Here is a 56,205-nt window from a genome sequence, read left to right on the forward strand (position 1 = left end):
AGATCTACTTTGAACTCCCTATCCCTAAAACTAATTGTGCAAGATTTATAAGCAAAATAAATAACAACTGTCTCTCCTACTTGTGTGTCAATCAACAGAATATCCTCTAAATGTTCCATTAGTATATCGGCGTGGCAAGCAAAAGAACTTGAAATAAAGGAATGTGTGGCACCCGAATCAAATAAAACTCTTGCTGTATGAGAAAATAGATTCAGAATACCTGTGACCATATCATTGGATACCAAAGCGTCGTGCTTCGTCATCGTGAAGATCCGGCCACCTCTAGACTTTCGCCCAAGCTGAGAGGAACCTGCCCCAACAACTCCTCTGCCTCGGCTAGCCGTAGTAGAAACCCCAAGAGGTTTAGTTCTAGAAGATGCTGCAGCAGCATAAATCGGGGCGATGGCGGCGCGTAGACAATCACGACAGATATGACCAGGCTGCCCACACTCGGAGCATAAACGTGGGTTGGGGCAATCTCGAAGATGATGCCCAAACTTCCCACACGTGAAACAGCTACGACTCTGCACTGGTGATCCACCAACAAATCCACTTCCTCTACCCCCAGAAAGTGGTCCAGTCACACTAATTTGAGACGCTGCTTGGCTAAGTCCTCCAAATCCTCGTGAATCATATCTGTTAGTAGATGAACCAGCACTAGAACTTCCCCGATAAGGATGGTAAGAAAGGTGACACTGTGACTACGAAAGCGGTAGGCTCTGGTTAGTAGAAAGAACTCTAGAACTCCCGCCTCGCCCAGACTGTGTCCCAGATCGCCGAGCTTCCATAGCCCTCTTCTCCTGAATCACCCCCTCAAGTGCCATAGCCCTCTCTACTATATCAGCATAAAGGATGAGGCATGCTACCTCCAAGCTCTGACATATAGCATAATTCAGCCCATGCTTGAAGCGTCGAGTTCTAGCAGCTTCATTTGGAACTTGATTGGGTACAAAACGGACTAAAGCATTAAATTTGACCTTGTATTCTACCACTGTCATAGGACCCTAACGTAAATGCAGAAATTCTTCTTCCATCTTTTCTTTCCTCCAGGCTGGAAAATGCTTTTGATCAAAAGCATCAAGAAATAACTCCCAAGTGATGACTGCGTCCCCTATCCTTGATTTTATCAGTCTCTTTGTAGCTTTCCACAATTGTTCTACCTCACCTCTAAACATAAAGGCAGCAAAGGCTACCTTCTGTTGATCATTACATCCTAGAGTATCCAACATTTTCTCTATATCCTAAAATATGTTCGACTATAATCATCTCTAGATAAAGTCATATAATCATGCTAGAGAGCAAAATATGCATGTACATAATATATAATATAACATAATTTGACAAAGGGGTCTAGAGGATAAAACTATTCACCACCACAGTAATTACCAACAACCACTTGTTCACGCTGCTATGACAACAATCAAGCCTCGATAGCTAAGTCCACGGGGTCTTGAACAGGGGGTCGGGATCTGAAATTATTTATAATAAATAATGTCAATCTTTCTATTAATTAAAATTAACCCGGCTAAAAGATAATTTCTTGTTGTAATCATGTACTCTTCATTTCTATATTTGTTTTGTTATTTATTAACCATAATTATATTATTTAATAGTGTATTTAAAATATAATTATCTGCCTATTATTCTCTTTGATAATTAAGAAAAATAAGCATTAAGTTACTGCAAATAATTACGCAAGAATATACGTGCATAACCCTAAAAATTACTATTACCTACCTAGGATTAAAATAGTAATTTATGTTGCAGATATTTTACTAGACATGATATAATTAGATTTATTTACTAACTATAATGTAATTAGATTTAACTCATATAAATTAAATACATTAGATTAACTAAACTAATGAAATAATTAATAACATAATCAAATATAATTTGAATAGTATAAAAAATATACATATATATAACTATGAACAGTGCTGGGCTCAGCCCAACAACATGAGCAGCAGCCCAACATAACCTTTATAATTCTCATCCATATTTTTACCAATATTGATTCTGCTGCTTATTTAAGAGTTTGAGCTAGCAAATCATAAGTACTCAAATATTCAAAAAAAAAACATTCAATCACATGTCTCTTTTTTTTTATAAAGATCCCAAGATCTATTCATTTAGATAAGGAAAGGTTACAATAGAAATCACAAGGTGGGTTCAACCACACCTTACTAACCTGATTCGCTAGGGCAAACCTAGCTAACCTATGGGCCACAAAGTTGTTTTTTCTACTTGTGTGACATATTCATAGTGATGGGAGCTCCTTCATACGTTCCAAGCATTCATTAACTATCGGAGCCAATTCCTAGGTTATCAATTGATCTCTGTGTTCATTTAGTATGTTAACCAGCACCTCGCAATCACTGAACAGCTAGACTTTGCTTGCCGGCATCTTAAGGTAGACTTCCTCAATTAGTAGACGCATAGCTAACATCTCACCATGCAAATTGTTATGGCAGTTACTGAGGAGAGAAGCTTTGCCCAAGTAGATATCTGCCGGGAACTCTAAAATCATTAGTCCTCCACCACCTTCATTTGAGCCCTTCCATGCTACGTCTGTCCATCCCATCAGATCACCATAGTGAATGTCAATCTCAGTTTTATCGAGAGGAGTTAGCGAGACTGAAAAGACCGATGGAGGCGAGGTGAGGGGAGGAGAATCCTTTCGAGTAAGTAAGAGCTCAGAGTATGATAGTATTCTGTGCGAGCAAGGTTTTTCCTCTCCAAAAATTAGATTGTTTCTGGCTCTCCAGATGCTCCAGAAAACATTGAAGCAAAGTGCAAGAGCTTTGTAATCCTTCAAATGATCAAAAGTTCTGACTATCCAGTCCTCCAAGTTGATGCCATCTGCGTCAGATCTTATACCACGTTTGCACGAGAACCATAGTACTCTGGCAAAGTTACATTGTAAAAGTAAGTGCTCAATGGACTCCGGCTCAGAGGAGCAAAATGGGCAGGTTGGGTCTATTTCCCTTCTTTTAAGGTGTAGAACTGATCTCACTGGTAAGGCACCCACCATCATTTTCCAAACAAAAAGCTTGACTCTAGGAATGCAATATTTGTTCTGCCAAATCAGTTTCTAGGTAACTTTGGCTTGGGTCAAAGATGAGGAGCTTTGCCAGCTACCGTTGGAGAGAGAACAGTAGGTTGATTTAGCAGTGAAGTTTTCTTTCGTCGTTGGTTTCCAAATGAGCATGTCCTCTTTATCCCTGGAGCTACCATTAGGATTTATTCTGTCGATAAGAGCAGCTTCCTCAAGGGCGAAAAAGGTCATTGATTAGAGGTAGATTCCATTGTCTACCGACAAGAAGATCTTTGATGATAAGCTACTAGAGAATGGTGGGATGAAGCTGACAGTCAGGAAGAGGGAGCCAAGGGTCTATCTTGGGGTGGATGGAGTCACCTCTACCAACCATCCATATGATATTTTTCCTGAACTCAGCTCTCAAACTGATGATGGCGGACCAGGACCAAGAACAACGCGGCATTTTCTTTGCTTCCCAGAATGAGCAGTGAGGGAAATATTTGGCTTTGATAGTTTGTACCCATAGAGTGTTAGGATCAGATAGGAGTCTCCATGTAAGTTTAAGTATGAGGCTTTTGTTGATTAGGTCCAGTCTTCTGAAGCCTAAGCCACCTAGCAAAGTAGGGCGGCATAACAGGTCCCATCTTCTTAGGTGGAAAGTCGTTGAGTCTTTGCCATGCGACCACTAGAAGCTTTTTATTTCAGATGTGATTTTGTTTAAAAGACCTTTTGGGAATAAGGTAGCTGCTATGAAGTAGGTCGGGATAGCCGATAATACAAATTTAACTAGAACAGTTCTTCCCGCTTGAGAAAGGAACTTGGATTTCTAGCCAGCTAGCTTTGATTGAACCTTTTGAAGCACAAAGTTTAGAGCTAGATTCTTATATCTATGGGTCCAGAGCGGATTCCCTAGGTGTTTGTCACCCATGAGGAGGCACCGAGCGCTTAACTTTTAAAGAAGTAGGGCACGGTTTGAACTTGAATTCTTTTGGTTGAACATGATTGCAGATTTATCAATATTTAACCCTTGGCTAGAAACAACTCCATATCTCTTAATGATATTACTAAGCACTTCAACCTCCACCGAGGTCGCTCTACCAAACAATAGTAGATCATCAGCAAACAGCAAATGGGTAAGAGTAGATGCACCACGAGCTGGTTTGATACCCTTATAAAAGTTGTTGCTGAGGGCTTCGGAGAGGAGAGAGGATAGTACGTTAGATCCAATAACAAATAGGAAAGGAGAGAGGGGGCATCCTTGTCTAAGCCCATGCTCTAGAAAGAATTTTGCACTGGAGTTTCCATTAAGAATAACTGTATATGATACCGAAGAGATGCAGGCCATAATAAGGTGAATGAAGTGAGAAGGAAATCCATGTAATGTATGGCATTTCTCGATGAAGCAATTCCATCTTGTTGAAAGCTTTGGATAGATCTGCTTTGAGGAGGAAAGACCTTATTTTGCTTTTTGAAGTTTTCAGAAAGGTGATGAATTCTTGAGCTAGAATATGGTTGATTAGTGGTAGATTCCATTGTCTACCGACAAGAAGATCTTTGACAATAAGCTCCCAGGGAATGGCGGGATGAAGCTGACAGTCAGGAAGAGGGAGCCAAGGGTCTATCTTGGGGTGGATGGAGTCACCTCTACCAACCATCCATATAACATTTTTCCTGAACTCAGCTCTCAAACTGATGATGGCAGACCAGGACCAAGAACAACGCGGCATTTTCTTTGCTTCCCAGAATTAGCAATGAGGGAAATATTTGGCTTTGAGCGTTTGTGCCCATAGAGTGTTAGGATCAAATAGGAGTCTCCATGTAAGTTTAAGTATGAGGCTTTTGTTGATTAGGTCCAGTCTTCTGAAGCCTAAGCCACCTAGCAAAGTAGGGCGGCATAATAGGTCCCATCTTCTTAGGTGGAAAGTCGTTGAGTCTTTGCCATGCGACCACTAGAAGCTTTTTATTTCAGATGTGATTATGTTTAAAAGACCTTTTGGGAATAAGGTAGCTGCCATGAAGTAGGTCGGGATGGCCGATAATACAGATTTAACTAGAACAGTTCTTCCCGCTTGCGAAAGGAACTTGGATTTCCAGCCAACTAGCTTTGATTGAACCTTTTGAAGCACAACGTTTAGAGCTAGATTCTTAGATCTTTGGGTCCAGAGCGGATTCCCTAGGTGTTTGTCACCCATGAGGAGGCACCGAGCGCTTAACTTTTGAAGAACTAGGGCACGGTTTGAACATGAAGTTTTTTGGCTGAACATGATTGCAGATTTATCAATATTTAACTCTTGGCAAGAAACAACTCCATATCTCTTAATGATATCACTAAGCACTTCAGCCTCCACCGAGGTCGCTCTACCGAACAATAGTAGATCATCAGCAAACAGCAAATGGGTAAGAGTAGATGCACCACGAGTTGGTTTGATACCCTTATAAAAGTTGTTGCTGAGGGCTTCGGAGAGGAGAGAGGATAGTACGTTAGATCAAATAACAAATAGGAAAGAAGAGAGGGGGCATCCTTGTCTAAGCCCACGCTCTAGAAAGAATTTTGCACTGGAGTTTCCATTGAGAATAACTGTATATGATACCGAGGAGATGCAGACCATAATAAGGTGAATGAAGTGAGAAGGAATCCATGTAATGTAAGGCATTTCTCGATGAAGCAATTCCATCTTGTCGAAAGCTTTGGATAGATCTGCTTTGAGGAGGAAAGACCCGTGCCGGATGAGAGCTTTCCCTCCCCGCCGAGATCGCCACCTCGTGCCAATTTTGCACCGTTGTTCTCCAGGGAGCCAACTTGGGGATTGTTTCACCACTAATGGAGAGAGGATCGAGAGTTCTTTGCACAGCATTAAGCTCAGCGAACTTTGGCTGGAGAAGTTCAATGAGTTTGTGCTTGAGGTGAGGGGGGTAGTCCTTCTTTATTTTTTCCCCTAGCGAGCTACGATGGATGCAAGTAGGACTCTCGTGACCGATCGTGCCACAGAAAAAATAATGACGAGGCAGTCTTTTATACCTTACTTTTATCTCAAAACAACCTCCATCTGGTATCGAGATAGAAAGAGAGCTGGTCAGAGGTTTCAGAATGCTGATCAAGACTCTCGTCCGGATGAATTTCGTCCATTTCGCTGGATCCGTTGCGCTTGATTCAACTGGTTCACCTATCTTTTCCACCAAGAGTGCAGCAATTTTCCTTGACATAAATTGAAATGGGATGCCATGGAACTAAACCCAGATCTCAGACTTGGAGAAGTCCCAAGCTGCAACCGGGAGGTTTGGCTGGTAGGGTGTAATGATGAATAGATCCCTATTAAACGACCATGGAGTGCCAAACCAGACCTTCCACTTGTCAATCTTGAGCTCAAAGGAGAGAAGAAAGGTGTTCTTTCCCACCTCAATAAATTCCAAAGAACCTTCCATATACCAAGCTTCGATGAGAGTATTCTTCAGTCCTATCAAACTAAATGACCTATCAGTTAGGAGTTTGCCAATCAGGCACAGCGATGGCTTCCTATTGATGGTGCAATCTTTAGGGAGAGGGATAGTGTCCTCCATCCTACTGTTTGAGAGAAGGGAAGCAAACTGCTTCAAGAGATCCTCATCTTCAGAGGCCATGGAGGGTACTAGTTGATGAAGGAGTAGAGAGTAAAGAGAATAAAGGAGAAGGAAATCCTACAGGGAGACCTAAAGAGGTAACCCTAGCAGAGAGAGAACTGGAGATGACTCCAGGAGAAAAAAGTGCTACTTCGTGAGTTGCGAATGTTCAATCACCTGTCTCTTATTATCAATATAACACAACCCAATTGCAATTTGTTCTTTCATAAAAATTATTCTTATATTATCTAATAATATTAAAAATTATGCACCACCAAGCAATTTAATAAAAATATTTGTCCTCTTAACTAAACCACCATTGGGCATTGGTAACACCTTTTTTGAATTTTATGTTCCAATAATTTCAAATTCTCAGGAGCATTTCCTAGCACTACTTGTTTGATTCCTTTCTTATCATTGGATAAAAGTTTTATCAATTCAAAATTATTTCCTAATTATTCGACCCTTCTGTTTCATCATGCCATTGAAAAGTTAATCATTGTTATTTTAGAAATTGGACATAATCAATTGGTGCATCCAGATGAATTTTAGTATTCATATTTCTCATGTTCTGTTTGTCTATTACTAAATATTACAATATGTTGATATTGTTTTTTCATCTTTAACTAGTGTGAAGAGATAACAATACAAAGATAGGGAATCGTGTATTCTACCAAATTATTATACTGTTTAAAAAAACTAGGAATAAATCGTCGAAATATAGTACTAAACATTTCTAAACTCTCTTCAAATTTTATCTCGTATATTCAGGTGAGAGTCAAATAGTTAAGTTTTTCATGTAGAATTTGATACGAGATTCCGTGATTTCTTTTCGAAGTGTTTGTTTCATTATCACAAATTTTCATTTGATCGATCTAATTAAAACAAAACCCAAGCAATAATAAGAGAGAAACGAGTTAGATTAAGAAGTACAAATTTTAGAATAAAAAAAATAAAAATAACTGAACTATAGATGTATCCCAGAACGGCAACCAAACGAGATCTGAAATGGTTCCAAACTGTAGTTTTAAAAGAATAAACCACAGAATCCCAAAAAAGAACATAATAGAGTTTTCAAACCAGGTGTTAAGAGTCGATAAAATAAGATTGTCACGACTTTTATGATCTAATTTATCCCAACTTGTACGGCCATGCATATAGATTATAGGCCAATCAAAAATTTGATGCATAGATTCACTTCACTGCCGACCTGTCATGGTTCACCACTTGATTGGTCAGACGATAAATATTATTACGAACAAAGGATTCTTTTTTTTTTTTTTTTTAATGATGTTACTTATCAAATCAGTTCGGCTACCAGAGTCAACAAGAGTAGTCGTAGGAAACTCGTCCTTGGCCACCCTTTTTGGACTGTAATAGAGAGACGGGGGCTTATATGAATCTACCACCGACGTCACATCTTTCAAAGCACAGACTGGGAGACATTAAAGGAAGGTAGAGGAGAACAAAACATTTGAACAATTCTTTTATTTAGAAATAAAGATTAAGGAAAGCTATGGAGAGCTGAAAATTTTAATTATCAATCATCCGAGAGAGTTTTAAGACCATTTGCTAAGTAATTCTCAACATACTCCACCTCATGCTTTGGAAGAACGAATCCAATCTCGATTCCTCCCGGATCTTCCCTGCTTTCCGCCAATGATATGGCGCCGGACTTCTCAATGGAAAGGATCTCGACCTTCTCCGGTCTCCCCCATCCGAAATCGACGTCGTAGACTCTAAACTTGGGTGACCCAGCAACAGACATGGGTGGCTCCTTCATAATTTGTTTGAATATTGTTGGCCATTCATGTGCCCTTTTCAAGCCAACGCTCAACCCTTCGATGGCTCTACCGATGGCCTCCGAGGCCACTCTGAGACCGTCTCGGCCCACGAGATCGCCGACGTCGATGGCCTCCAGTAAACAAGGACTTACGCAGTTCCCGAAGTACGCCGCCGGGATTGACGGCTCCATCCTTGCCCTGAAGTCCACCGCGAAGCCGAGGTGGGCTTTCTTCCTGAGCCCCGGAGAAAAATGCTCTCGGACTCGAACAAAGCCGACCCAGATATATGCTAATGTTACTACAAAGGTCGATAAATGGAAGCCCTTATTATTCTTCCCTTCGGCTTTGGAAAGAACTGCTTCTTTGAGTTTTTTTATGTGCGATTGAGTGAGAGTGAAGGAGGCGAGAAATAGATCGGCCGGAACAGCATCTGGCTCGGATAAGCTGGGGAGTTTATCTTGCATAATGCTCAAAATGAAATCGGCCATGATTGTGTACAATCCACGAGGATCGGGGATCAAGGATCTATCGAAGATTGGCATATTCGCCTCGGCAGCGGAACATCCCGTTCGGCAAGCCGAAGCCCAGGAGTGCATGAACCGGATGGAGCTCGAGCCGTCGCACGCCGCGTGGTGAACCGCGGTCCCGATGACGACGCCGTCGCCGGGGAAAACTGTCACCTGAATGGCCAGCAACGAAGAAGAACCGTCAAGCATCTGTAGCTGCGGAAGAAACGGTCTGAGATTAGAGATCTCGCGTGCATCGCTCCCGGAAAGGATGTCGAAGCCACCGTCTACGCACTCCGCCACGGTGAGCGAGATCGAGTCGCCGTCGGAGTAGCAAAGCTCAAACTTGAAGTCGTTCCCGGGGATTGGACGGAGAGTTCCGGCGAGGGGGAAGAAGGTCTGGAGTGTGGCGGAGAGAGAGGATTTGAGGGTAGGTAGGAAGGAGTGGATGAAATGGGAAGTGGGATGAGGGAAAGGGTAGAAGAAGAGGCGCTCGACTGGGCCGGCTCCTACCCAAAGCACATCAAAGAAAGTGAGAGGGAGAGAGGTTTGAGGTATTGATCCTTGTGATGGGGAGATTTGGGAAGTCTCTAGGAGTCTAAGTGGTGGAAGAGACGAGGAGAAGGCCATTGCTTCAGATTGCTCTCTCTTCTCTGTGTTGCTGTTATGATTTATGAATTAGTCGAGCAATTATTTATGGACCAGATTCTTTTCTCACTCCGAATACGTGAGACAATGGAATTTTTGCAGACATGTAATTTTGGCAATGAACGGAGGAGAATATAGATGACTCCTTCCTAAAAAAACATAAGCAATGTTATCCGCCAACCACCCCTCCCTCTTTTCCGCAGACATCTATTCAATGGGAAAGTAAAGAAAATCGTACCTCTAGATCGGTGTAGCGTAATGTTTTGTGATCGCTCAGTCAAATCGAAATAAAATTGAAAATTATTATTTTACACTTGTCAAATCAAAAACGGCGTTATAGAGTGTCAAAATATATAAATACAAAGCAACTAAAAATAATATTTAGGAACAGACAAAATCTTGAATATGAAAATTCTTAAGTCGGAAGTCTTCGATTGTATATCCTTTCGCATTAGTACAGCAGTCTCACAACCAAGGCACCATTTCCCTATCCCTATGCCGACCAAGCTTTGCTAATCAACTTGCTTTCCAAACCAGCATTATCAACATATTTTGAGTTGCCTCACGAAGAATTTCAGGCTAAGTCATTATTGTAGGCTTGGTGCATTAATTAATTACATGGTTGATGTCTGTGGATTCATACATAATAGGTCCTGAGACCTAGTTCATATATATATATATATATATATATATATATATATATACATAAATATAGTAAATAATATCGCCATTTGTAATATCGTGCTAAAATCTGCTTCACTCTTACTCTGGACTATATAGGATTATTGGGTACTTTCAGACTATACCTTTGGTTAACTCGGTGGAGTAATATATGTATGTGTATAATGCATCCTTTAGTCATGTGCTTGTGTGTGTAGTGCTTACATTCATAATATGACTCAAAGCCTCAGTTGCATCATAATTAACAACACAAAATACATAACATTGAAAAATACTAGGAGTGTTGTAAGTATACACAACATATAGCATGAACATAGACATAAACAAATAAAGCCTAATGTCCTAGATGTAGAGATTCCAAGATTTTTAAGATGCAGGGGTTCTATGTAATGCAGCGGTGAACTTGAAAGTTGCCTCCTAAAATGCTATCAATATTGACCTATGGCAGCGAATTTGATGAGTGTCATTATAGTTTATCGGCAACTAGCAACTAGCAACTACCAGTGTCGTGATGTACAATAACTGTTGTTGTTGAACTTCGGTGGCATACAATAACTGCCAGTATAGGTCTTTATAATAGTAGTTAACTTGTTATAGGTATGTGTTGCTGGTCATTTATTATTTGAAAATTGCCACACTAGGAGATAGAAATATTTCAATTTTTATTATTATTATCTTTTTAAAATCGTAGCTTCTACTTGCATAAAAAAATTTAGAACTAGAAAACAACCATCAATGTTACCAAAAAGGACACAAGCAATTAAACAACACAAATAACTTTCAATTCTTAAAAAATAATACATTGTTCATAGTATGTATTATATCCGTGTCAAAACCACACACGTCCTAAGAAAAAGCAATCCAATCTCATGATTAGCAGCCATCTTTCAACAAATAAAGTATACAGATATGAAATGAAAAGAAAGTTGTTCAGTTTTCCAGGACAAAGATACCATTTAAATCGATAGATATAGTATTAGATATTAGTCTTAGCTAACGCATTTGGACCTATGCATGCACAATATATATATATATATATATATATATATTTAGTTATTAAAAATACAAAACTCTTAGTATATAATATTAGATAAAAATACTTTAATCAGGATCGGAAATTTACGTGCCGACATAGTAGATAGGACATCGATCCACACTAACTCTACGAATTATTGAGCTTCATTTCTCTCACCTACCAAATCGGATGAGATTGCATTGAGTATGGACTTTTTATTTATAGGTAAGAGAGGGGGGTCTCCTTTATAATCACAACTATTTTTCTGTTAAAATTTTAAGTAAGAATATTCTCAATAGATTACGAAACTGTAATATACTCAAATCAATTACATTTAATAAATGTGGCATAGTAAGTCAATAAAGAGATAAGTGAATTAGTTAGTAGTTATCTTGTAATCTCGTATACTAGATGAGAATTACTAATCAAATATTATGCACCTGGATTTCTCAAATCTCACTTGAGGTGAGATCTACGTCAGAACATAATCCAAGTCCAACGTATAATTCAATAAACAAGAAATAAAGTAATAAACATAATACCAAATATAATGACCATGCAATGTTGTGAGTGACATCTCCAATTGTATTTAGTATTTCCGTAATATTTAATAAGATTCTCATCATATACTATAGGAAATTCAACATATACTTCCCAGAATTGCATTCCTATCTTCTCACCGCCAACCATAGTTAACAGTTTTGTTCTAAGAAGTAATCCCTATTCACCTTTTACTTCAAGAGCACCTCTCTCTATGCATTCACCTATCTCACGGCCAACCTTACTAGAGAAAGATATGTACCTTGGCATTCATTCCTATTTAATTTGCACATCCAAGATGCTTCCATCCATCAAAGCGACCAAAAGAAATCTAGCCAAGGGTCTAATCGGATTGAATTATGAGAAAATTATCAAGCCTATTTATCTTTTAATTGATTTATGTTTATGTAAGCTCTTAAGGCAAGTCTAATTAAGTCATATAAGCCACTAAGCTAAGTTAATTAAATAATATAAACTACTAAGACAAATTCAATTAAGTTATGTGTGATGCGATCTCCCCTTTTAGCCAAGGCTCGATCAATTCCGATTTTCAGATCTGGACAAGATCTTATGCGGAACTTTAGAAATAGATTCTAAAAGACTCTGCCGTTAAATAGATGTGAGATTTTGACCTGTTATAGCCCCGGAAAAAAGCTTTCTAACAAATCAAGTTTCAGGCGAACCGAATGTAGGGATCTCGAGATATCATCCGATTAGTGGATCTGTCTTAGAATCCATGGATGAAGACACGAGATCCTAGATGATGGTGGATGGTGGTGGACCAACGTTAATGGGGTGGCACCGGTGAAATAGTGGTGGTGGAAGAGTTATGGGTGATGGAAGGGTTAGGGCAAGTGTTGGATAGATTGGAAGAAGGGGGAGGAGTGAGCTGCCCATAAGGGACTAGGGTGGTTGGCCGATTGAGGGAGGTTAGAAGCGGCGTCGCCAGAGATCGAGAGAATAGGAGAGAAGAAGACGAAGGAGACAAGGCAAAAACTTAATTCATTAATAATGACTCCATGGTTGCCCTCCACATCCTTTAGAGGCTAACCAAACAATTCAAAAATAACCCTAAATAGTACATTTTCATCGACCATGTTCGAACACACCTGATCGCGTTCGAACGCACCTATTTCCCACTTCTCTGGATTTACGAATACGATGCAGGCGTTCGCAGTGCGTTCGAACACACATATTTCTCACTTCTCTGGATTTGCGAACGCGATGCAAACATTCGCAAGCGCGTTCGAATGCACAATTTATACTCTTTAGATGTGCGAATGTGATGCAAGCATTCACAACCGCGTTCGAACGCACTCCACCTGCGTTCGAACGTGACATATAGAGAACTTATATTTTTAAGAAATAAACACTAAAACAAGAAACAAAGACATCCCTAAAGTGTATCCATGTTCGAGACGACATCGGTGAAGTCTGAATCGTATCAATGTGAGCCTAAGGCAAGTCCTAGTTCAAATCATATAAGCCTTTAAGGCTAAGTCCGAGTAGAACTCATTGTACTCAACCTCTATATATAGAGGTGCTGGGCTTAATTCATCCAAGCATCCAAGTATCCAAGCATTGAGAATTAATTGAGTTTAGTCATTTTCTTATTCTTGTATTTATTGTTTTTATCATAGTAGTTAGATCATCTTTATTTTCCTAAAAGTATATCTAAGTTAGAAACTCAAATTCTATCTCCAACTTATAGTCACCGTCATCTCCAATAGCCACCCTACAATATAGCCATCCATCACTACCCTTGGCTGTCCGCCACCCTCAAACGACCACCTCAATATCGGATAGTTACTGTTTTACCTCGTTCTAACCTTTCTTCACTGTTTTATTTATAACTTTTCATCCCGACATCCGATTGATGTGAAACTAGAGCAATTAGAACCCTATTTTGTGAGACTGTAACTACCTAAATTTTTATAATTTTCTTACGTCCAAATAAGTTTAGATCTAGTCTATAATAATTGGTATCAAAGCCGACGTTCCTCGGACAATGGTTATCATGAGATCAAGAGGAACAAAGAAGGAGCGACCATGGAGGACCAAAACCTCATCTTCGTTCTTGTGAGAGTTTCTCCGGTTCCCCCTACACCATTGGTAGCCGCCAGCAACGAGCCACCAGCATCGGAACAACCGCCACCATTTGGGTCGAGGTCTTCTTCCCCGCACACGGTGGAAGTTAAGACCGAAAACCGTAGCTTTCCACCGGTAGCGATCTAGCCCCCACCAGCGCTAAACGCCATGTTCAGTCCCTTCCATGGGACCCCCGAACTCAAGCCCAGGCAGCTGTTCACACTAGCACCAGCCGAAAGACCATCAGCGACTATGGCTTATGCTATAGCAAACCCGCAGCTAGTGGCCCCAAGACCGGTGCTTCCATGACCACCGATGATATTTGTTGGCTTCCACAACTCGACTATCAGCCAGTGGTGGCTGCCGCAGCTGCCATTAATCGTCGAGTGGCCGAACTCGATAGCCACCATCGCGAGAAGCTAACCCTACATCAGGTGGCTCTATCGTGGCTTTTTGCGAACCGGTTCAACCACCTTGTGCGGACTAGTTTGGAACTTATGAACATGACCATGAGCACGACTACAAGCATGAGGATTAATAGTGGAATGACATAGTGGGCCCGCTCCATCAGATCGGCTTGCAAGGTATCGATCCCACGAGGACTTGTTTGAAAACTTAAATTGTTTAAAAATTTTAAAATTAATTTTAACCTAGTTGGAAAATGGGTTTAGGAGATTTATGGAGAAAGAAAACCTTCTTGCAAATTTCTTTTAATTAAGTATGAGAAATAAGGTCTTGGAATCCACTTATAGATAACACATTTCTATTAGATAATATAAATCTCTTCTTTTTCTACGATTCACCAAGAAATCAATCACTAGTGGATCGAAAAATTATCTTTGAATGAACAATTTAATTTTTATAAAAATTACGTTCTTCCTTCATTTTAAGAAAATATGGAGTAAGAATTTTAAATCATTAGATGTATCCTTTTAAGAAAAACAACTAATATCTAAATTCTAAACAACAAATTGAAAGTAGAAGAAATAAGAACCTATTTAGCAATTAAGAACACATAAGAGATTTAGAATAAAAGAAATATGTTCTCAACAAGTTTCATCCTCAACCTTAAGAAAATTAGAAATTCATTTAAATAGTTAATAACACAACTTGAATAAAAATAAACATGAGATTTAGCACTAGAGAGTTGCAGAATACTTCTTCAAAAAACAAAATCTAAATCCAAAAATAAGAGATTATGGTAAAAGAAAATCAGAATATGAACTTTGCTGACTTAGAAAGATTGAAAATTTCTTCTAATGCTGAATTTTAAACTACAACTACTCAAAAGAAAAACTTAACAGAAAATATACAAGAAAAGATATTTTTCTCTAGCTCTCAACCCCTTTATTTATAGACTTCTCCAAATTGGCTGAAAATCTACTGTGATTGTGTTTGAAATCTGCTAAATATGTGCATGAAATCTAGTGAAAATCTTCATAAAATATGTTAGAAATCTGCCGCAATAGGTAGGTAATTTGCTTAGTTGGAATTGCTGCTCAAATAAGAATTTGAAATTTTTTTACCACTGCAATTATTGCTAAAATTTTGCTTGAATTGGAGATGAAAATCTGCATGCATTAGGTGAAAATTTTTTACTAAAATTTTGCTACTTGATAGAGATTTGATTGCTGAAAATCTATTGCTTGATAAAAAAAAGAAGGAATTTTGACTTATTCTGATTTAGATAAGAAAAAAAGTGATTAGTAAATCATGATTTGATTTAAGTATGACTTGAAAGATGAGAGATAGATTCAGTTGGTTAGTAGTGACTAAGCATAATTTTGGTTTGAGCCCAAATTTGACCATTTTTACTGATTAAATGAGATTCAATTAATCAAAGGTCTACTACATATAACTAAAATACATTAATTAGTTAAAATAAAATATTAACATTTAATAATTTGGGCATAATAAATATTACAATTATGAATTTAACAAATTACCCCCAAACTAAGATTTTTGCTAGTCCTCGAGCAAAACAGAAGAACGAAGAATTTGGAAAGAAAAAAAAATTAATAAAAGAAAATTCTAACTCACTTTCGCAGGCATCGCGATTGCATTTAGCATATGCAACAAGCCTTTAAACCCCTAGCTTCCACTAGTGGACGAGTTGTGTCTCGTGAGGGTTTGTAGTGAATTTACCCATAAAATTTATTAAGTCAATCAAACAAAATAAAAGAAAGAAAATACAAAACTCAAGTAATTAAAAAATCTTGAAAAGAAAACAATAAAATCACCTAAAATTTTGCTCTTATTGATTATGTAACAACATTTAGCAAAATCAACTCACGAATACTGACAATTACATCCACTCAGATCAGCAAATCTCAAACTTTGCAATTACCCTCAAGACCTCATACTAAGAATATACACAGGTAAAAACTAGTAAATTTTCACAAAGGGGAGATAGCAAGAGTCAATCAATCTCAAAAATATAGGCAAGGTATCTAATTATCTTCTCATTTAGCATTAATATACATTCTAACCTTATTAAAACTATTCATTCTTCTAAACTCATAATAGAAAAGCATGCTGCAATTAAACACAAGGAGATAGATCTAGATGTGAATCACATTGGAACACCAGGGTATATATGTATAATATGCTTTATTACGATCTTAATTTTCTTATAAACTTAACTTGAAATTTCATGGTTGAGCAATGCTAGTGTTATCTTGCTTTCTAGATGGTCCTTGTAGCGAGGATTCTGCCAGTGGATTTAGCCACTAGGTGATGAGATACCCTCGGGCATCACACCTCGAACCAAAAAGGCAGTATACGACTAACAACCATGAATTAGAGATGGTAACTCTACCTTTTGACGCGAACACTTCCCGAGTGGTTACGTGAAGGCCCGGTTACTCAGTAGAGAGACTATTGCTCTAACATCAATTATACCTTTCTGTATTTCAGTCAACTTGATATATTTATCAATAGCATATTATACATTCAACCTACATGTGATCTGAAAATTTCTCCTAAATAATTAGCATGAAACTCTATGATGACAGATCGAGAATTACTAAGAATACCAGATATTTTATACTGATCCTCGCATTTATTTCAGAAACATAATAGTAACAAGATTATATTATGAGGATTGCATCACTAAAACACATGCCCCATTAGTTTTTTTTTAAATAAGTGTATAAAAATAGAATGAAGAAAATATGATTTATGCTTCGCTTAATCAAAACATCACTTCGTGTTTGATCCTCGCTTTCTAACCAAATTGTCTCTACTAAATACCACTACATATTCTAAGGAGCAAAAACATATAGAAAAATATCGGAAAACAAAGCATAATTACAAGTAACTGAAAAGAAAAGACCTAAAAAAAAAGATTTGAAATTTCACCCCCCAATCTAAATTCTACATTGTCCTCAATGTAAGAAAATAAAGCGAAAAAAAATGGTAGAATTTATCTGAGAAGGATAATTTATACTACAAGCTTCCTCCTATCAAATGCTGTAAATATAATAATAAAAATAAAAAGTCAAATAATAATGTACAAAAACAATCTTTAGCAGATATAGAGATCAGCCTTGATAATTAGGATCTTCTAGAAGTGCTTCTTCCACTTCTCGATTGCGCAATTCTAAAAATGGTTTTAGCCTTTGACCATTCACCTTAAATACCTCACCATTTTTAGGGTTTTCAATCTCGACAGCTCCATAAGGATAGACAGTGAGTATAGTAAAAGGGCCCGTCCACTTACTTCTCAATTTTCCAGGAAAAAGATGTAAATGTGAATTATAAAGTAAGACTTTTTGACCAAGACTAAATAATTTTCTCAAAATGTGTTTATCATGATATTGTTTCATTTTATCCTTGTAGCTTTTAGCACAGTCATAAGCATCATTTCTAATTTCCTCTAATTCATTCAATTGTAATTTTCTATGAGCACCTGCCTTATCAAAATCAAAATTCAGTTACTTAATCACCCAATAAGCTCGATGTTCTAGCTCTACAGGAAGGCGACAAGCCCTATCAAACATAATTCGATATGGGGACATCCCAATAGGAGTTTTAAATGCAGTTCGATATGCTCATAATGCATCACTGAGCCTTAATGACCAATCTTTCCTAGTGGGGTTAACCGTCTTCTCCACAATTTTTTTGATCTCTCTATTAGATATCTCAACCTGGCCGCTAGTTTGGGGGTAATAGGGAGTGGCAACCTTATGTATGACAAAATATTTAAGCATAAGTCTTTTAAAAACTTGATTGCAAAAATGTTTCCCCCCATCGCTTATAATGGCATGCGGCGTACCAAAACGAGCAAAAACATTGTCTTTCAAAAACTTGATTACAACTTTGTGATCATTTGTTCTACAAGCTTAGCCAGTAAATTATGTAAAGGTCGTGATATCTTACTGAAATCCTTAATAAATCGTCGGTAAAAACCCACATGGCCCAAAAATGATTAGATTTCCTTCATAGTCCGAGGTGATTGAAGGTTAGAAATTAAGTCAACTTTAGCCTTATCGACTTCGATTCCATCTTTAGAAATAATATGTCCTAGAACAATTCCTTTTTTCACCATAAAGTGACATTTTTCCCAATTAAGCACTAGGCTTTTCTCTTTGCACCTTTCTAAGACTAGAGACAGGTGGTACAAGCATTCATTAAATGATGATCCAAAGACAGAAAAATCATCCATAAAAACTTCCAAGAACCGTTCTACCATATCTGAGAATATGCTAATCATGCACCTTTGAAAGGCACCAGGAGTATTGCATAACCCAAAAGGCATGCGACGATAGGCAAATGTTCCAAAGGGGCAAGTAAATGTGGTCTTCTCTTGATCCTCAGATGCTATAGGAATTTGGTTATAGCCAGAATAACCATCTAAAAAACAATAATAGGCATGTCCGGCTAACCTTTCAAGTATCTGATCAATGAAAGGAAGGGGAAAATGATCCTTCCTAGTTACAAGATTAAGTTTTCGGTAGTCAATGCAAACACGCCACCTTGTTTGAACACGAGTAGGTACTAACTCATCATTCTTATTTTGCACTACTGTAATGCCAGACTTCTTAGGCACAATATGAATTGGACTCACCCATGCACTATCTGAAATTGGGTAAATAATACCCGCATCTAATAATTTTAGCACTTCAGCTCTAACAATATCCTTCATCATAGGATTTAACCTCCATTGCAGTTCACGAGATTTTTTTTGCATTTTCCTCTAAATGGATTCAATGCATAACCACATCAGGACTAATTCCCTTGATATCAGCTATGGTCCATCCTATAGCTTCCTTGTATTCTTTTAAGATACTCATAAGTTTTTCCTCCTGTTCTTTACCCAAATCAGATGCTATAATAACAGGAAGGTTTTCAGAAGAGCCTAAAAACACATACTTAAGAGTATCAGGTAGTGGTTTAAGATCTAACATTTGGAGGTTTTTGATGGACGGAGGAGTTGGGAGTGCAAATGGTGGAAGAAGTTCAATCTTGGGCTGCCATTTATTAAAATCCATAAGAGGTGTAGACTCTAACAATGCATTGACCTCTTCAAAAGAAGTTTCCCAATCAAAATCACCGTCAAAATGTAAAAGACACTTTTCTAAAGGATCCTCAACATTTGCCTGCTCATTTATGCTCTCTCATAGGCCTTCAATCATGTCAACCTCAAAAACATCATCAGTTTCAGGAGGTTGATGGCTAACATCAAAAACATTTAATTCAACAATCATATTGCCAAAAGACAGCTTCATAATCCCATTTTGGCAGTAAATGACTACATTAGCAGTGGCTAAGAATGGCCTTTCTAAGATCACAGGGATATGATTGCTCGGGTTTTGGACAGGTTCAGTATTAAGGATTATGAAATTCACAGAAAAAATGAACTTGTCTACCTTAATCAAAATATCTTCTATAATGCCACGAGGATATTTGACAGAACAATTGGCTAAAGACAATCTAATTTGAGTTGGCTTTAACTCTCCAAGACCTAATTGCTTGTAAATTGAATATGGCAAAAGATTAACATTTGCACCTAAATCCAAAAGGGCTTTATCAATGACATGTTTACCAATGACACACGAAATAGTAGGACAACCTGGATCTTTAAACTTAGGTGGAATGTTGTTTTGGATGATTGAGCTCACTTGCTTAGCTAGGAATGCTTTCTTTTGCACTTTTGATTTTCTTTTCTAAGTGCAAAGATCCTTCAAAAATTTGGCATAAGCAAGAATTTGCTTGATGGCATCAAGTAATGGAATGTTAATTTCAACTTGCTTAAATAATTCCATCATCTCACTAAAGTTTGTTCCTACTTTAGCCTGAGTTAGTCTTTGGGGAAATGGTGCTTTGGGAATAAAAGTCTGCTCAAATGAATTTCTAGACTTAGGTAGAGACTGACTTGGGTTGCTAGAGTCAAAGGTTATAGTTCTAAATGAACTATCATGATTATTTTGCGAGATATAGATTTCTTCACCCTCTGAGATAGATTTTTCATGATTTGGCACTTCAACCTTATTATTGACTAGTTTTCCAGACCTAAGGGTAAAGACTGATTGAACTTGTTCGTTGTGCACACCTGAGGTGGATGGTTGGCTAACCTCATATTGGCCCTTTGGGTTATGAATGAGTTGACTAGGAAATTTTCCTTATTCTCTTGCACTAACCTTAGATGCTAACTGACCCACTTGATGTTGAAGCTGAGAAATGGCTTGAGAATTTTGTATATTGGTAGCTTCTATTCTTAGCAAATTAGCACTAGTTCCAATGTAAATTTCTCTATCATCACTTCTAAGTTGGATGGTTGTTGCTGAGGTACTATAACCGATTGATTAAGAGAAGGGGCATAAGAGACAGGCTGAATAGGAGGACGAAATAAGTCAAACCTTGGAGGTTCTCCTTGGTTTATTTGAGACTGTTGTGGCCTCCAAGAAAAATTGGGGTGATTTCGCTAATTTGGATTGTATGTTTTAGAGTAAGGACTATTGAATGGCTTTCTAAATTGATTTAGGGTATTCACTTATTCATTGAACCCATCTTGGTACCCTGAGGAAGGGCAAACCATTGCCTTGTGCATAGGACTGGCACAAACACTACAAAATTCATATTGCACCTGATTTATAGGTTTCATAGTTTGACTTAACACAAGGGCATCAACTTTCCTATACAAACTATCCAGTCGTGCATTCATACTCACATCAGGTTGAACTTCATATATTCCTCTCTTAGATTGTGACGTCCCTCGACTTTCAATACTAAAGTATCATTGTTGGAAATTTTCAGCTATTCTTTCAAAAAGAGCCCAAGCTTCAGGTGTGCTCTTAGCCATGTATGACCCACCGCTCATGGACTTAACCAGATTACAATTTGTGTCGGTTAGACCATTGTAGAAATACTGGACTAACCACCATTTTTCAAAATTGTGATAAGGGCACTTAATTTGAAGATCATTAAACCTTTCCCATGACTCATGAAATTTCTCTTCCTCTTTCAGCTTGAAAGTGGAGATGGCCAATCTATATTGGTTTGTTTTAGGCATAGGGTAAAATTTGGACACAAATTTATAGTTCAAATCTCTCCAAGTGGTGATTGAGTTAGGCTCTAAGTGATTCAACCAAGCTCTTGCTTGGTCTTTCAATGAAAAAAGAAAGAGCCTTAGCCTAACAGATTCATCAGAAAAGTTTTGAAATTTGAATGTTGAATAAATATCCAAGAATTCATCAACATGAGAGTATGGATTCTCATTTTCCTTACCATAAAAGGTAGGAAGCAATTGAAGGATGGCAGATATTAATTCAAAATGAGTTGCATTAGTGTTAGGTAACATAATACATTTTGAAGGTTGGGTTCCATTAGGGGCAAATCGCTCTTGTAAAGTTATGATATCATCATGAACCGATTGATGGTTTTCAATCATTTCTTCCTGTTAGGTTTTTATTTGTTGGCAATTATGTACAAAATATTCTAAGTGTATTTTTTACATGTATATGAGCTTTACACAAGTCTAGAATATCTATGGTCTGAAGAATTGCAAGGTTATTGGAGAAAAGCTGTTGAGTTCACACCGCGTTCACAAACGCGTTCGAACGCGGTGCGTTCACAAACGAGTTCGAATGCGAAATCTGCGTTCACACAGATAGAGAGTCGCGTTCACAAACGCGTTCGAACGCGGGCACTGCGTTCACACAGACAGAGAGCCGCGTTCACAAACGCGTTCGAACGCAACCTAAAGAATTCAAGCTGTCGCGTTCGAACGCACTCGAGCCCGTTCGAACTTACCAACAAAGTTTAAAAATATTGGACTTTCATGAGTATGGATAAGATTCAGATTTGGCTCTATCTTGAAGATCATGAGTACGGATAAGACTCGGATTTGGCTCTATCTTGAAGATCATGAGTACGGATAAGACTCGGAGTTAGCTCTATCTTGAAGTTCATGAGTACGGATAAGACTCGGATTTGTCTCTATCTTGGAGATCATATATAGGGATAGTGTTGCCCTAACCTAGGGCAGTTGAAGAAATATTATTGAAGGAGACTTCTTGAGGCTACATCGATTCTTCAACTAACAATGTTCCACTCATCTACAAGAATTTAATCTTTCGTCTTAAGGGTGATCTAGACGAAAGATCAATCTCGAGGGCTACTGAGATTGGACTTCAATCACAAGAAGCAGTGAATCGTGGGTTCTAGCGATCAAGACTGAGAGAAACAAAGTCGTTTGGATCGACGGGGTGTTTTGTGAGTCAGTCTTGTAACTGCTACTATTATAGTGATTGGTTTTGATCCGAGTTTGGATCCGTGGTTTTTTCCCGTTTTGGGTTTTTCCACGTTAAAATCTTGGCGTTCATCTCTACTTTCATTTTTAATATTTCTTCCGACTTTTACTTAAGCGAACGAGAAATATCATTGCCTAGAGGTTAGATACATACGTGTGTCTAGGGATTTATTTTTTCAATTGGTATCAGAGCAGATTCTCTCACTCTTTGAGAGAGATCAGATAGACATGAATTTTCATAGAGATGGACAATCATCTATTAGACCTCTTATTCTAGATGGATCAAATTATGGATATTGGAAAGCTAGGATGAGAGCTTATTTGAAATCTATAGATGAGCGAGTATGGATGGCTATTGTGAACGGTTGGAGTCCACCAATGTACATGGTGAATGAAAAACTTATTGAGAAACCGATTGACTCATGGGATAGGTCAGACTATGACAAAGTCGGCTGGAATAGCAAAGCAATAAATGCTATTTTTAGTTGCGTTTCCTCGGAAGAATTTAGAAGAATTTCTACGTGTGAGATAGCAAAAGAAGCTTTGACGATATTAGAAACTACTCACGAAGGAACCATGGCTGTAAAACTTTCGAAACTTCAGAGGTTGACTACTAGTTTTGAAACCCTACGTATGGAAGAGAATGAGACATTTGATGAGTTCTATGCAAAGCTGAGTGATATAATCAACTCTAGAATTTCTGAAAGGGAAGAACAAACTTGACGAAATTCTAAAAGCTCAGATCTCTGGAAAAGACAGGTATGGTGTTGGATACACTGGTAATTCAAATAATAATAAAACTGTATTTGTTTCTGTAGGTATACAAAAGGAAGAATACCTGAAGCCATCAACCGCATTTACAAAGCAATCGTGGATGAACCCTTCTAAACAGAACTTGAATATACAAACTGGTGAATCTTCGACGGTACCAAAGGTAAACTCTAATCACTCTCCTCGACATAAGGTGAGTAGAAAAAGGTTTGTTCCGACATGCTATCATTACGGCATTCTAGGGCATATTCGACCACATTGCAAATTTTTGCAAAAACATAGAAGTGCTTTTATTTATGGGATGAAAACAAAGGCCATATGGATCAAGAAATCTGATTTGAAATGTTATGTTATGCATACTGCCTTGAAAGCCTTAAATTCTGAATTGTGGTATTTAGATAGTGGCTGTTCAAGACATATGTCGGGTGATAAGTCTTTATTTTCTAATCTCGAAAAACATGAAGGGGGAGTTGTGACATTCGGAGATGGTAACTCATCCAAGGTAATAGGTAAAGGAAAGGTAAGTACTCTAGGGATTCCTAGTCTCGAAAATGTTCTCTATGTTAATGGCTTGAAAGCAAATTTATTAAGCATCATTCAATTTTGTGATGAAGGTTATGAGGTAGAATTCTCTAAAAATGATTGTACTATTCTAGATCATGATGGTAATGTTATATGTTTTGGATCTAGAACATCTAATAATTGCTATATTGTTAGAACTTCACATAATCTGAAATGTAACAAGACAAAACAATAGCAATAGAACATGTTGAGACGGAGAAACAGTTGGGTGATTTGTTACAAAACCTTTTGATTTACAGAGATTTCAGTATCTTCGCACTTCTTTAGGGATTTGTGCTTTGGATTGATTTATGTTTTAGTTTGCGAGTTTCTTATTATTTTGTTTCATTTTTTTTAGGTTTTATTTTACTCTGAAATTTTCTTTGGTTTCAGTTTTAGATTTGTCGAGAGTTTTTGTTATAAAAAAAAATTGATGCACTCCTAGATTCAATAATATACTCTTGACATAAAAATATGATTTTTCTCTTGATTATGAGTTATTATAGTCAATTTTGTCATCTTGTAGTATATTGTTTCAATTTTGATTTTGTCACTCCCTCGACTTCTATAATAATAAAATTTTAATGCACTCATAATGTATGTGTATTCTTGTGTGAGCATGATATCATGAATATTTTTTTAAATAGTTCACTATTAACTTTGATTTGCATAGTTTGACCTCATACTTAGTTATCAAATATATTTTTATAAAAGATCAATGAAAAGGGCTACAATGAGTTAGTGTGAAAGCCGTCTTGTTTCGAGTCCAGTTTGACTCAGTACATTATATGCAAATTCAAAAAAAATGATAGATGTGAATTTCTTCTTGCACTTTATTTGATTTGTACTACAAGAAAAGGGCTACCTACTCATGTGTGAAAGCCATCATTGCACCTATTTTTTTTAAAAAAAATACAGGAAAAATTCCTGTTATGTTATAGAGAATAAGTCGAAAAGTGCAAAATTTCAATACTAAGTCGGTTTGACTACTATGTTGCATCATTGTTTATATAGGAAAGTTTGTTTAAGAAGATTGGTTCATGTTATCTATGCTCATCTTGCATATACGTATCGTTATGATCAATCAAGATTAATTTAATTTTGAATGATGCATTAGAATTGATTATAATATGCTTTTGATGACTTGATTGATCTGTGTATGACTTATTTCATTTGATTGTCATATTCTATGTCTTGAATATATTTTGAATTTCTAGAAGTGCATCTCCAAAATCTATTGATCTTGATTGATTTCGGGCAGTTTCAAGTTTTGATCACGTTAAAGTTAATATCTTGATGTTTTTTTTGTGCGATTGAACGTGATAACTTAGCATTTTTAAGTGGAAGATGGATTTCACTTAGGGTCTTCATAGTTTCTAGAATTTTTAGATTTCTTGTTATTTTTTTTTGTACTCTTTGGGCATATGTTGAATCTTGCGACTTTTTTCCTTCTCTAGAATGCCTAAAAAAAAACTACAATTACCAAGAAACCAAGGCCGCCTTCGTCACCTACCTCGATTTCGTGTTGACGATTCTTCATCGTCAGTTTCCTCCGAGTTCCTAGTCTTTGGCATTTGTGTCAAAAAGGGGGAGAGTGTCTTAGTGTCTAGGTTAGTGTCTAGGTGTCTAGGTGTGTAGGGGGAGTATGAGCATAGGGGGAGTTTATGAGAGTTTTAAGTACTTTTGAATTTTGCTTGAAGTAACTGTGAACTTTGTCTGCTTAAGTACTTTTGAATTTATGCTACATTGATAACTTGTGTTTAGATTGTTTATTCATTTCAAATTATTTTCACTTGATCTTGGATTGGTATATGTTTATTTGCAAGGCTTGATGTGCAAAATATTCTAGACTTGTTGATTGCTCAATTTGAAGTCTTTGTAATATCTTGTAACCTAGGTGTTTTGTCACAAATTGCCAAAAGGGGAGATTGTTAGGTTTTTATTTGTTGGCAATTGTGTACAAAATATTCTAAGTGTATTTTTTACATATATATGAGCTTTACACAAGTCTAGAATATCTCTGGTCTGAAGAATTGCAAGGTTATTGGAGAAAAGCTGTTGAGTTCACACCGCGTTCACAAACGCGTTCGAACGCGGTGCGTTCACAAACGAGTTCGAACGCGAAATCTGCGTTCACACAGACAGAGAGCCGCGTTCACAAACGCGTTCGAACGCGAAATCTACTTTCGTTTTTAATATTTCTTCCGACTTTTACTTAAGCGAACGAGAAATATCATTGCCTAGAGGTTAGATACATATGTGTGTCTAGGGATTTAATTTTTCACTTCCCTAGCAAGCCGACCTGAACTGTCTCGAACCCAACCAATTTCTAAGTTTTTAAAAAGGCTTCACAAACACAAATCTTACCAAGTAAATCACAATCAATAGTTTGTGTTTTTAAAGTATAATATGAGAGTAAGCAATTTTTGTTTCAATTCTAATCTTGTAGAGAATCACTCCTCTTCTAATTAGAGAGCTCCTACTCCCTTTCAGAGTAAGCTAGAGGATTACTAGTTAAGGCCTACCAAAACACAACCAAGTAAGTTCCTAGGAATATTGGTGGGCGTTGGCCTCTTCAGAATAATAATTCCCTTAGGCGCCTCAATACGGCTCTCCTTTTTGACAGAACTTGATATAAAGTAAAGAAAGAGATAAAAGAAATGTGTTTTATTTATTATGAAATTACCATGGTGAATGAATACCCTACAATTTGATTTAAAATAAGTTGATGGGATAGATATCAAGGATAAATTAGTAATTGAATTAATGTGTTTTATAAGATGTAATTTTGATGAATAATATTATTTACTTAAGTGAATTGTCATATACTCTGATCTCGTAGAGTTTAATTTTAAATTCTAATCATATCTTGTCTTTCCAAAATACATAGATATTTCTATTAGTCTATGTTTTTCAATTAAGCCTTATTTTAAGCTTGATTCGAGCACAAGATTAATTTAATTTAAACTTAATCATACTTAAAATTTGGCTTTAATTGATTAAGGCTTGAAATTACTTATTAATCAGCTCGTTTAGACTCGAACTTGAAATTAGCTCGAAATTGGCTTGAATTGAAATCATTTTAATTCAAGTTTAATTACAAATTTAGATTCAAAATTATTTTCAATTCAAGATTAAACAAAAATAGGCTCAATCAAGCTCTACTAGATTACACCCTTAGGCATTGGTTTAACTTCAAGATATAGAGATCTTTAGTTTGTGGAGCCTATCCAATGCTTCGATCTGCAGCAATTCTCTCACTATAGTAAATTTTGTTAACAACTTAATGGACTCTGTGGACTAGCCAATTCTACTTCTAATCAAAGAAGCATCTCACTTGTCACCCCTTAACCCATCTATCTATATCTGTGTCACCAGTAGAGGCAATAACCTGGCAGCAAACAATTTGACTAGGTTTGCTCACAAGTGTGTAAAATTTGTTCAGGCCCTCAAGTTGATGCACTTTGAATGAATTTTATTCATAAACATTTTATCAAAAAAACCAATATGCAGAATTTTGGAGTGAAAAATACTCCATCATTTGTAATATAATATTTGTTACACTAAAAAAATTAAACACTTACTAGACGAAGAACACAACTAATGAAACCCTCTATTGATTAAAAGATTAGAATGAAACACGTGCCACACAAAAACGACACAAATTTAACGTGGAAAGCCCCTTATCAATTAAGAGTGAAAAAACCACATACCTCTTCTATGAGATAAAATCAAGTACTATAGGTTTAGCCGTTACAAGAACAATTGCATGTCAATTACTATTACCCGCAATCGTCACTATAGTGTTTTGCTTGAGTCTCTCTTAATACACTGCCTCTTGTGCATGAGTCCTAATCTTGTTAACCCTTAAGGTTGTAACTCTACCTCGGTGATCCTTGAAACAATCTCTATTATCTTCTTCAATTTTAGACTATATAAGCATGAAATGAATCCAATATCTTCAAATTTCTAGCATCCCAAAGAGCACCTCTATTTTCTCTAAATTGTAGCTAAGTGTCACCTCCAGAGGTGTCCCTCTGAAAGTTGCTCTTTTATATCCCAGGAAGATAGCATCCATAAAAAAACCTAATTTGGGACGTCCCGACCTATACCGACCATTTTGCCTGAACGGAAGAGGGATGTATGAATTGATAAAGACTGCCAAAATATAAGAAAAGAAGAAACCCATTCGAACTAGATCGAATCTGTTTTCACCCTGATGGGTCATCCGTAATGATTAGTATTTTTATCACTGCTAATATATTATTAAATTCCGCCCTAAGAAGTAAGAACATTATGGCCATTGATCGATCAGAAGCTTATACATTTAAGAACAGTTATTGTATCTCCTTCTAATGGAAACCCGTCTCCTGCTCTCAGAGAGTCTTAAGACCATTTTCTAAGTAGTTCTTAAGGAAACCCATCTCATGCTTTGGAAGAGCGAATCCAATCTCGACTCCACCTGGATCTTCCCTGCTCTCCGCCAAGGATATGGCGTCGGAGTTTGCAATGGAAGGGATGTCGACCTTCGCTGGTCTCCCCCATCCGAAGTCAACATCGTAGACTCCAAACTTGGGTGACCCGGCGACACCCATGGGTTGCTCATTCATAATAGATGCAAACCTTGTTAGCCATTCTTGCGAACTTTCAAAGCTAACGTTCAACCCTTCGATGGCTCTGCCAATAGCTTCCGATGCTACTTTTAGCCCATCTCCGCCGACGAGTTCGCCGACGTCGGCCTCCACGAAACAAGAACCGACACAGTTTCCGAAGTACGCCGGCGGCAGCGCCGGCTGGATCCGGTCCCTGAAGTTCGCCCCGAAGGAGAGGTGGGCTATCTTCCTCCCCGGAGATAATTGTTCTCGTAGTCTAACAAAGCCAACCCAGATATATGCAAATGTTACTACAAAAGTTGATAAATGGAGCGGCTTTTTCTGATCGGTTTTGGCAAGAACTACTTTTGAGCATCTTAATGTGAGCACGTGTGAGAATGAAGGTGGCCAGAAGTAGAAAGGCCGGAGCGGCCGCAGCGGGCTGCGACGAGCCGCGAGAAATAAGGCTCATTAATCTTGATAGGCCTTCCTTGAAGATTGAGTACAACCCGCGAGGATCGGGGATCAAGGATCTATCGATGATTGGAATATGCCTCTCGGAGGCGGAGCCTCCCGACCGACAAGCCGACGCCCAGGAGTGCCTGAACTGGGTGAAGCTCGTGCCATCGCACGCCACGTGGTGCAACGCGGTCCCGATGACGACGCCGTCGCTGGGGAAAACCGTCACCTGAATGGCTAGCAATGGACAAGAATCTCCAAGCTTCGGTAGAGTCGGAAGCAACGGTCGGAGATTAGAGATGTCACGTGCGTCGCTCCCCGCGAGGATGTCGAAACCACCGTCAACGCATTCTGCTACGGTGAGCGCGACAGAGTCGCCGTCGGAGTAGCAGAGCTGGAAGTCACCGCTGCTGCCGGGGATTCGTTGGAGAGTCCCCGTGAGAGGGTAGAAGGATTGGAGAGTGATGGAGAGAGAGGATTTGAGGGTTGGAAAGATGGAGTCAATGAGGTGGGAAGTGGAGCAGGGAAAGGGATAGAAGAAGAGGCGTTCCGTTGGGGCAGAAGAGAGCCACATCACGTCAAAGAAGGTGAGAGGAAGAGAGGTTGGAGGTACGGATCCTTGAGGTGGTGAGATTCGGGAAGTCTCTAAGATTCTAACCGATGGACGAGAGGAGGAGGAGAACATCGTCAGAGTCTTTGGAGGAGAGAAGAAGAGGGATGTGGAGACGTTGAGATGCATCTTAGATCTTTACCTGGTATTTTTATAAGCATTTGACAGACATTTACACCAAAAACCAACTCAGCTTCCGATTTTGCATTTGTACCCAATTTAGAATGTCTTGCATCTTTATCTAATCACTGTGTAAGATGACAAGAATTCTCTTCAACTTATTTCGACTACATTTAAATTCTCAATAGCTTTATTCTTTGGTATCTAATGTTCTGTTTGACTGTTTGATTGGTATTTCTTTTTCAAAGAACAACTAATATTACAAGATTAAATATGCATAATTTTGGACTGAAAAATGGTCCATTCTTTGCATTACCATATTGGCTGGTTCTATAGTACTTTGCCATTCCCAATTGGAACTCTTTTCTTGTATCAGACTTTTATCTTATTCTTTCTACAAAATCTCTTCAGAAATTTCTGTTGTTACTTTTGTTGCATTGAAAAATTACTTATTTATTTATTAGGTATATGTCACGTGTTAGAATTATATAAATTTAGATTTTTTATCAACTGAATTAGATATGAATTTGAAAATTAGGCTGTTGATCTTGAGATATACGGTTGAGACATATTGGTAAATGATCTTTAATTTAGTTTATGAGTAATTATGTTATACAAATTAGATTCATGTATATTATTAGATCATATAGCTTATAGAAGATTAGATCGTGAAAAAAAAGTCAAGTCAAAAGAAAAACATAAAGCTTCAGGTTTCATAAGCACATCCAGATGGGGTCAAAGGCATCCTAATGGTTGGAACAGTTCACTTAAGGAGACTTAAGTAGTGTCCGAACGGGATAAGTGGCATCCAAATAGGATAAATGACATCCGAACGGCATGCCTAGCACGAATCATAAATGTTCTAATTTAGATAGTAGGGAAGTTCTAATCTAAAAATAGTTTTGAAGATTCCCTTGGAGACTTGTCCTAACAATCATAGATATTTCCTATCTCTATGTAATGGATTGAGAACCAGAGGTTGAAACATCCATCTAATTGAGAACTCTAGAAATTTCTGGTCTCAATTTAGAAGAGTTTTCTAATTTCCTCATGGAATTAAATTCCTATCTATTGTGATAAGAGCTTCTACATATGTCCAAGTGCTAGTTCTACATCAGAGAATGATTAAAAGTATTGAAGGAGCTGAATTATGTCTATATCAACTACCACCGTTGACGCAAGGAGTTTGATGAGCGATCCATAGTGACGTACTATAAACAAGACTCGAAGGCAATCTATTCATAGAGTAGTTAATCGAGATAGAATTCAAGCAAGAGATTTGGACTTCGAGCAAGAGATGTGGACTTCGACACTTAGACGACGGATTGTTTAGATGGTTGTAAATACTTCTTGTTTCTACGAATGATATGATATAGATTGACCCATTGAGGGTAGATCCATAGTCTTTGTCCTATCACTCAGTGAGAGAATTTCCATTTTTTTTAAAAAAATCATGTTATCATGTTTCTCATGATTTTACTTTTCCTTCTCTGACCTCGAGTTTTCATTTTTTTTTTAACTTTCAGCACACCGATTTGAGACTGATTTTCATGGTTAGAGTAGAATTAGAGTTTTCATCTCCTACTCAATATTCATTTTTAAATTTTGATTCTTACTCATTTTTATAAATTAGGACTCTATTTTCCCAAACAAACATGGATTTGATTTTTGACTTTTGACTTTGACATGGGTTTTGACTTTCCTTATCGCTAAACTTATTCGATCTAAAAATTATATCTATTTCCTACAAATTTTCAATTATTATCATAGTGGATTTCTCTTATTTTAGATAGATCCATGAGATATAAACTTACATGGAGAATATTTGTTTGTCATTAGGCATCCACTCGGGTCTAACTATCCTTATTAGAAAGCTAGGATGGGTGTTTTTTTTTTTCTATTGTATGGTTTTGTTCTCCCCTACTAAAGAACTAGGAGAGTCAACGGTACCAAAACCAATTAAGAAGTGGGATAAAAATGATTGCAAAGGCATAGGATGAAATAGCAAAGCAATCAATGTCATATTCAGCAATGTCAATTAAGATGAGTTCAGATGTATCAATACTTGTGAAATTGCAAATAAAGCATGTAACATAATAAAGACTACACCCAAAAAGATATTTTATCATCCCTGAAAAGGAAGATTATGATTTTGACAATGATGTTGATCCTACCATTTTCCTTGTCAAGAAATTTAAAATGTTCATAATAAAAACTAACATAGTAGGGGACTGAAAATAAGAGAACTTTGAAAAAGGAAATTGTTACAAACCAAATCTAGAATGATCTGGACATAAGACAATTATAAAATATTTATTGGTAGTAGCCTCATGATTCGGTTCTAATAGCTTTGGTTTCACATGAATTGGAGGATGGAGTGAAAAGATATAATCAAAATAGTGGAGGAAATTTAGAACTGGACAGATGTTAGGGAAGATGGCTCAAGAACCATCTTCTTGTGGTTGCTCTAGCATAGCGGTTGCAGCAGTATTGACCTACAGGGGTGGAGGGAGCTCCACCACAGTTGGAGAAGGAGTTGAGGTGGTTTGAACTCCACCTCCTTCACAGGTGGACTCCTCTAGGGGTGTATATGAGCCGAGCCTAAGTGAGCCAGCTTTAGCTCAAGCTTGGCTCAAAAAAAAATTTCAAGTCTTATAATTCTGCTCAAGCTTGACTTAGCTCAACTCGACCTGGGAAGTTGGAAATTTGGGATAGGAAGGTTGGGAATTAGAGATTTAGAGATTTAGGGTTTGACTTATCTGTTTTATATCGAGCCTATCAAGCCGAGCATAAGCGAGCCGGCTTTAGCTTAGGCTCGATTCAAAATTATTTTTGATCTTTCTAACTCGACTCAGTCTCGGTTGAACTCAAGCTTTAATCGAGCCAAGCCTAAGCCATTTTATATAGTTTAGTTAGAGTCTAAGTAGGTTAGAGTTTATTTAATTAGTTAGTTTAGTTTAGTTAACTTCTATGTAGTATTAGGAAAATATTCTGTAGATATTCATAAGTCATCCTAATATTATGAAACCAACTGGAGATGATCATTAACGTCCTGATCTACAACTTTCATATTCAAGGTTTTTTTAGATTAAGACTCTATCTATGGCAGAACGAAGAAACATTGTGAGAAAGATAAGGAAGGCTGATTTAGCTAAGTCATGTTTATCTTTAATATAAGCTAACAAGTGAAATCCTAATGAAAGTCGGTCCAGGGTTACCTCTATAAATATGTGGAGTGCAACCCTAATTGATTATCATTAAACTAGGAGTAAGTGTAAGAGAAAGAGTAAAATAACCTAGGAGTAAAAGTAAATTAATCATATCCGTTTATTTTTCTAGAAGTAAATCTAACTTAGAAACCTAATTCTATCTCCAAACTCTAACCACCATCCTCTCCCATGAGCCACCCTACTATACGGCCATCCACCACCATCTTAGTCATCCGCCACCCTCCGACGGCCGCCACAACATCGGATATTTTCACTTCTATCCCGTTCTAACCTTCCTTCACTCTTTTATTTTTAACTTTTCATTCTGACCTCTGATTCATATGAAACTAAAGCCATTAGAACCTTAAAACATAAGGCTATAAATCATAAAATATTATAATTTTATTACATCTAAATCTTTCCAAATCTAGTTCGTAACAATGGTATTAGAGCTGACATTCCTCAAACGATGGTGAACACGTGATCTAAAGCTAACCCGAGTGAAATCGCGGCCACGGAGGGAGGACCAATAACTCATCGATAGTTGCAAAGGCTTTTTTTAGATAATCTTTTGAGAAGGTCACTAGATTCGCCACGGAGAGCACCGAGGGGATAGGAAAGGCTATATAAGCATTGGCAGCAGCCCTCCTGACCCAGCACCACCAGTTTGCACCACCACTACCACCGACCACCGTGAAACAGCTACCACCTCCACCTTTAAGCATTAACAATGGTGAAACTATGGAGACCATCTAAACCCTAGCAACCATCCCTCCTCTGATAGCGGTGGAGCACCCTCTATTCCCGTAGATCGAGCTATCCACCATAGCAATACTAGAGCAGCCCCTAGCGATGGTCGTGATGCCATCTTTCCCACCTATAATGGAAGCTAAGATTGAAAACCCTAGCATTCCACTCGCGGTGATCTAGGCCCCATCGGCCAAAACCATCATGATCAGTCACTTCCTTAGACCTTCTACACTAGAGCCATGGCCTAAACCACATGTACTAAGACTCTGGCTCGTACCACCTATGGTTAGGATTTGGCTCGAGCCACCTGCAGCTAGGGTAGACTATGGCTCAAATAAGTGAGCCCTAAAGCAACCCACTATGGGGCCCTCCTCCACCTAGTAAATAAGACCCACATGAAGATTGAGTATATGTAACTTGAGAGCAACGGAAGGTATGGAAACCACCATGGACACCTTGAAGAAAATATAGTCGAAAGCATGGTGGATTAATATGAACCGGGTCAAGTCGGATCACATCATAAGGACATTGGATTCAATAGATTGAGTCTATTTATTTTTTAATTTATTTATAATGTAAGCTCTTAAGACAATTCTAGTTATGTCATATAAGCCCTTAAGATAAATTTAGTTAAGTCAATGTAAGTCACTAAGGCAAGTCCAATTAGATCGTGCAAGTATCTAAGATAAGTCTTAGTTTAAGTCATATAAGCCTTTAGGGCTAATCCGAGTATGACTCATTGTACCTGACCTCTATATATATATGTGCTAGACTCCTTTATTTACTCATTGAAGCATTGAGAAATTATTTTAGCCTTGAATTTATCTTAAAAATAAGAGTAAGATAGTCTAAGAGTATAAGTAAATTAATCATAGCCATATATTTTTTGAGGAGTATATCTAACTTAAAACCCTAATTTACCTCCAAACTCTATCCACCATCCTCCACCATGAGTCACCTTACTATACAGCCGTCCACTATCATCATTAGCCATCCGCCACCCTCCAACAACCACCGCAACGTTAGATATTTTCACTTTTGTTCCGTTCTATTGTTCCTTCACTATTTTTTTTATCGTTTCAGTTTGACATCCGATTCACGTGAAATCAAAGCCATTAGAACCCTAACTCATGAGACTATAACTATCAAAATATTAAAATTTTATTACATCCAAATCGTTCCAGATTTTTATGGAAAGTTATAAATAAAATAGTTAGAGAAGGTAGTATCTAGACAGATTAATAAATGCTCAATATTGTAATGGTCGTTGAAGGGTTGCGGACAATTAAGAGTGGTCGTGAATGGTCGTAAAGTAGGGTGGCTTATGGTGGAGAATGGTGGCTAGAGTTTGGGTACTATGAATAGATCAAAAGTTATAATCTACTCCTACAAAAATAAAGACGATCTAATGGTTACGATAAAATTAAGATAAAGGTAAATAATAAAATTGGCTAAACTCGATAATCATTCCACGATAATAATAAACCCCCGACCACCCTTATTTATAGGAGTAAAATCCTACTTGATCAGATCAATATGTAGATTATCTACTTTAATTTAAAACTAAAGATAATAAGCAAATTAGACTAACTAGACTCAACTCGACTAATTCGACTGACTCGACCCACGTGGTCGGATCGTATTATATATCTCAAGAATTAAATCAGGGATATTAAGAGGAGCTTGAGATGATACAAGAGGAGAAGAAGACTTTAGATGAAAATTTGAAAAATTATATTTCTCAATCTCAATATCTCAACTCTTAAAGTTCCTTTTTTTTAACTAAATTCAATTTTTAGAAGTGAATTTTCATAAACAAACTAGTTTAAAAGAGAGATTGCTGTTAGAATCTAAAATTTTAAAGACTAATTCACTTTTTCAAAAATTTTAAGATGATGGCATAAATTGTACCAACTTCTTAGAGTGCAAAGAAAAAATAAAAAGAAATGAAGAGAGCTAGGCTACGCGGAAAACACCACCTCAAATATACCATCTAAGTCGAGAAAGCAAGGTGATATTTACTCCACTCCTATATTAGTGAGACTTATACATGTCAATAATGATATGCATACTAGGAGTACAAAAAGAAATTGTAGAAATTATTTTGTTTCTACTTATTATAGATGCGAACATTAAAAGTCACATTAAATCTAAATGTTTTCTTCCACTTATCACATGTGACACATCTTTTAATTTCCATGATATGCATGATTTTCATGATGGTATTCTTGCTACTTCTCATGCTTAAAATTAGGAGGGCATCGTAAGAGTGATCTCATTGCAGCACTTGGAGGTGGTGCACTCTTAGATTATTTCGGCTATGGGGGAGCTTTTTAGAAATTATTTCGGCTATGTTTTTTTATTAATTTCATATTTTGGCACTTGATGGAATATTTGTGGTTTTGATTTGATGTTATTCTATTGGACAGACTTTTTTTTTCCTGCTCTTTAGGTTATATTTCCTATTGATTTCTTATTTTTAGAAAATATTAAAATAATACCAAAAAAACTTTGATGGAAAACTTATACATTGATTACCTATCTATTTAATCATTGTATTTTCCTTATATAAGTTATATATTATTCTTATGGGCATGTTGACATTGCATGCCGGATAGAAAGCACATAACTAGAGTGCATGTATGATAAGTCTAAATTCACTTAAGTTATTCTTAATGTCTAATTGGTTTCATTTACTTGATCATACTAGATTGATCAATGCATTGATGCAATTGCATAATAGAGAAAATCGTTAGAAAAAAGTATAGAAAAGTGCTACCTTGAAGGATAAGAGTGAAAGCCACCTTGATATAGATGTTAAAAAAAGGTTTACTCATTGTGGCTTCACAAAGTTGAGAAATAGAAGAAGAAAATATATCCTATATATCTTTCCCGAGTTTTAATACATTGCATCATGTCCATAGCTCCATAAAGTGAATAAAAGAAGAAGAAAAGAAATCCTATCTAGTGATATTTACTTATTTGTTTATTTGGCTTAAGACAACCAACTCCTACTTACCTTTTCTACTCCATATTCCACTGTGCCTGCAATTGAGTTCAGGAGCAATACATAATCTCCTCTTAATTGACCAGAGAACCTACTCAGTCACTTAGTATCTAAGCAGGTGTGTTAACACGAACACGTCCAATTTATAGAAAGATATGTAAATGAATATGAGAATTTATTTAAACAAATGAAACAACATAAGCTTGAATCTTTTAGGAAATCCTCACTTACAAATCCCCATAAGCTCCTTCTGGCTCTATATATAATCTTATATTATATATATACTGTCATCCATATTAGGTATCAAAATATCATATTTCGCACAAAATGAAGCACATCTTTTATAAGATTATCCTAATCACTATTTCTCATTTCCTGCAACCGTCGGATTGATATAGTTACTAGCTTCATAGCATTTATTATATCTTATTCTTTTTCTTGTAATCCTTGAAATAAGTCATTATTAATTCCCAAAAATAATTTCATTAGATGAAGACAAAATGTAAAACCAAAATTTTATATTGACTCTAATAAAATATATGCTTCAGCTCCTTGTTCCGAATTTGAACCATCTTACATTCTTGTTTTGAGAACATAATTAATCACAGATGAAAGTACAATAATTAATTTAATCAAAGTACCAAAATATAGTCCCTAATGAGTATAATCTCACTAATTTAGACTAACTTCCTAATTTAATGTCTTACCACTCGAAAGCTCACTTGCGTTGATGCTTCTACAACTTCAAATGTTCGTTTTTCATTGAGAATATCAAGATGTTATTTAGAACATCAAATCGAGTCAATTGCAGTTGATGTGCAAAACAATGAACATAATATATGTCACATCCAACACAAAAAAAAATCGTGCGTGCACTGAGCTTAAGGGCGTGCACGTGCAGAGCACATGCGCCCCTTTCCTTTTCCCTCCCTCTCTCTTTTCTTTCTTCTCTTTCTTTCCTTCTTTCTTTTTTTTCTTCTTTCTTCTCCCCGCCAGCAGTCTTTTCACCTATCTTCTTCCTGTTGCGCCAGAGCACTGCCAAAATCACCGATCCCCTAGATTGATGTGCCGGAGCTCCCTCACCCTTCAAGTAAGTTTGATTTGCAATTTGTTGGTTAATTAGAATTCTTTTTTATTTTTCACCTCCTCTCAATCTCTCCGTGATCTGACTCACCAATGGCCTCATGCCCTGCTGCATCGGTCTTTTGCTAGGATGCCCCAAGTGGCCTCTTTTGGTGCCCTCATGGCTGGAGTTGTCAGGCAACCCCTCACCTTGGTTGGTAGCCAAGGTGAGATGGGTTCTCACCGTTGGCCGCCTTTGGCAGATCGACTTCCCCTTGGCTGACTTCTACTTGCTAAGAGGAGCATGTTAGTGGGTTCGGCTAGGTTAGCCGACAGCCCTTCTCCCCACTCACCGATTGGGTTCTTGCCCGTCAATGGGTGCTCCCAGTCTTCCCCACCTGCCAAGTAGGCACCTTAGGGGCCTTCCTTCACCGTCGGGGCATCGACTGATATGTTAGCCCTGGCTATCGGTGTTGGTGGCCTCCAATAGTACCCTTTCTCCCTCCTTTCGATCGAGGTGAAGGAGGGAGGGGGTGTCTTAGGCTCGGGCCCGAGGCTCGCATGCTGGGTTGGGTGCGACCCTGCCTGAGCCTACATTTCGAGTCATGCTGGATGCAACCTAGCCCGGGCTCGCCTTTTGAGTCAGACCAAATGCGGCCCAGCCCGGGCCAGTGTAACGAGCTAGGCTGGGTGCATCCCAGCCCGGGGCCCACATGTCGGGCTGGGCTGGGTGCAGCCCGGCCCGTGTTCTAGGGTGTGGTTGGGCTACATGCAGCCCAGCCCAAGTTTGGGGTGCGTGGGACTGTAGGCAACCCAACCCAAATTGGAGGTGGGTTGGGCTAGCTATCCCAACCCATGTGTTTTTTGGTTAAGATGGATTTTAGGCTAATTTTTTGTGAGTTTATTTGGCTTTGCACTATCTAAAAAGAGTAATTAACCTTTACTTATCTCTTTAGATTATTTAAGTCATTTTTCTATTTATTTTTAGTGCCGACACTGTGAGCCTTAATTAATCATTATTTTTAGCTAATTGTAGTGTTCGCTACATTAATTAATTTTAATTAGTTAGGCCGAGGCCTGAGAGTGCCATTACAAATAACACATAACAGAAACTAGCTCCAATTGGATATTAACATTTGCTGATTATAATTTTGAGCTAATTCAATTTTATCAAAAGAGTGGTGGTCTGGGTGTATTTGTATTAATTGCTCCTATCAGAGAATTAATACAGATAAATTTAGAAAAATAATATTAAATAGGTTGCATTATTTGACAAAGCTTATTAATTAAATATTATCTATCCGATCTTCCGTAAATTTCATAATAGTGATTTAGGCAATAATTTGAGGAGAATATCTTTATAATATTTAATAACGCGTTAGGCCTTGGTACAGCTGTGCCAGCTCTACCTGATTAATAAAGATAGGAATTACGAGATGGACCTACCCAAGTTTATAGTGAACATCAGTAAAATTATTTAACTAGTTAGTGATAGGAATTTTATGGTCATGCTTTTTCTTTACTTTTTTTATCGAGGTGGACTCTCTACCCTATGAGGATGATCTCATAGCGTAGTTGCAGCTAGTATCAAAAAAGTGATTCAAGCAAGTGAAACTTTTATAGTCTAGAAGTAGTATAGATAATGAAATATCGTACCTTATAAAATTATCACAGTCATATCATGTATGTGCATATATTTTCTTTACCGTTATTATTGCATGTCATGCATGGTAATTATATTTTGCAGTTCGGTAAAATTTTATATATCATAATGTCTACGTATATTTATTGAGCATGATCATGTGTTTAGCACGCAAAACATATTAATGATGGGTGTTATATTATGTTTGTTGTGTTGTATAATATCATGTCACTTGCATACGTGCACAACCATAAAGGCGGTGATTGCTATATTTTGATAGTACCTAACACCTCCCCAGCCAAGGTTAGGGGCGGAGATACTATTATACTTATATATATTGAGGCTCACGCCTAAGGTCTCAGTCTATTGATTATAGACAATCAAGTAGCCGTTTTGCCCGGTGATGATCGATTTACTATAGATCGACAAGAGTCATACCCTTTAGAGTATTTAAGATAGAGAGAAAATGGTAGGATGACGTAGACCTAGCGATACCCGATGACGTAGGGTGAGGGCATCTATGAGCGACAACTCATGATTTTCACACGGTGGTGCAATAATGTGGAGCCGAGGGCTCGAATGGTCGTATCGATGTGCGATACTGACCTATGTGATGAGCTTACAACTGAGGTCCTTAGTCTGCGATAACAAACAATTGGTCATGCTGTTCGCCGAGTGATAGGCTGGCAATTCTACCGCTAGGATCTACTCTTAGGGGTGAAAACGGGTCGGAATAACTACGACCCAACCCGCTATCCGACCCGACTCGGATCGGATTCGGATAAGGATATCGGATATCCGTTTACCCACATATTTTTTTAAATGATTTACAGTTTTTAGTTTGCTTATTTAAATAGTAAGTATTAATATTATTACTAATAATACGTTATATATTATTTATAGAGATTAATTTCTCTAATTTTATATATTTGACATACAAAAAATTATTTGTTGTAAAACTCTTAATAATTTTGTGTTAATTATATTTAAATAAAATATTATAATTATTTTAAATTTAATTAATATCCGTTTAAGATCCGATCCTTTATCCAAAAATTATCCGTATCCGTTTAGTTAGGATATGGTTTTAAATTTTACCATCCGTCCAATATCCGTATCTGAATCCATATCTGAACAAAAAATATGGATCCGGATATGGGTTGAGCACTATCCGATCCGTATCCGATCCATTTTCACCCCTATCTACCTTCCCTTTGGGGTATGCGTGTGGTCGAGTGTGAGATAATGATGTGGCCTACGAGCGTAGCTCTACAAGAGCCTAAGTTACAAAGTTGGTAGTGTGAGAAGATGCATGTTATGTGGTGTAGTATTGACATGGCCTCTAAGCGGAGCTCGATGTGAGCTTGAGTTTGAGGATTTATAGTCCGGATAATATGTGGTAGGTTATCAATTGCTAATGCATGTGCGTATTGGATGAGCATGACGGATATGTGGTACTGGTGCTTTCTATTTGATCATGACGCGGATAATAATATTTACTTATTATTGCATCTTTCATTACACTACTTTTAGATTATAGCTTGGATACTTGCTAAGTTTTATGCTCACCACCGGTTGGTAAAATTATTTTCAGATTAGTAGATGACCCTTGAGCCCGTGGAATATTTAGCAAAGACTAGCCTAAGTTTTTTAATTCTGATTCTTATATTATTCATGTAAATTAAGCTAAATGATTTATAGCTCCTATGTAGACTTTGTTTTATTTTTATTATGGATATCTCTTTTGGGCTTGTCGTAGCCTTAATGTTATGGACTTCTTTGTCTGTATTATTTGTGAAAATATGGGCTTTTTGCTTGTATATTATGTTAAAATATTAACCTGTAGGTTATGTGGTAATCACGTAGATTTTACTCATGTGAGTATCATGTGTTTGGTGGTGGGTGTTATAATAATTTTTTTTTTCTCACAAAATAGAGGTGTTAAGCCTATTCAACTCACCTGGCATTTTACTGGCTCCATCGTATCAATATCCGCGGACCTTTACAATTCCCAATTCATATTTTTACCAATATTGATTCTACTTCTTATTTAAGAGTTTGAGCTAGCAAATCATAAGTACTCAAATATTCAAAAAAAGAAAAAAAAAACATTCAATCACATGTCTCTTATTATCAATATAACACAACGCAATTGCAATTTGTTCTTTCATAAAAATATTTCTTATATTATCTACTAATATTAAAAATTATGCACCACCAAGCATTTCAATAAAAATATTTGTCCTCTTAACTAAACCACCATTGGGCATTGGTAACACCTTTTTTGAATTTCATGTTCTATTAATTTCAAATTCTCTGGAGCACTTCCTAGCACTACTTGTTTGGTTCCTTTCTTATGATTGGGTAAAACTTTTATCAATTCCAAATTATTTCCTAATTATTCGACCCTTCTGTTTCATCATGACTTTAAAAAGTTAATCATTGTTATTTTAGAAATTGGACATAATCAATTGGTGCATCCAGATGAATTTTAGTATTCATATTTCTCATGATCTGTTTGTCTATTACTAAATATTACAATATGTTGATGTTGTTTTTTCATGTTTAAAGAGATAACAATACAAAAATAGGGAATCGTGTATTCTAACTAATTTTTATACTGTTTAAACAAACTAGGAGTAAATCATCGAAATATAGTACTAAACATTTCTAAACTCTCTTCAAATTTTATCTCATATATTCGGGTGAAAGTCAAATAATTTAGTTTTTAATGTAGAATTTGATGGGAGATTCCATGATTTCTTTTCGAAGTGTTTGTTTCATTATCACAAATTTTCATTTGATCGATCTAATTAAAACAAAACCTTAGAAAAAATAAGAGAGAAACGAGTTAGATTAAGAAGTACAAATTTTAGAATAAAAAAAATGAAAATAACTGAACTATACATGTAGCCCAGAACGGCAACCAAACGAGATCTGAAATGGTTCCAAACTGTGGTTTTAAAAGAATAAACCACAGAATCCCAAGAAAGAACATAATAGAGTTTTCAAACAAGGTGTAAAGAGTCGATAAAATAAGATTGTCATGACTTTTATGATCTAATTTATCCCAACTTGTACGGCCATGCATATAGATTATAGGCCAATCAAAAATTTGATGCTAAGATTCACTGCCGACCAGTCATGGTTCACCACTTGATTGGTTAGACGACAAATATTATTACGAACAAAGGATTTTTTTTTTCTTTTAATGATGTTACCTTTCAAATCAGTTCGGCTACCAGATCGAGACGTCACATCATTCAAAGCACAGACTGGAAGACATTAAAGGTAGGTAGAAGAGAACAAAACATTTGAACTATTCTTTTATTTAGAAATAAAGATTAAGGAAAGCTACGGAGAGCTGAAAATATTAATTACCGATCATCCGAGAGAGTTTTAACACCATTTGCCAAGTAATTCTCAACATATTCCACCTCATGCTTTGGAAGAACGAATCCAATCTCGATTCCTCCCGGATCTTCCCTGCTCTCCGCCAATGATATGGCGCCGGACTTCTCAATGGAAAGGATCTCGACCTTCTCCGGTCTCCCCCATCCGAAATCGACGTCGTAGACTCTAAACTTGGGTGACCCAGCAACAGTCATGGGTGGCTCCTTCATAATTTGTTTGAATATTGTTGGCCATTCATGTGCCCTTTTCAAGCCAACGCTCAACCCTTCGATGGCTCTACCGATGGCCTCCGAGGCCACTCTGAGACCGTCTCGGCCCACGAGATCGCCGACGTCGATGGCCTCCAGTAAACAAGGACTGACGCAGTTCCCGAAGTACGCCGCCGGGATTGACGGCTCCATCCTTGCCCTGAAGTCCACCGCGAAGCCGAGGTGGGCTTTCTTCCTGAGCCCCGGAGAAAAATGCTCTCGGACTCGAACAAAGCCGACCCAGATATATGCTAATGTTACTACAAAGGTCGATAAATGGAAGCTCTTATTATTATTCCCGTCGGCTTTGGAAAGAACTGCTTCTTTGAGTTTTTTGATGTGCGATTGAGTGAGAGTGAAGGAGGCGAGAAATAGATCGGCCGGAACAGAATCTGGCTCGGATAAACCGGGGAGTTTATCGTGCCCAATGCTCAAAATGAAATCGGCCATGATTGTGTACAATCCACGAGGATCGGGGATCAAGGATCTATCGAAGATTGGCATATTCGCCTCGGCAGCGGAACATCCCGTTCGGCAAGCCGAAGCCCAGGAGTGCATGAACCGGATGGAGCTCGAGCCGTCGCACGCCGCGTGGTGAACCGCGGTCCCGATGACGACGCCGTCGCCGGGGAAAACGGTCACCTGAATGGCCAGCAACGAAGAAGAATCGTCAAGCTTCTGTAGCTGCGGAAGAAACGGTCTGAGATTAGAGATCTCGCGTGCATCGCTCCCGGAAAGGATGTCGAAGCCACCGTCTACGCACTCCGCCACGGTGAGCGAGATCGAGTCGCCGTCGGAGTAGCAAAGCTCGAACTTGAAGTCGTTCCCGGGGATTGGACGGAGAGTTCCGGCGAGGGGGAAGAAGGTTTGGAGTGTGTTGGAGAGAGAGGATTTGAGGGTAGGTAGGAAGGAGTGGATGAAATGGGAAGTGGGATGAGGGAAAGGGTAGAAGAAGAGGCGCTCGACTGGGCCGGCTGCCAACCAAAGCACATCAAAGAAAGTGAGAGGGAGAGAGGTTTGAGGTATTGATCCTTGTGATGGGGAGATTTGGGAAGTCTCTAGGAGTCTAAGTGGTGGGAGAGATGAGGAGAAGGCCATTGCTTTAGATTGCTATCTCTCTTCTCTGTGTTGCTGTTATGATTTATGAACTAGTCGAGCAATTATTTATGGACAGATTCTTTTCTCACACCGAATACGTGCGACAATGGAATTTGTGCAGACATGTAATTTTGGCAATATAAAAAAAACAAAAGTCATGTGCTTGTGTGTGTAGTGCTTACATTCATAATATGACTTAAAGCTTCGTTACATCATAATCAACAACAAAAAAATATACAACATTGGAAAATACTAGCGAGTGTTGTAAGTATACACAACGTATAGCATGAACATAGACATAAACAAATAAAGCCTAATGTCCTAGCTAGGTGGCACAACTGCTTTTCAGAAATATGATTTCCCTGTTTCTATCATCTTCAACGGTGACTCATTATCTTGAGATCAAAGTCCAAAAATTGGTACTCTTCTGCTCACTTCTTCCTCTCATTTGCGCTATAAAAACTTACAACACCACGGAGAAAGACCTTCCATATGTTATCACAGAATAATAAAGGTAGAATAAAAATAAAACACAAAAAACTTTACATACAAAACCCTTATCAAGTAAGGATAAAAATTGCAGAATCATCTCCACAAATCAAAAACTACTGCACTATATGTTGTGCAAAAGTCCCAAATGGGTGAAGGAAGCGGAAGCAAGACCTTCACCCCCAATTAGCTCAAATGGGAATAGTGAAAGAGAACACAATACAAAGCTTGAAAATACTCCAATAAGGATGTTAATGGTGTTAGAAAAGTCCTAAGCAAGTTCTAATCACGGATTAACACCCTAATATATGCAAGTACCAACAAAGACAACAATGGAGACAATAGAGAGAGAGAGAGACAAGATTTACGTGGTTCGGCGATGTGCCTACGTCCACGGACGAAGCAATCTTCTTTACTATGCAAATCCCTCACTTACAAAGAGTTTAGCAACTCTAATCACTCTCAATACAATGGTGGCTCAACCCTCATTAATGTTCTTCCAACTACCAACCCTAAAAAACCCACTTTAGTATTTATAGTCAGGTTCAAAAATGAGGATTTTCAGAGTCGCGTTTGAACGCCCTCGAGGCGCGTTCGAACGCACCTAATTTTAATACAGCAAAACTCAAGGGGCGTTCGAACGCGGGAGGGGGGCCGTTCGAACGCCTACAAAAACAGCTGCTCTCGGGTTGGTCCGCGTTCGAACGCGACTGGGGCCGTTCGAACGCCTGCAGAAAGTCTGCTCTCGGGTTGGTCCGCGTTCGAACGCGGCTGGGGCCGTTCGAACGCCTGTAGAAAGTCTGCACTTGGGTTGGCTCGCGTTCAAACGTGGCTGGGGCCGTTCGAACGCCTGCTTCACAAACTGCTTTCTGTCTGAGTCCGCGTTCGAACGCCCTCAGGGTGCGTTTGAATGCGCGGCACAGAAATACTGATACATGCTAAATTTTTGCTGAAAACTGAATTTAAGCCAATTTTTAACACTATAATTATAGGTATAAGATATTTTTACAATCGATCCATCCCTCGGCTCCACACCCGTGGCTAGTAGTTGAAGTGTACTTCTTTTTGTTCATTAGACTCCATGATAAGCTACTCCGCTACTCCGCGTGTAATAGTCTATCAACTTCTCTAAAATTCACAGAAGTTAATGCCCATGTGTTAGTACTTTTCAAGACATTAATGTAGATAAATTGATGTAGAACTTCCAAGATTTTCTGGATGTATGGGTTCTATGTATCGCAGCAGCCGCTGCGGACTTGAAAGTTGCCTCCTAAAATGCTATCAATATTGACCTATGGCAGCGAATTTGATGAGTGTCATTATAGTTTATCGGCAACTAGCAACTAGCAACTACCAGTGTCGTGATGTACAATAACTGTTGTTGTTGAACTTCGGTGGCATACAATAACTGCCAGTATAGGTCTTTATAATAGTATTTAACTTGTTATAGGTATGTGTTGCTGGTCATTTATTATTTGAAAATTGCCACACTAGGAGATAGAAATATTTCAATTTTTATTATTATTATCTTTTTAAAATCGTAGCTTCTACTTGCATAAAAAAATTTAGAACTAGAAAACAACCATCAATGTTACCAAAAAGGACACAAGCAATTAAACAACACAAATAACTTTCAATTCTTAAAAAATAATACATTGTTCATAGTATGTATTATATCCGTGTCAAAACCACACACGTCCTAAGAAAAAGCAATCCAATCTCATGATTAGCAGCCATCTTTCAACAAATAAAGTATACAGATATGAAATGAAAAGAAAGTTGTTCAGTTTTCCAGGACAAAGATACCATTTAAATCGATAGATATAGTATTAGATATTAGTCTTAGCTAACGCATTTGGACCTATGCATGCACAATATATATATATATATATATATATATATATAATTAGTTATTAAAGTACAAAACTCTTAGTATATAATGTTAGATAAAAATACTTTAATCAGGATCGAAAATTTACTTGTCGATATAGTAGATAGGATGTCGATCCACACTAACTTTATATTAACTCTTTAAGCAAAAGTGATCGTCTCCACGCACTATGAATTATTGAGCTTCCTTCCTCTCACTTATCACACCGGATGAGATCGCATTGATGAAATATGGGCTTTCTAACTATAGGCAAGAGAGGGGTCGCCTTTATCATCACAACTCTTTATTCGTAAGAATTTTTAAGTAAGAATATCCTCAATAGATTAGAAAATTATAACCGACTCAAATCAATCACATGTAATAAATGTGGCATAGTAAGCCTCTAAAAAGATAAGTGGATTAGTTAGTGGATATCTCGTAATCTCGTATACTAGTTGAGAATCACTAACCAAATATTATGTATTTGGGTTTCTCGAATCTCACTTGAGGTGGGACCCATATCAAAACATAATCCAAGTCCAACATATAATTCAATAAACAAGAAAAAAATGTAATAAACATAATACCAAATATAATGACCATGCAATATTGTGAGTGACATCTCCAATTGTATTTAGTCTTCCGTAATATTTAATAAGATTCTCATCATATACTATAGGAAATTCAACATATACTTCCGAGGTTTGCATTCCTAGTTAATAGATTTGTTCTAAGAAGTAATCCCTATTCATCTTTTACTTCAAGAGCACCCCTCTCTATGCATTCACCTATCTCATGGCCAACCTTACTATAGAAAGATAAGTACCTTGGCATTCATTCATATTTAATTTGCACATCCAAGATGCTTCCATCCATCAAAGCAACCAAAAGAAAGCTAACTAGCAGTTTGGATGATACGATCCGGGTCTAATCGGATCGAATCATGAGGACATTGGGCTCGATGGATCAAGCCTATTTATATTTTAATTGATTCATGCTTATGTAAGCTCCTAAGACAAATCTAGTTAAGTCATTTAAGCCACTAAGGTAATTTAATTAAATCATGTAAATAACTAAGGCAAGTTCAATTAAGTCATGTAAACCTTTAAGTCAAGTCCTAGTTCGAGTCATATAAACATTTAGGGTTGAATCCGACTAGAACTCATTGTACCCAACATCTATGTTTGGATGAAAAGTTCAATTAATTGAGTTTAATTATTTTCTTATTCTTGCATTTACTATTTTTATCATAGCCGTTAGATCGTTTTTATTTTCCTAAAAGTATATCTAAGTTAGAAACCCAAATTCTACCTCCAATCTATAGCCACCATCACCTCCAGCAGCCACTCTACTATACGGTCATCCACCATCGCCCTTGGCCGTCCTCCACCCTCAGACGACTGCCGCAACGTTGGATATTTACCGTTTTATCCTATTCTGACCTTTCTTCACTATTTTATTTATAACTATTCATCCAAACATCTAATTAACTTGAAACCAAAGCCATTAGAAACCCTATCTCGTGAGGCTACCACCGCTTAAATTTTCATAATTTTCTTATATCTGAATCAATCCAGATCTAGTCCGTAATAATTAGTATTAGAGCCGACGTTCCTCAAACAATGGTTATCACGCGATCCAAGAGGAATGAGGAAGGAACGACCAGGGAGGACCAGGAACTCATCTCCGTTCCTATGGGAGTTTCTCCGGTGCCCCCTGCACCACCGGTAGCCGTCGGTGATGAGCCACTAGCGTGGACAAAGACATTGATAGAATCTATGGACTCGTTGAGAGAATCGTCGAAGAATGGCTTCGAAAGGATCGAGAAGGCGATCCAAGCCTTGACGGTCGCTATCCTAGCCCAGCACGACCAACCTGTGCCACTAGCAGGGCCTGCCATGGCCGAAGTTAGCCCCCACAGTGTGAACGATCCAAGCCGTGAGGGAGGAGACGTGCAACGCCCCCGCCCGGCACGGGCACGTGCACGCACACGCGCCCACACGGCACGCGCGGCGCACGCGACAGGTTGGGCGGGGCCCGTCACGCACAGATACACTCCTGTGCACATACAATCATGACATCATCAAATAACACCTGCTAACATATCCATGATCACATAATCCATCACCAAATAAATCATACTCTTAACCAAATAAACCTGTTAACATATGAATATCAAAATACACAATAATACACACTAGACCGCTACATAATCTGGCAGGACCCACACAGGCCACAACAAACCATCAAGATACAACTAAACAACTGATACAAGAGTACACTATGATTCGACCTGTATTATACAAATCATCGTCTAATACAAAAGAGTACAAATATCAAATACTGGTACAACTCAATTTCTATATAAACTATCATCTATGCCATCTCGCATCTATAGCTCACCTCATCATCACTCTAAAATATCTTCTCAAGTCGCTATCACGTACCACATATCTGAGGGGTTAGAAAAGAAATAAAGAGAGTCATGAGCAAAAGGCTCAGTGAATAGACCTTACCCCGAATCAGTGAAGCCAAACAGAGAGTAAATCATGTACTGGATAATATGAATCAGAAAGCAGTATGATGTCATGTATGAACATATATATATATATGTATCCTCAATGACATATATATGAATGAAATCAGTTCTCATGAATGACCATATTATATCCTCAACTGAAATTATATAACATGATGAAATTACCATATAACATCACCGACTATAACACCATATCATGTATAACAATTATGATCCAATGATACTAGTCATAACAATGATGATGCATGATGCATGCCAACTACTAGATAATCATATATGTCAGAGCCAGATATAATTCACATATCTCTCACTATCATAATCATCCGTCTCAACTCTGAATATCATCCACCATGCTGGACTACGGTACCCGACCCCAAACTCGATACACATCATGTCACAAGCTCAGAGCATACCCTGTAATACGCTAAGAGTATCTCTGTAGATAAATCATACCCTGCCATACGCTAAGGGTATCTCTGAAGAAAGTAATCATACCCTGTCATACGCTAAGGGTATATCAATGATAGTTGTACCCTGTCATACACTAAGAGTACAACTATCAGCCATCACCATACTCTGCCATACGCTAAGAGTATGTCCAATACCAGTCCGGACCAGATACCGTTCCAGCCATCACATCACATCACATACACATGTACTTTTATGATTTCCTATACATGATAAATCATATGCATATATCCAGTACGATAACAGATCATACAACTCAGGAATTTAGGTGGTAAAGAAGCCGAGAGAAAAATGATGTAATGCAAACTCCAACCATGTATCTAACACATGCATACTCATGCTAATCTATCACATGCATACTCATGATAGAGATCATCCCGACATAAAACCATAATAGCATAATCATCTCCAATCATCTCTATATATCACCAATGTACTCATATCCCAGATTAGTCTAATCAAATGCATGATAAAATATATGCTCGACTGAAATCATCTCTATATAAAGTCATATAATCATGCTGGAGGCCAAAACATGCATGTACATAATATATAATGAATCCTAATTTGAGAAAGGGATCTAGGGGATAAGACTACTCACATCTTATCAGAAGACTCAACAAACGTATCCCTCGGGTCCATCAATCAACTGCCACTCGACGCTGGTGAGATCCTCAGGGTCTCAAATAACGGGGGTTCAGAGTCTGAAAATGTTTAAGTAACATAAAGTTAGTTGTTTATCTAATTATAATTCGTTCGAGTAAAATATGATATTTTATTAGGTTTAATATTGATTAGATTTATAGGATAAATTTAATTATGGCAATATTAATATGCTATTTATATTTATTTAATAAAATCCTAATTTGGTAATTATAGAAAATAAGTATATAGTAATTTATCTCCTTTTTATAAATAACCAAGACGTCTATATATATGATTTAATAAAAAAATAATTATAGAATAATATTATTACTAGTTATTTTGTAATACTTACTCTTATTTAACTAATCCTAGATTATACATAAAATAATCATTATCCTATTATACAAAAATAATCTGCAATTCTAGTATTCCATTTTATACAAACTATTAGACAATACTAATATACTAAAAATAGACATATATAATATAAGTTAAATATCAATATAAGACTACATATATTCACTAATAAATAATAACTAAAACTCTAAATAAATTTATAGGCAATATTTATAATTGTAATTAATAAATTATTATACTAAAATGCTTAGTAAAATTATATTAGTTATAAATTATCAAAATAATTAATTATCTAAATAGACTATGTTACTTATCATTAGGAAGTAATTATATAAAAAAATAATAATAATAGTCCTCTTCCAACACTGTCTGCTACACAACAAGAGGAGGAGGAGGCCAAGAATGGAGAAGAAGAAGAGAGGAAGAAGAAGAGAAAGAAAGAAAGAAGAAAGAAGAAAGAAGAAGAAGAAGAAGAAGAAGAGAAGGAGAAGGAAGGGAGGCTCACCTAGGCTGCGGCGGTGGCGACGGCGACGGCGACAGCAACAGCGGCGGCTGGCGTTGATAAGAGAAGGGAGAGAGAGAGAGAGAGAGAGAGAGAGAGAGAGAGAGGGAGAGGGAGAGAGAGGAGGGTAAGAGAGAGAGAAGGTGGTGCGGCGGCGACGACGGCGACAACGAGAAGCCGTCGGCGAGGAGAGAAAGAGAGCGGTGCTAGAGAGAGAGAAAGAGAGAAGGGTAGAGAGAGAACGAGGGAGTTAGAGAAGGAGAAGGTGGTGCGGCGGCGACGACGGCGACGGCGGCGGTAGGCTGGCGTCGGCAAAGGAAGGAGAGAAAGAGAGGGTTAGAGAGAGAGAGAGATCAAAAGAGAGAGAGGGAGAGGCGGTGAGGGTGGTGCTGCGGCGGCGACGGCAGCGACGGCGGTGGTAGACCGGCGTCGGCAAGAAAATATGTGAGAAAAGAGAGAGAGAGAGAGAGGGAGAGAGAGAGAATATGTGAGAGAGAAAGAGAGAGAGAGATATATATAAAGAGAGAGAGGGAAGGCGGTGGAGGAGGGGGAAAGGCGGCGGCTGCGGCGGCGGCGGGGCCCGCCGCAGCTAGCTGGTCCGGCCCGGTTGGCCGGGCCGGCGGTTGTGGGCGCACGTGGCGCCCCCAACACGCGCCCACGTTGCATGGCACGAGCTCGTGCCATGCAACGCCAATATTTTTTATTTTATTTTATTTCTTTCTTTTTGTCTCTTTTATTTATTTTTATTATTATTTTTTTTTCAATTTATATATTATTATTATTATTATTCTTTTCTTTTCTTTTCTTTTCTTTTTTTTTTTTGGATTATTACAGGACGAGCCGACCCAAGCTGCGGCCTCAACCCCTCCTCCGGCCATAGTGATCCCACCACCACTAAAGAGCCTCACAGCCGCCACTACCGCATCGGAATAACCGCCACCACAAGAGTCGAGGTCTTCTTCCCCACACATGGTGGAAGTTAGTGTCGAAAACCCTAGCTTTCCACCAGCGCCAATCCTGCCCCCAGCATCGCAGAACACCACATTTGGTCCCTTCCACAGGACCCCTGCACTCAAGCCCAGGCCACCGTTCGTGTCGACACTAGTCGAAAAACCGCCAGCGACTGCGGTTTATGCTACAGCAAACCCGCGGCTAGAGCGGGACCGATGCTTCCACGACCATCGGTAGCCACAGTTGGCTTCCTCGGGCCGACTGTCAGCTAGTGATGGCTACCACAACCGCTGGTGATAGTCGAGTGGCCGAACCTGACAGCCACCACCGTAGGAAGTTACCTCTACGTCGGGGTGGCTTCGCCGTGACTTTCCGCCACCGCTGCTCCCCTGCGGTGAGGCCACTGGTGACGCGCCATGGTCGCCGCTACACCAGCTCGAGCTCGAGCTCGAGTTCGGCCTTCCACCGTCGCTTGTCGCCGTTCCGCGGCCGTGTGGACCTACTGAATGGCGATTGTCATCGACCACCTACCCTGCCCAACCGGCACCAAGGCTACAACGGCCTATGGCGGCACCTCTAGGTCAAAATTTAATTTTAGCCCTAGAGTTAGGGCTAGGGCAAGTCTATGAAGATGATGAAGTACACGATTTCGGAAGCAGGCCAAATTTTGGCGAACCAATTCAACCACCTCGTGTGAACCAATTTAGAACTTATGAACATGACCCTGAGCACGACGAGAAGCTCAAGGATTAATGGTGGAATGACCCGGTGGGCTGTGCCATCAAACTAAGCCGAACCCATGTGTAGCCTGGGTACGACATGAGTCGAACCCGTGGGCCCATGTCCCACGTGACCATCCACAACGGCAAGGTCACTTGACCTGCGATGACAGGCCACATTTTGGGATCCAAACTCGAACTGTCAAGCTTGATTTTTTAAAATTCTTTAAAGAGACCCGCTAGACTAAACCTATCTAGCAGAGCAATTTTTTACGTACCATGGCATGCCAGACCACCAGAAGGTTCAACTAGCTTCAATCCACTTAGAGGGTGTGGCAATTAGATGGTACTAGTCAGTTGAGCGGACTCAACCATTCGAGCCTTGGCAAGACTTTGTGGATGCGATTTGTGCTCGGTTTTGTCTGACTAAGTACGAGGACTTTCAAGCCATATTAACTAAGCTGACTTAGTCAACAATAATTCGAGCTTACCAAGAGGAGTTTGAGCGGATCTGCAACCAAGCCACTTGTAACACCCCAATTTATAAAATAAATAAATAATTCCCCTGACGCACGCGCTCGGCGCGTGCGTCATAGGTGCCTACCACCCCCCGTCCTCTTTTCTCCTTCTTCTTCCCATTCCTTTGTCGTGCACGCTACCCTCCCCCTACCTCCATTAATCTCCATCTTTCCCTCCTCGACCGCACCATTTTCTCCACCTATGACATGCTTTATACACTCATAGACACTGTATCACTTTCACCTATCATTAGTAGTCGGATTCTGACTAGGCAATACCCTTACTCACTCAGCCCAGGGTTAAGGGTAAAGTGTATCTTATATGACTATACTATTAGCAGCCTACAATTGAGGTCGGGAGCTAGTGTGGCATTCAGGTAGTTATACTGCATAGTTAGGACTAGATTATGATGATAGAAGAATATGATTATGAGGCGGGGATATAACTCTAGCGGTACCCGACGACGCAAGGTTATGGCATCTGTTGATGAGCTGAGGGCTCCCGATTCTCCTGCTGAGGGCGGTGATGATTTAGAGAGAGTGAGATATGAGCTTATGATCGGTGTCCTTAGTCTGATGGCCATAGACAACCGATCACTTGTAGTGTCACCATACACGTGTAGATGACATTACCGCTAGATGTATATATATCCCCCCTCGATACATAAGATGATGGATGGTAATAAGATGGATGATTGTTTCTTGAGAGTATTTACCCTGTGTGGTGAATAGCTCAGTGAGCGATAATAAGTATGATAAATGCTTTGGTAGGCATGAGATGACTAAACTACTCTTTTATTGCTATGCATAATATGTAAACACTATGATTAAGAAGTGTACGAATAAGAGATTGTATCAAGCTTTATATCCGTGTGTACTTATCTTGATACGTTAGGAACTAGCATGTTTCAGGAGAGTGACTGGTAACCTTTATCGATTACATTGATTTAGTAACTCATGTTAATTCATTTCAATAAGCATATTATTATTGCTAGTAAATATAGGCATACAATGTATATACACATGCGATTTCATTATTTTAGATGGTATGGATACTACTCGCTGGGCTGTAAGCTCACCACCTCTTGGCGGCATTATTTCAGAGCTAGGGGATGCAGGTGTGGGTAGCGAGGAGTAGCTGCCTTTCTTTTTCAGTATGTCTATTAGTTATATTAAGCCCCTGCAAGGGCGTTATAATTGATGATGTATTTTGGACTTTAGCATGGTATTTTAGATGTGTATTTAGAAGGCTTGTTATAGCCTGTAGAACTTATATTCGGACTCTTATGGTTGAGTTTATTTATGGTGAATTTGTGCTGTTGTGTGCCTTGTGAGATCCTTGTACTGACAGGTCATGTGATGCATCGCGTGGGGGGAATTTATCCACGTAGTTTACACATGTATTTGGAGGTTTGGGTGTTTTATCACTGACTGGTCTAACTTAGCCCTAAAGAGTACCTTCATTAGTGGGCTCAAACCTGACATTCAAGCTGAGGTCAAGGCTTTGAGGCCCACTAAATCTGACGAGGCATTCTCCTTAGCTGTTCTAATGGAGTCCAAATTGGATCGGTTGAACTAGATCCGCAAGGATGAGAGAAGAAAGATGGCCCAAGCCCACGGCCCACTAGAGATGGCATCTGCCTCGACTTAGCCTATGCCGACAGCTTAGCCTAATCGACAAATGATCTCGTGCCGCTTTGAACCCAATGACTTGGAGGAGTGCCAAAGGAAAGGTTTGTGTTTTACTATAATGACCGATTTATCCGCGGTCATAAATACAAGCGCTAACCAACCCACGTCATGTTCTTAGGCGGTCATGAAGAGGATGAACCTGAGTCCACTGATTTGCATGATCAGCTCTATGAGTACAAGGACATCAGGGATTAGTCATCTTGAGGATAAGGTGTCGGAAGTGTGGTGGATTGGTATGATCTGGGTTTAATCGGATCGAATCATGAAGATATTACGTTCGATGGATCGAGTCTATTTATCTTTCAATTGATTTATGTTTATCTCTTATATAATCCCTTAAGGCAAGTCTAGTTAAGTCATGTAAGTCTATAAGGCAAGTTCAATTAATTCATGTAAGCCTCTAAGACAAGTTCAATTAAGTCAAGTAAGCATTTAAGATAAGTCCTAGTTTGAGTCGTATAAGCCTTTAGGGTTAAGTCCGAGTAGGACTCATTGTACCCGACCTCTATATATAGATGGGCTAGGCTTTGTTAATCTAAACATCCAAGCATTAAGAATTAATTAAATTTAGTTATTTTTTTATTATCGTATTTACCATTTTTTTATCGTAGTCGTTAGATCGTCTTTATCTTCAAACGAATAGATTATCATAATAGAATCCTTCTAAACATCCAAACCCTAGTCACCATCTTCCTCCAGCAGCCACCCTACTATACGGCCGTCCACCACCACCCTTGGCCGTCCGCCACCCTCCGACGACCGCCGCAACATTAGATATTTATCATTTTGTCCTATTCTGACATTTCTCTACTATTTTAATTATATTTTTTTCATCCAGACATCTAATTGATGTGAAACGAGAGCCATTAGAACTTTATCTCGCGAGGCTATCACCAACTAAATTTTTATAATTTTCTTACGTCCAGATTGATCCAGATTTGGTCCGTAACATTTATCATATCAAACTCTCTAAAATAGATAGCATGTTCGAATGGGCTAAAAGGTGTTCGAATGCTCGATAAATACTTAGACATTGGGAAAATTTCATCTTGAGATCATTTTAACCTCCTTTGAATTTTAGACAACTCGAAATTCTAACATGAGTACGTTCAAACAATCTTCAAAATCTTGACATTATGAAAATTTCAATCTAGAAACATTCAAACTCAGCTCTCGTGGAACACTAAGAATGTTAAGTCCTATTCAAAATGCAAGAGGAGGGTGTTCGAATGACATTTGTGAAAAACTCCTATGAACTTTT

The 56,205-nt window shown here is 38.2% G+C and overlaps 3 protein-coding genes and 1 pseudogene across 3 annotated transcripts; all 4 read right to left on the reverse strand.

The window, feature by feature from the left end:
- Positions 1 to 8,098: 8,098 nt before the first annotated feature.
- Positions 8,099 to 9,770, reverse strand: LOC140762783 (phenolic glucoside malonyltransferase 2-like). Its single transcript, XM_073100730.1, has one exon. It carries the CDS (start codon positions 9,555 to 9,557, stop codon positions 8,178 to 8,180), a length of 1,380 nt encoding a protein of 459 aa, XP_072956831.1. The 5' UTR covers positions 9,558 to 9,770; the 3' UTR covers positions 8,099 to 8,177.
- Positions 9,771 to 17,441: 7,671 nt separating this feature from the next.
- LOC140762562 (uncharacterized) lies at positions 17,442 to 21,412 on the reverse strand (annotated as a pseudogene).
- Positions 21,413 to 28,359: 6,947 nt separating this feature from the next.
- On the reverse strand, positions 28,360 to 29,934 carry LOC140762563 (anthocyanin 5-aromatic acyltransferase-like). Its single transcript, XM_073100438.1, has 2 exons — positions 29,085 to 29,934; positions 28,360 to 28,852 (listed from the first exon to the last, which is right to left on the reverse strand). Exons 1-2 carry the CDS (start codon positions 29,771 to 29,773, stop codon positions 28,360 to 28,362), a joined length of 1,182 nt encoding a protein of 393 aa, XP_072956539.1. The 5' UTR covers positions 29,774 to 29,934.
- Positions 29,935 to 42,726: 12,792 nt separating this feature from the next.
- LOC140763216 (phenolic glucoside malonyltransferase 2-like) lies at positions 42,727 to 44,265 on the reverse strand. The gene has a single exon (XM_073101300.1). The coding sequence runs from the start codon at positions 44,192 to 44,194 to the stop codon at positions 42,812 to 42,814; it is 1,383 nt and encodes a 460-aa protein (XP_072957401.1). The 5' UTR covers positions 44,195 to 44,265; the 3' UTR covers positions 42,727 to 42,811.
- Positions 44,266 to 56,205: the final 11,940 nt, after the last annotated feature.

Source organism: Typha angustifolia, chromosome 7, assembly GCF_048772165.1.
Source record: "Typha angustifolia cultivar Huaian chromosome 7, ASM4877216v1, whole genome shotgun sequence".
Taxonomy (NCBI): domain Eukaryota; kingdom Viridiplantae; phylum Streptophyta; class Magnoliopsida; order Poales; family Typhaceae; genus Typha; species Typha angustifolia.

Excerpts from the sequence above, each read along its gene's own strand:
- LOC140762783 (XM_073100730.1), bottom strand. The coding sequence starts at position 9,557 with ATGGCCTTCTCCTCGTCTCTTCCACCACTTAGACTCCTAGAGACTTCC.
- LOC140762563 (XM_073100438.1), bottom strand. The coding sequence starts at position 29,773 with ATGCATCTCAACGTCTCCACATCCCTCTTCTTCTCTCCTCCAAAGACT. Across the intron at positions 28,853-29,084 it reads TTGATCCCCGATCCTCGCGG|ACTACGAGAACAATTATCTC; the intron begins GTTGTACTCAAT and ends TGGCTTTGTTAG.
- LOC140763216 (XM_073101300.1), bottom strand. The coding sequence starts at position 44,194 with ATGGCCTTCTCCTCATCTCTCCCACCACTTAGACTCCTAGAGACTTCC.